Source organism: Diospyros lotus, chromosome 9, assembly GCF_014633365.1.
Source record: "Diospyros lotus cultivar Yz01 chromosome 9, ASM1463336v1, whole genome shotgun sequence".
In the NCBI taxonomy this organism is placed as follows: domain Eukaryota; kingdom Viridiplantae; phylum Streptophyta; class Magnoliopsida; order Ericales; family Ebenaceae; genus Diospyros; species Diospyros lotus.
In genome coordinates, this window is record NC_068346.1 from 23,387,043 (window position 1) to 23,459,131 (window position 72,089).

Genomic DNA, 72,089 nt, shown 5'->3' on the forward strand with positions numbered 1-72,089 from the left:
TAATTTGCTCAAAAAGTGGGTCGATTTGAAGCTCAAAGTCTGAAATTTTTGGCCAATACATACCCTATTTATAGGAGAATCCAAACCCTCAAACGCCCTTGCTCAGCCAACCCAAGGCCTTAGGAGTTTCCACCTCCCTTAGATCGGCCTGGAAGCAGCCCTTGCCGACCAAGAAATCGAGTTGTAGGGCGTGGAAATCCGACCAGCTTTTTGGTCAGTTTTTTCTCCAAATTCTGGCCACCACGGTGGCCCTTATCGACTGATGATCACACCCATGTGATCCCTGACCATTTCCCATGCTAGCCCAGTGGCTTTCGGCGACCCCTCGTGGCCTGGTTGGATTCCACGGCCAACATTTTATTTTTTTGCACTTTAGCCCCTCCAATTTTGGTTATTCTCACTTTGACCCATTTTCACATAGCCCCTCAACTTTACATAATTGAATTCAAGTTCCTCAAATCCTAAAAATTTCATTTGACCTTTGAAGATTATGAAAAAACATCATTTTGACCTTCTTCAGGCAATTTTGGAAAACTGCACTTAGGCCCGAATCTTCGTTTTGGCCTTAAACCCTTTCGTTTCTTCCTGAAACCACTGAAGGGTTGTTTCTTATGAAAAACTGAAGCCCCCTTAAGCTTCCGTTGGTTTCCTAGAATTCGTCTATAACAATTCGGTATTGCAGCCTAATTGGCAGCTACATTTTTGTTGTACCGAAAACTATTCTCTATCTCATTTCTTTCGATGCCATAAATCATGCCTCGAAATACTCATCATGGCCATATCATTTTCCTTTGGCATCTCGGCTCCAGGGCACTCCCTGCAGTCGATTCAGTCAATTTTTCAGGCTATTTAGATACCAATTTCCCCGAAATTTCGTTTTTCTAATAAAACGCTTATTTTCAAATAATCCAAATTTCTTGGGTACTACATTCACCCCTCCTTAAATAAATTTCGTCCTCGAAATTTTCATCTGACCGTTCAGATAACTAAGACAATACATAGCTTATTACCCGAATACTTCAAATCAAATATCAATTTGGTCATTGACAAACACTTCGGTTTGCATTCCTTACACTTCCAATGCTTACAAGCATGTCGTGTCATTTACATAATTTCCTTTTGTGTCAGACGACCACACATCTTCCACATCTTAGGCACTCACGTCCTATCCCGAATCTTTTAAAAATGCCTTCTTGCATCTCAAAAATCATAACCCTTGGGCTGACGACAATCATAAATCATAAACAATAACACTTGTCAATCACACATGCCTTTCATATCTCGTTCACCAAATTCAGCTAAACTGTTAGGCCAGCGATAAAGACAAACGATCCATTTGGCACTACGCTCATAGTCAGCAGGCCAACTAGGCTCCAATCATCATCTGACACTCACACCTATTCACCTAAGTCATGTGTTGGCACCTCACGGCCACGCCCTGGGTGATACGAAGTAGTGCAGTCATAGTCCTCAAGGAATTCTATCCACCATTGCTACCTCTCGTTTAGCTCATTCTGCAAGAACCCATACCTCAGGCTCCTCGTGGTTCATGAGCATATCAAATGTCCCATCATTTCGGTAGTGTCTCCATAACCTCAAGAGCATATACCCCATCTGCCAACTCCAAATCATACATCGGGTAGTTCTCTTTGTATCCTAGTGTAATCCATATGTAATCATTTGGTCATGTTGCACTAACACGTAACCTGATCCTTTGAGCTATCACAAGCTCTCACTACATCTGGCAGATTATTCTCATTAGACTCTTCTCACGAGTCCTATTATGGACATAACTATTCCGAAGTGTCCTATCACGACCTTCTGTCAATAGCTTGCCAAAACATCTTATTTCGAAACATCTTAACATTCTATTTCGAAATCTAATTCCCAAAAATTTTATTTCAAACCCCACGTTGCTCTATATTTCGAAATATAAGGTCAGGACTATAAATACCTGAAAAGGCCCAAACTCAAATTTCGCGTGTCTGGATAATTTTTTTCTTCTTGCCAAAATCTCAGGAATAATAAAACACATTTTTTTCCAAAAAAGTTTCTACATATTTTTTTTTTTCATTTCTTTTCTTTTTCTTTTTCTTCCTTCTCCTCCTCCTTCTTCTTCTTCCTTCCTCTACAGAGCCTACGGGCAAACAGCCACCGGCCGTCGTTGCCTTCTAGTGTCGCCACCACCTCTGACAGTCACCGCCACCCCCTCTGCAACCGCCTCCAGCGCCTGCTCTGCCATTGGCCACGAGCCACAGCGTGGCTTCCCCGCATCCCAGCCGCTGATCATAGCTCCTCCCAACCATCATCGCCAGCCTAATCGGCGCTTGCGTCGGCCAGATCTGATCATGCATTCGTCGCTGCTTGCTCCCTCGAGCAGCCACCGGCCATCGCCTCACTTCCCCCGGCCGTCACAGCGACCATCACCGTCCCTACTGCTGCTGCCAGATCTAGGTTGATCTAACTCGACCAGATCCGACCTGACCTGATTCAGGTTCGACCCATCCCATTATATCTAACCCCTATCTGATTTGACCCATTTAATTAAATCTAACCCATATTTGATTTGTTTAGATTTAGCCAGATCCAGATCTATCATGCCAAGGCACAACATACTGAGACCTCGGTCTCAATGTAGTGCCTGCGTAGTCTTAAATAGAGGATGCAATCCATAGTTCCTCTTTACTCCTTACTTCCGTTGTGATGATGGTATTACTCGTTTTGTCCCCATCCGTGATGTTTTTACTATCAGAAATGTCGTCAGCCTCCTAGCTCCGCTTCCGGTCAGTGATAGATTTTGGGCTACTGATACACTCCTCTTTGAAGCTCAAGCCCGACTTCAGGATCCCGTCTATGGATGTTTATCTCACATTCTCGGCCTTCAACAGCAGGTTAGTGATCTATCAGCTTATCAAGCTCATTTGTAGGATTTACTCTCTACAACCTATTCTGTATATTCCCAACCTGTTCCTCAACTTGATCTAAACCTAAACTAGGGCTTCGATCTTCCCATTATCCTAGAGGACATCTCACTCCCAAGTTTCCCCGATGCTACTTCTCTACCTCATCCCGATGACACTAGCAGCACCAAATGCCACCCCCAGATGACATCGATGAGCTGGGACCTGTTGTGTTTGGCAACCATCGTCGTCATTGAGCATCGACCACGTTATCAGTTTCATGGTTTGCCTTTTTCTTTTGAATAATTGTATGGCTTGATCTCCTGTAACTATTTTGAACATATGGAATGAATATTATGCTTTTGGATACTTTAACTTTTCATTCCCTTGTCTTACCCTCGATTGTATATTGATCATCAAATATCTCAGCCTCTTGCAGCTGTTTTAATAATTCATCAAATCGAGATAAAAATATCGGCTCTTAATTATTACCTGATAATTTACATCCTTAATCAAGTCACATATAGCTAAGCATCCAATAATCTCAAGGTATCATTGGCAATTTCATCATTAAGAAATAATCCTGTTAAATCTTCCGAGAATATATCTTGATATTTTTCATTTTTCTTACGGCACTGACCGCAAGTGCTTATATCAACAGGCTCCTTATTTCCATAACTTGCAGACATCACCCAGCTATACATCTCCCAATTTTGCTTACCAGGGCTACCTAGACTAACCGTCTAGCCATACGGGAGTGTCATTCTCCAAAATCAAAAATCTCGGATCTCTTAATCGGTTTAGGTCTGCAACTTCCCCTACTACGATCCGTCATCCTGGCACACCTACCATAACTTGTTTCTTTCAATCACATCAAAGATTAGCACGATCTTCAAGACGACAATCCGAAATCAGTTAGAGCAGGTATGTACTTACGTCACCTACGGTACTCCAATCCTCGCTGGATTTCTTCCTGAAAACTCTAAAGTTTCATCACGAATCCCTAGATCCTCAATCAATTCTTTCAAGAAAAATTCCTCAGAAATCCCAAACCGATTTATCTCCAAAGATCTCGAATCAAATCACGATATCTGGTTCCAATTATCTCTCATGGATTCAATTTCTTTGCAATCATGGCTCCCAATCTACCATTCATCATGGGGCTTTCAAGTTCACCTCGTCGAGTTGACTACTGACGACTTTACTTGATTCCACAGGTCTAGTAGGCACACTGAACCATAGTTACAACCCCATTTGACCAGGTCTCCTTATCAGTCCTTTTTCGGTCGACACGACCTATCAATCAATTCTTCTCGTTTTTGGTACTCGATCTCTACATTGAGTCGAGACTTCCATCTCACAACTCATCGTCAAGTTTATAGACTAGCCATGCTTCACTACCTAAAATTTATTTGCCTAGAATCCACTAACTCTCGTATTTTGTTCTTCAGATCCAGTTAACTATCGGCACACGACCATTAAATTAGTTCTTCCTATGTACTACACTTACCGCCAGCCAGCACACAAGCTATCATCATCACCCCGATCACATAGTAGGCTTACTCCTACATCATACGTTGGCCCTCACATGGGTCCGTCCCGGGTGAAAACTGCACGGTCTCGTCGTAGTTCTCCCAGAACTATCATTTCTTGTCGCTGCCATGAGTCTAACTCCTTCTGCAAGAATATTCATTCTAAGCCCTCGAGCCTCCCACTGCTTGTCTGTCACCAATCCCAAAGATGAGCACGAACCTCGATGCAATTCTTTCAATAGGACACACGGTCCACATTTAATCCATCTCATTTCGAGTTGATTTCCTAGGCTTCTAGCCTCTTTCAACTAGCTAGTGGCACACCTCACACCCTAGACCATTGGGACTTTAAACCCCTCTACAAGGTACAGACCCTACTAAGTTATCCCAGATCTTTAGCATCTGATCATCTCCTTGGCAGTTCACTAAGAAACTCCGACCCTGGGTCCCATACCCATACCGTGAGACAACCTACAAGCTTCTCTGGCACGTTAGCCACAAGCTCATTACAAGTCTTTTGCCTTGGTTCTTAGATCCAGATCTGTTACAGTGAACACCCAACCAGCAGTGCCGTCATGCTGCTAGGGTTTCCTTATCTTGTCTCTATGAGTCACATTGGTCGCACCACTATCGTCTCATCAATTGACGCAACTCACATGCCATCGCTTGGCCATCTTTGGCCTCTCGTTTGACCCAATCCGTTAGATCCCTAATCTACATATCTTATTTCTGAGATACTAAATGATCTTCGAAAATCTTTATCATTCTATCATTAACTCATCAGCTAGGCCATGTCACATCAGACTAATCATCCATGATTCGATCATCCTTGACAACTACAGTTATCTTATCTTTCGTCATAAGGATTTCGACTAATGACCTCAAATCATCAGTCTCTAAATCTTTCAGATCCATAATCATGGTTACTGAGTCAACCTTACACCTGAATCATATCATCGGATCCTAACTTCAATATCTAAATCATTCTGCTGGTACTAGCTCCCATCAGTCTTCCATTATTCATCGAGAAGAGTAGTCGTATACTAAAATAGTGTTCGTACATGAATAGTACATCAGATAAGTTCCTAGGAAAGAGAGGTGGGTCACAAACGGTCACACTTAAATATAAAGTATTTCCTTAAGTAAAACTTTCCTAGACATGCACTTTCACTACACCACACTTAATTCCAATAACTTTTAAGACTTTAACTGACAATCCACAATCTAAGTAGGGATTTCGTTATACGATCCATTAGTCTCCTTCCCCCTAAGCCTTAACTTGGGGTTTCTACTAATTGGTTCTAACAATATCAGATTCTCTTAAGTCCCCAAGTTGTTTTTCCCTAAGTCTCTAAATAGGGTTTAAGCTCTGATACCAACTGTAACGCCTCGTTTTTTCGAGCGTTAAATAACTTAGGAATTTCGGGAATATTTTTTTTTTTCAATATAAACCATTTCCCGACAATCCCGTTTTATCTTCCCAACACACTAAATAAGAATCAATAAGCTAAGACAGGTAAACATCATAATTGCGAAAGCTAAAAATCAAAACTGGATATGGTACAAAATCGTAATCCACTTTAATCATAAAATAAGAATCCGTACCATTACATCTTTAAATACTCAATTACATGGAGACTCATCATCAAGAGATAACAACTAAGTACCTCAAATGATACAATGTAAAGATACCTCAAAAATACATTAAACCATAACAATTATACATAATCATCAATATAATAATATATCCTGAATCCTCATGAAGAAGCAAATACAGGGACAACTCGCCAAACTCATCGGCCACGTCATCACGTGCCGTTACGTCTTAATCATCTCCCTGCCATATTTGCAAGTCCTAACTGGAACGTTTGAATGCTCCAGAGGCATAATCCGATTAGAAGATGAATCTTCTAGTGAGGTTTTAAAAACATGATACGTAAATGCATAATGCAAATACATGAACAAACATTTGCCCTAGTGTAACTTCCCAGGCCAAGCCCGACACGGAATCCTAGGCAGAATCTTAGCATCTCCGGCGAGATAATCCTAACGTTATTCCATCTATTGCCTTTGGGGAATTATGGCTACACACTTAGGGTGACATCTCATCCCCATGCATAAATATCAATATAAAAATAATATCGTGCCATGCAAATATCACGACTTTCCATGAATGTGACAAAATGAATCATATCTTTCATAAATGTCATGCATATATAAGCAATCATATTTTTCATAAATATCATACACGATAAACAATCATATCATATAGGATAGGACAACTCACCTTTTGAGAAAAACTCGATTTTTCTTGAAAAGCGCGTATCGCCTCGATTTGTGTGCCCGATCTCGATTTTAGTGCCAACTCTCAAAAGTTGCACCAATCACTTTTCCTCGAGCACATAAATCATATAAAGCATATTTAATCACTAAATATCTCAATATTCTAATTTCTTTCATTTTTCCTTCATTTTCTTCCATTTTACTTTCTAAAAATTCAAACAAATACCATCGAGACTATTTTCTCAAATCTAATTCCACAAGAATTCATAATAACTTATGAACATCAAGATAAAATTATTGGACTTATCTGGATGCTGCGTTTTCAAGTAAAACGAGGCTGGTTGGTGCAAAAATTGAGACATCAGGAAAGCAAACACCAAAACTTTTTACACAAACCCCTGTAAAATATTTTTTTCTATTTTCAAGAATTTTTGAAGATATTTTGGACCAGCCACGCACCCGCACGCGCCTAGGGCGAGTGGTGCGCTTGAAAACCAGCGTGTGATCAACATGCGCCGGTCGTTTTCTACAGCGACGGCTGTGCCGGCGATGCTGGTTTCTTCCACCGCCTTGACCACCTCTTCTAGTCGATCACGATGCCATTAATTGGGGGCTGAAAAGAGCCCGAGAAGGCCGTCAACTAGAGGCTCGAAGCCTCGACCAACCATCCACCTTCCTCTTTCTGGTGACCTCAAAAACCCTCTCAAACTTGCACTAAAATGCTTCAAACTTCCCAGAATTCATCTTTAGGGCATGGGCAACAAAAGCCCCTTATTTTGGAACCCTAATTCGCTCAAAAAGTGGGTCGATTTGGAGCTCAAAGTCTCTGAAATTTTTGGCCAACACATACCCTATTTATAGGCAAATTCGAACCCTCAAATGCCCTTGCTCGGCCAACCCAAGGCCTTAGGAGTTTCCACCTCCCTTAGATCGGCCTGGAAGTAGCCCTTGCCGACCAAGAAATCAAGTTGCAGGGCGTGGAAATCCAACCAGCTTTCTGGTCAGCTTTTTCTCCAAATTCTGGCCACCACGGTGGCCCTTGTCGGCTGATGATAGGGGTGTACACAGTCCGATTTGGTCGATTTTTAACATTTTTAATATGCCGAACCGCTTGTGCGGTTTTTCTATCAAACCAGACTGCGCGGTCTGGTTTGGTAAGCAGAAATCGTACCAAACTACACCGTAAAATGCGGTACGGTTTGGTGTGGTTTCCACGGTTTGTTCAAAATATTAATTCAGTCATTTTCGTAGTGCGATTTTCATGATTTAATAAATTGTTTCATCAACTATTTAATTCATAAATCAAAATAAATAAAATAATCTTTTATTTATACAATCTGTAAATAGATTGTTAACAACAAACAGTTTGTTTTACAAAACAATCTGTTTGATTGTTTATATATAAACAAACACAATCTGTAATTTGTTTATACAAACAGTTTGTTTTTACAAATTTGTAAAAACAATCTGTTTGATTGTTTATATATAAATAGAACAGATTGTTTACAATCTGTTTACTAGATCTATTTTTCTGGTTTGAAAATAAATTATTTTATAATTTTTTTATTATTACATTATACTCGAGCGATTCGGTTTTAAACCGAACCAAGAAATTCTCAAACCGTAAATCGCACGGTTTGAGAATTTCTCAAACCGTGTCGGACCGCTTATCTCAAAAAATCGCGCGATGCGGTGCAGTTTGGTTTGGTCGATTTCCACGGTTTATTGGTTTTATTGAACACCCCTAGCTGATGATCACTCACACATGATCCCTAACCATTCCCCATGCTAGCCCAATGGCTTTCGGTGACCCCTCGTGGCCTAGTCGGATTCCATGGCCAATATTTTCATTTTTTTGCACTTTAGCCCCTCCAATTTTGGCTATTCTCACTTTGACCCATTTTCACACAGCCCCTCAACTTTACATAATTGCATTCAAGTTCCTCAAGTCTTAAAAATTTCATTTGACCTTTGAAGATTCCGAAAAAACATCATTTTGACCTCCCTCCGGCAATTTCGAAAAATTGCACTTAGGCTCGAATATTTGTTTTGGCCTTAAACCCTTTTGTTTCTTCCTGAAACCACTGAAGGGTTGTTCCCTATGAAAAATTGAAGCCCTCTCAAGCTTCCATTGACTTCCCGAAAGTCGTCTATAACAATTCAGTATTGCAACCTAATTAGCAGCTACATTTTTGTTGTACCAAAAACTATTCTTGATCTCATTTCTTTCGATGCCATAAATCATGCCTCGAAATACTCATCATGATCATATCATTTTTATTTGGCATCTCAGCTCCAAGGCACTCCCTGCAGTCGATTCGATCAATTTTTTGGGCTATTTAGATACCAATCTTCTCCGAAATTTCGTTTTTCTAATAAAACGCTTATTTTCAAATAATTTAAATTTCTTAGGTATTACAGCTAGCCGTATGGGTCTTCGAGAAGGACTGATGGTGGATCCCAAAGAGTCTCAGAGGAAAGGGGCCTCAGGGTCTTCGGGGAGCAAGGTCCTGCCTTAACCTGCATGCATAAAGGATGTCAGAAAGGCATGTAGGAGACTTCCCCATGCGAACCCTCTAATGCCTAAGTCAAACAATAGTCCAAGAAGAATGAGAAGAGTGCAAGTAAAATATCCAATGTACGTATGTAAAGTGTCCTTTGGTGTCTTAAAGAGGGTGTTCTGGATGAGGTTTAGAGAGAGAAAGAGTAGGGTTCAAATGATTCCCAAAAAGGTCCATTTATAGACAATAGGTGGGACCCACGATCGAGTTTTCTGACTCTTCTGGGAAATGCATCACGGAGGCCAGAGGGCCTAGAGATGTCTTCGAGGTGAAGCTCCCCGATAGCTGTCTCCGAGTGGTCCCGAAGAGGGCTTTGGGGCCACCAAGTGGCTCTGGTCCAAGAGACCCCAAAGGTGTCACTGAACTTATGCGAAAATACAAGTCGAACTATTCCTGGGAGACCCATCGAGGGCCTAGGAAACTACTTCCTCATAGACTCTCTAGGGAACTTGGATACATTGAGAATTTTCTTAAGACTTAGGAATTTTAGGGCACCCTACAACAATAGTTCACCACTCTTGCCTTGGACTGAAAGGTGAAGGGAAGAGTATAAAAATGTGGGTGTCTGATATGACTCATCGGGGGAGAGATTTTAGGGGATTAGTGATGCTTGGTCTGTTGAGGGCTTTGATTATAAATATGAGGTGGACCCTTATGAAGTCATCTAGAGCTCCCGAATACTCCCGATTGTCCCGAAGATTCTTTGCTGCTTTTGGCCCTAGAGATTTTACTTCTCCAAAAAACTCTTGCTTACTAAAAAACTAACTTCTTGAGGTAAAATGGCTTCTTCGTAACCTCTCACCGAAATTACTATCTCCCCACAAATGAAACCCTCAGTTTTACAAGGCAAAATTATCGAAGACTTTGCATGGTCCTATCGCATTCCTCAATCATGGGACTCGAGGGGCTCTAAGGAGGAGTTTACTACTATTGTTAAGGGAGGATCGATGGCGATACATTTAGATAGCTTACGAGTGGGACTTAGGATTCCATTGCACCCTTTTGGGATGTAGTTTTTGAAGGAGGAAATACTGGTGTTGGCCTAGTTGCATGCAAATGGCTGGGTCATGCTAGCGGGATTTTTTTTTGTTTTGTGCAAGAAGTGTGGGGTGGAACCCACCACGTCCTTATTGCTCTACTTTTATCGAGCCCGAACCATAAGAGGAGAGAAAGAATTTGTGTCCCTCTAAAGGACTCCTATTATGGTTAAATTGTTTAGGGGTAGACCTCAAAAGATAGATGATTTTGAAACTAGGTGGATAGTGGTCATGTCGTCCCCAGGATGTTGGAGGTCATCACGATATTGGCGCATGAAGGAAATGAGAAGCGCGAGGCGCGATTGGTTGAATGTTATTTCGCTAGTGAAGGACCACTAGGATGAGATCAATAAATTGGCCCAAATGGGTCTAGTAATTTTGTCAGATTTATTGATCCCCTCTAAAGAACACATTTGTAGGTCAATTAAGACTCCTATTTTATTAAGGGAAGCTAAGGAAGAGGAAGCTCTGTAAGCTTAAAGAAACAAATGGGCCAGATTAGATGGGATGGCATTCTCCTTATGAGGAATGATGTTGGCATGTTAATGTCAACTAAAGTTTGGTTGTCCAAGATTTTCTATATGAAAGATTTGGGAGAAGGATTAAAACATTGTCTCCAAAGACTCCAAAAAAGAGGCAGCATGTGGAGAAAGTTCCTTATGCTTCGACGGTGGGAAGCCTCATGTATGTTATGCCATGTACGAGACTTGAAATTGCTTATGCAATAAGTGTTATCAGCAGATATAAGTCTGATCCAGGTATGGAGCAGGATTGTTGTCAAGCATATCTTCAAGTACTTGCGAAGGATTAGAGATATGGTTTTGGCATATAAAAGAGGTGATCTTTGTGTTGATAGGTTCACAGATTCAGACTTTTAGTCTGATCTCAACAATAGAAAGTTTATGTTGGGATTTGTATTTGTCATGAATGGTGGAGTAGTTAGTTGGAAATGTTCCAAGTAGGATATAACTGTGGATTCCAGCACGAAAGCTGAGTACGTTGTAGCATGTGATGTTGCTAAAGAAGCTGTTTGGATGAGGAAGTTCATTTCTAAACTAGGAGTGGTCCCATCCGTTGATTTGTCTATACCTCTATATTGCGACAACAATGAGGCTATTGCACAAGCTAAAGAGTCCAAGTCTCACCAGAAGTCCAAACACATCGAATGTCGCTTCCATCTTCTTTGACGCAGGCTTAGCTTAATCACCATCTTGAGAAGATAGGTATTAGATATCATTCAATGATGCAGTGATAGCTTGTAAATTAGCATTAGTGTAAGTAGAAGTTTGTTAATATTAGTGCCATAAATGCTAGATTTACACTACATATGATGTATGTGTTTGGCACTAATGATGTTATCTTGTACAATATATATTTCATATATATTAAGTTATATCTTCATTCATACTTTCCATTTTCATTTATGAATGAGTCCCTAGATTTCCTGGTCGAGATTTGATTCTTAAGTAATAAGAATGATATGATATAGATCTTCTAGTTTAGGATTTCTTAAAGGAATTTATAGTCTTGAGATTTATCAAAAGGGGAATATGATTTCTCCATTATAGACCATTACGTGTGCTACTACCATTATTCAGTATGAGATACTAATGTGTATGGGTGGTGAGTCATATACCATCTTGCATGAGATGCAGATAGTAGACATGTGGGTGGGTGTTAGTCGAACATCTACTAAATGTGACGCCTGTGATAAGTCTCATGGCTTAAGGATTAATGATCTGTTGTTGGTTCTCAATTGTGTATCTAGTCCTCTGATTGTAGACGACGGAGTTGTCTTATGCATTGGTGTCTGAGATTTGTTGTTGAGCGAAACCATCAGGAGTGAAAGGTGGGAATGCTCTCTGTGTGGTCTTCGGGCAGTGGTGTATGGAGGCAAATATTCGTTGATGCAATCCATTTTCCTCGATTAGATGAGGGTGAACATCCTATGTGGTCTTGGTTAGTCGTGATTGGTAAACCCCTAGCTAGGGTGAGCATGATTAGAAAGGTGTTTCCGATGTCGAAAGTTGTTCTGAGATGCTACCTCGATCACACTATACTAGATCTAGCATAATCATCAAATCTGGTGAGTTTAATCAATTCATGACTCTCACTCGGTTGGGATATTAGTCAATGGAAGGATTATAGAGCACGGTAATTGAAGAATCTTAATAGGTTTATTTGAAGTTTAGACTTCATTTCCATTAAGATTGTCCTAAGTCCTAGTTTGGGGATACTCAGGATCTTTCGGGATGCTCTAGGATTTGAAGAGATTTTTTTAGTAGGTCGAAGTGTTCAACTAATGTCAAGAAGTTGGTGTGTCTTGACTGCTACATGGCTATGAACCTAGAAAGTCACACGCACATTGAGTGTAGTGTCAATTAGTGATTCATTAAGCGTGTTTCTTTTCATTAAAGAGTTTATGATAAAGGTTGCGGTTAAGTGTTAACCGAATATATCCATTAGTATAGGAGACCGCTAAGTGTTAACAGGATATACCGTTAAGAGTTAACGGGGCCTTGGTTTCACTAAGTGTTAGTGAAAAGGCTGTTAAGTGCTAATAGTAGGGGCAAAGTGTAATTTCTAGAGGCTCCTGGCACAACCGAGGAGCTGTCGAACTAGCTCAAGGGGGTTAACATTGACGCCATCTAGACGAAAGGGTTGAAAGAATATTGGTTGTCATGGGTATGTCACAAGGAAAAGGAGAGGTCTGCCTCAGGCTTCACAAAGTATGGGTTTTATTTGGCTTGGGGGTACTTGGAAAGAACATGCCCGAAAGCTAATTATTCTGACGTTGTTTTCTTAAGTGACAAGATTATGGGCATCTGCGACTGGTGAGAGTATGGGGATCTTGACCATATAGCACCAAAAGAATTTTTGAATGTCGAGGTGAATGATCTTTCCAGACCTGTAGGCTCGTAAAGCCCATACGTACCAAGGTCGAATTCAGGGTCTTTAACACGAAGCTCCCCAAGGGACAAAGACAATTGATGCCTTGGAAGACATTAAGTTCACTGACTTGGATTTCATAAAAGGACTCCTTGCTCCAAAGGGCGGATTTCCTAAGGCTCTGATTTAGGATAGGTTTCATTTCACCCTTTTTTTTACTTTTTATCTCATTACACTTTTTGTATTTTGGGAATTAAACAGATACTAATAGAATGAGCATTCTTTTGGGTAACAAATTGGTGTTTGGTTGGCTAACACTACAAAAAAAAGGGTATTTAGCGGCTTTTTTTTTTTTTTTTTTGTATTTAGCAAAAACTACCGCTATGTAATTTAGCGGCAGTTTTGAAAATCGCCATTAAATCAACCGTCATAGAGCATTTAGCGGTGATTTTTAGCAACCGTTGGAGTAACCGTCGTAAATTACATTTTTTGCGGTAGTTTTTGAACTGTGGTTAAAATAAAAAAAAATTAAAATTTTTAATTTTAACGACGATTTTTAGAACCACCGCAAAAATTAAAAGAAATTAAAAATTTAATTTCTCCCAAGGGCCGTCTGTGCGCGGGCTCGTGAGAGCTCCCATTAACCCTTGCCCACGCGGGCTCACGCACCCGCTTGGACCTGTGCGCCACGTGGCAATGCTGAAAAATAAATTTTCGGCTTCCCCTTCCCCGAATTCAAACACGAGACCTCCCCTATGCGCGTGTGAGCGTGTAATCGTCTGATCTGCCAAGCCTCCTTATTATATATCTACCCATATAAATTATATATTAATTCAACAATTATTTTCTAAAATTATATTTTATATTTTTAATATAAATTAAAAAACATTAATTAATTTATTATTTTTTAAAAGAATAAAGAAATAAATTAAAAATAAATTAATTGATTAAAAAATAAAAAAAAAGATTTTATATAGTTTTTAAAATTATTAAAATTTTATATATTAAAATTTTGTTGAATTACTTTTTATTTTTATTTTTTTAAATTAAATTTTTAATTAATTTTGCAATTAATTTAAATTAAATTTTAAATTTCTTTTTGAGATTTTATATTTCCTTTTATTAATTTAATTTTTAATTATTTTCTTAAGTAAAATTAAAATTTTTAATGAATTATTTCTTAATTAAAATTTAAATTTTTAATGAATTATTTTCTTAAGTAAAATTTAAATTTTTAATGAATTAAAATTTAATTTTTAATTCTTTTTTCTTTTATTAAAAATAATTAAATTTGTAATTTGTAATTTTTGAATTATTGAATTATTTTAGAATTTAGCAGCAGTTTCTCAAAAACCATCGCTAAATTCAAATTTTTAATGAATTCTGCTACAATTTTTAAAAACCGTCACAAATGTTAATTTAATTTTAATTTTAAATTATTTAATTATTTTTGGATTTAACGGCGGTTTCTCCGTCGCTAAATTCAAATTTTTAATGAATTTTACGACAGTTTCGAAAAATCATTACAAATGTTAATTTAATTTTTATTTTGAATTATTTAATTATTTTTTAATTTTGCAGTGGTTTCTCAAAAATCGTCACTAAATTCAATTTTAGTTTTTAATTATTTAATTATTTTTTAAATTTAGCTTCGATTTTTTAAAAACCACCACAAAATTAAATGTTTTAATAAATTTTGTGGCGGTTTTTAGTCTTTCCTTGAATTTTTTTGTAATATAAGCAAGTTTAAGGGTTTCCATCCCATTAGCTTCCCAGTCTGATTCTTAGTCTTTCCTTGAAATGATCCATAATTTACAATAAGTTAGTAACGTCTTCACATGGTTACTTCTACTTATGACTTGATAGCTTCCGCTTCCAACCTTGGAGCTATTTGGCGATGCGTATTTGGATATGGCATTCCTAAAGTGATCAATATAATGTTTTAGGCACTTATAGTGTTCCTTTACCTTTGGAATGTGATGAAGGGTCATGAGAAGCTTTCGTCACATCTGATCGTGAGGGTGGAACACAAAACACCTTCTAGCAAAAAAGGGGATGAGATTGGTCTAGGAGTGGTTGCAGAAAAATGCCACTATAGAGTTGTCTTCTTGGATCGACAGTTTAGCTTCTACATGGCTATTGCAGAAGGCACTAATAATAAATCTCCTCTCGTTGACACTTTGTGCAGCTTTACGAACTACTGCTTACCCTACTACATTGGAATCTCCCCAAACTTAGAAAATATATCCGAGGAAGTCGGGAAGTTTAGGGAGATGCCTTCTTTGGCATGGGTGAAACATATTTGAGGGAACTGACATGCTAGAGGGACTACCTCCTAGGTTCATAGAATACTGTTGCAGACATATCCTAGTAGGTCTTTTCCTGTGGAAAAGGTCTTCACATACTTCATTCTTCACAATAACACTCCTTTGAAGGCATCGACATTGCTAGGGAGGATGACCCCTTTTCCTTCAGATATCCTCAAGGGGTTCATCCTTACTTCCCACTTACCTAGACTGGGTCACTGCTTTGATGAACAACATGGACACCTAACAGAGATACAGGGTGGGAATGTGTGTTCTTATCCCGAGGGTTGGTGTATTAGCAAGAGATGAACCTTGGAAGGCTCATAATAGTAGGAGAAAAACCTTGAAACAAGCTCCCAAGTGTTTTCCTGGAGGATTCAGAGTGTGGCTTATTGGAAGACACTGTAGGATAAAGCAAGAGCATAACATCTTCACACAATTGACCCTTATAATGGCACCTAAGGTATGAATTTTTGCTCGATTCCCATAGATGGCGCAAAATTGTTGTTTCTTAACAACAACAATTGAATTTATTTGTCTTGGGATCAGTCAAAGCAAAGTTCTTCACCACAACAGAGGGTTTAAGATGCCACAAGCGAGGTCAAATGGACCTAGAACGGATCAGGGCCGGAACTCGATGAGGCAAGAACCCGGATGGGCCTTCGAGGAGTCAACAGGAAGGGAGCTCAATGGGTCTTCGGGAGAAAAGGGTTTCTAGTCATTCGGGTGAGCTTGGCTGGAACTTAGCCTGCGGTCACAAATAAAAGTTAGAAAGGCACGCGAGAGACTTCCCTACATGGGCCTTTCGATGCCTAAGTCAAACAGTAGTCTGAAGTATGATGTATGATGAAAATGTATGTCTACATGTCCCAAAGGGATACTCATGGTTTCGAATGGCATTTAGAGAAGAGTGAGTGTCAGGACAATTGTATAAAGTGAGTCTAGAAAGGTTCATTTGTCCAAAAAAAAGTTTGTTTGCCTTCAAAGAGGCAAGTATTTATAGATGAAGTGGTAGGACCCACAACTGAATCGAACTACTCTTTGAGGGAGTGTCTTAAGGAGACCAGAGAGCTTGGAGAAGTTTTTGAGGGTGGGGCACCCCAATGGCTATCTCTGGGTGGCCTCGAATGAGGCTTCAGGCTACCAGATGGCTTAGGTCTGGGAGACCCCGAAGGGTGTCCTTGGACTTGGGTAAAAATGTTGCATGTTTGGCTGGTTCCGAGGGACCCATCAGGGGTACATGATGCTTTTGTCCCGGAAACTGCCCAGGGAATAATGAACTCAAAAATTGCTTTGAAACTTAAGAGAATTTTAGGGCACCCCACAATAGTTAGTGATAATGCTCTAAATGCTAAATTTACGGTTCATGGGATGTAAGTGAGTGGCACTGTTGATATATTATTGATATTAATAAAATGTTACATATTCATTCATATCTTTACATCTCGCCTTTATGAATAAGTCCCTAAACTTCTTGGTAGATTTACTACGCTCAAGGTGTTGAGACTGTGTGAGTTAAATCTCTAGTTCAGGATTTTTTAAAGATATTTTTTATCCTTAGATTTATCAAAAGAGGAATATGATTTATCAATTAGTGAACCAGCACATAGACTACTACCATTGTTAGCATGGGATGCTAATGGGAATGGGGTGGTGAGTTACACGTCACATTGCATGGGATGCATACAGTAGACATGTAGGTGGGTGTTGGGAGAACATACACTAAATGTGATGCTTGTGATGGATCACATGGGTTGAGGATTAATGATCTGTTGCTGGCTCTCGATTCTGTACATGGTCCTTAGACTAGATGCAACATAATGTCTTGTACACTAGTGTTAAGGATTTGTCGTTGAGCGAAACCATTCGATGTAAGAGGTAGGAATGCTCTTTGTGTGGTCTCTATGCAATGGTGTGTAGAGATTAATGTTCGCAAATGGGATCCATTAACCTCAATTGGATGGAGGCATACATCTTATGTTGTCTATGTTGGTTGTAATTGAAAATTCCCTGGCCAACTAAGAAGCAATCGAGGAAGGAACCACTTAAGAGCTTCGGGTCACCTCTGTCGAGAGAGTTCTAGCAAGACTTCATTGGAATGTTCCATGGTAGTTTGGGCATGGACCGACTAGGTCCTTTACTGTAACACCCGAGAAATTGTAAAAGACTTAAATGTAATTTCTCACAGTTATGAGTGATCGAATCAACTGCAGGGAATGCCCTGAAGCCTAGATATCTAAGGAATCTGATATGGTATTGACGAGCATTTCGAGGTAAGATTTATGGTATCAAAAGAAATTGGATCAGAAATAGTTTTTGGTATAGCTATGATTCAGGTTGAAAAATCGAATGGTCATAGGAGACTTCTCGAAAGTCAACGAAACCTTGAGGAGACTTTGATTTTGTAAGTAGAACAACCCTAAGTTGGTTTCTGGTTGAAACAAAAAGATTAGCGATCAAATCACACAATCGAGCCTAAGTGTAAATTCTTAATTTTACCTGAGGGAGGTCAAAAAAATATTTTTTCTAAGTTTTCAGGGGTGAAATGAAGAGTCTAGAGCTTGTGGGTCTTAATGGAATTATTGAAAAAATCATAGGCTTCAAGGAAATGGCTAAAATATAATTGGAAATTGAGAAGGGGCCAAGTGCAATTTCTGAAAACCTACAAGTGTGAAACTTGCAAAGTCGATGGTCGCCGGTGAAAGTCCACGATTCCGGCGATGGGACGACCGAAATCTCATCAGGGATAGGTCCATCATGACCTAGGTCGCTTGGAGGCCAAGTCTTGGCCATTGATTAGCCAAGAGATGCTAAGTTTTTGCTATAAATAAAGACCGAGGGTTTGCAAGTTTTGGGCATCAAATTTCTTGTGTTTTGTAGAGTTTTGGGGAGAATTGATCTAGGGCTTTTGTTCTTGAGGCATCGAGGGTCGTTTCTGGAGTTTTTGGAGGGTTTTTGTGAGGTTTTAAGGGAGATTTGAGGCTTGGCCGGAAAAAGCATCTAAGGGTACCAATGAGATCAACTTGAGGTGTAGAGTAAGGAAGGGGAAGACAATCATCGATCAGAGCAAGTTTCAGGTCATCGGCGGTGAAGGATTCACCGAGGAAGACAATATGCGTGCAGTATATGCTTGGATCGCACGCACAACACACGTGCCTAGCATGTGAGGACACGTGAAGTCTGGGGTAAGGTTGGAATTTTTTTTATATTTTTTAGAAAATTATTTTATGATTTATGGTGTTGGAAAATTTGAGAAAATGTTTGAGAAGGTATTTATTCTAGAATTATCAAAGGAAAAATAGGAAGAAAATAAGTGAATTATGGAGAAATTGGGAAAAATAGATATATATATATATATTCCTTTGAATAAATATGATATTCAGGGATCGTTGAGACTTGAGGTTGAGTAATAGTATGGTTGTTTGAGGCTTGGCATGAAAATCAAGGATTTGCATGAGAATTGATGATAAGGAGTTAATTTTTCTAAATCTTAATGAATTATATCCCTATTTTTTATCTTATATTAATGTTTAATTTGAATAATTATGCACATTATGTACTATTGTCAGGTTGATATGAAGAAATTGATATTTGTCGAGTAATTGAAGATGTTAAAGAGTCAATCAGATGGCCAACTTTACTACTCAAAATCTAGTGCAATTGGGTTAACTATTAAATGGAGTCCAACCAAAGAAGACCCAAGCATTTTAATTCCAAAGAAGGCCCCAAGCATTTTAATTCCAAGGAAGGCTCAAATCCAACATAAAGAAAACCCAAAACCCAACTTGTAAAAATCTATTTTTTATTTTATTTTTATTTTTATTTTTAAATATTTATTTTATAAGTGCTTATTTAGGTGTGTCTTTTAGTTAAAATCCATTTAACTTTAGGTGTGTGAGTGCCCATTAGATATAATTATGTCTAGTTGTATAATTGAAATTGTGTGGTTTGTATTGTATCTTGTGGACTATAAATAGCTCACTTGGTTGCACTTATAAGGTGTGATTATTATTTTTGAATCAAAACTTAGTTGTTTTTTTAGATTTTCTCTTTGAAAATTGCTCTTGTTCTCTTTTTTTTTTCTCTATTATCTTCTCTTGTGATCTTTCTTTCTTTCTTTTTTCTCTTGAATTTTTATGTCATTTATTGTTACTTTATTATCCACCGCCTAAATAGCCGATCAATTTCTGCCTTTTTAATTCCTGTAATTTTAATTCACGTCTTTTTATTATCCACAGCCTAAATGACTGGTTAATTTCTGTTATTTTAATTTTTGTCATTTAAATTTTGTTATTTAAATTACGCCATTTAAATTCTTGTCAATTAACTTTCAAATGGAGATGAGTAGCTAAATCCAATCTTTGGTTAAGGTAAGGACAGTGTCCAACGCTAATGATTCCCAAAGAAAGCTAAACTTTAAATGAATGACATTAATTTAAATTTCAGTATGAGTGTGTATTAATTATTGAGAAATCACTAGGTTTGGATTGGATAGTAAGCCTAACTTAGAGCTTTCATGCCACGCATGGGAGTTACTAGAACTAGAAACGTTATCATACCCAAAGCCGGATGATTAATTTAGTTGTTTTGTGTATTAATTGTAATTGAATTTATGGTAGTTGCTTAAATTAAAATCCCGCATATCATGTGTGGGGATTGCTTAAACTAGACCTATCATCATCTCTAATTACATTTAATAACAAACCCTTATATCTGAAATTAAATTAATGTTGTTAATCTTTTTTGCTAAAAATTGGGGATCAACGGGTTGGTGCTGAAATTGTCTTAATTCAAATGCTATCCAATTTCATATTCTCACATTCAGTGTTTATTTCAACTTCTGCCTTGCTTTATTTCCTAGTATTCGTTATTTTAAAATCTATAAAAAAATCTTGTTGCCAATTCGTCCAAATGCGTGTGCGTGTGTGTGACATTCTTTTTCTTTTGCCATAAATAAATCTCTCAGTGGACGACCTGGACTCATCTAGAAAATACAAATTTAAATTTAGACTAAAACTACACTGGTACACTAATGAGTATAAACCTCTCACCAAAATAAAGAAAAAAATATAAAAGTTTTATTGTGTTTTAATTGTAGGGTGAGAGTGCAACCAAATTTTGGCGCTGTTGCTGGGGAGATTAAGGCAAAAATAAAAAGAAAAAAAAATAAAAATAAGCATCTCCTGATAAATCTGGTAACTTTGTTTCTTTTTACTTTATTTTTGTACATGATGTATGATACTTAGGTCAGGTAAGATTGAAGAATATCAATCACTCATGTCTCAACACAACGAGAACTTGCCACTTGCACCTAATATGTCTACACATGGTAGTGACTACGGTGACCCTAATCCCATTGATCAGGAAATGATCAGACCCCCTTAAGGAGTATTTTCATCTTCCTAGGCAGACAACTCCCTCATGCATTATTTTTCTCATCAACCATCATATGTTTAATTTCAAGCCTGACACCATCCAACTGTTGCCAACTTTCCATGGCATGGATTCTAAAAACCCATACACCCATATGAAAGAGTTTGAGGAAGCGTGTAGCATTTGTATGGATCATACAATGAATGAAGATGTCATAAGATTGAAGCTCTTCCCATTTTTACTCAAGGATAAGGCTAAGATGTGGTTGAGCACTCTTCCACCTAAGTCTATAGGAACCTGGAGGGAAATGCAAACGATATTTTTGAAAAAATATTTTCCAACCAATAGAACTACCACCCTTCAGAGGTAGATTATGAATTTTGTGTGCAAACCCAATGAGAACTTTGCTCAAATTTGGGAGAGGTGTAAGGACCTTCTCTATGCTTGCCCACACCATGCTTTTGAATAATGAAGAGTGGTCAGTTTCTTTCATGATGCTCTTAGTCCTCAATTGAAAATGCTAGTGTCCACCATGTGTAATGGTGAGTTTTATAATAAGACTCTAGATAAAGCATTCCAGTTCTTTAATACCTTAGTAGAAAACACTAGAAATTGGGAGGTTGGACCAATATCTTCTAATGACTTAAGAGAAAATCCACAGTCTAGAGGTAGGTACCAACTGAGTGAGAGTGATGATCTGAATGCTATGATAGCTGCCTTAACAAGAAAGATTAAAAGTCTGGAAACCAAGAGAACACCGTCTGTTAATCAAGTGAAAGTAAAATGTGTAGTTTGTGACACAACATAGCACAAGACTGAGGAATATCCTACATTACCTACTTTCAAAGAGATATTGTATGGATAAACAAATAATGCACATCCACACAATTTTGAGGGTAGACAAAACCAAAATTAAGGTAGAAACTATTACGGGCATAACCAAAATTACAACTCATATTATCCCAATAATAGAAACCACCCAAATTTTTTTTGGAGAAATGATTCTGCAAATCATTCTTAGCCACCATTCCCTGCACAACAATCTTTCTAATCTAATCAAGGTTCCTCATCCAACACTTACCAGCCATCTCATAGGAGACCTTTAGAGGACACTCTACATCAATTCATTCAAACCCAAACAAATAATGGCTTAAACCCTTGCATTGGTACACCTCATAATGGCGTTCCTCATCAGTTAATACCTGTCTTAGCTTATTAATTCTTAGTTTGGTATACTAAGAAGGTACAACGGGATTGTTGGGAATTAATTTATGTGTTGGATTGGAAGTATTATGTTAAAAAAAATATATATTCCCAAAATCCTAGGTCATTTAATGCTCGAAAAATTTAGGGTGTTACATCTACACTTATAGAGGCAGGCTAGTCACCCGGACGCTTGTAGGCACAGGAGAACTTGCCGGACAGAGAAGGAACGACCATTATGTGGATAACCAATACTGGATCTTCATTTGAATGGTATATTGAAAATCCCCTTATGGCATGGGCTTTTCTGTTTTGCATATGGATGATGAATATTGAGTCATGCAAGGTCGATTTTGTATCCACTGTGTTTGTTTTATGCTTCCACTATGCTATTTTTTTGTTGAAAATGTCTTTTAATGTAAAACCCTTACAATGATCCACCAAGAGTTAGTGTTTTGGCACGCCTCATTGCGCCACCCTTCACCAAATTAACACTTAAGCCTCAACCTCAACTTAACCTTACTGCCTGGGATCTTGAAGACATGAAAATGATGGTTGAGCAAGTTTTAGAGCAAAGGAAATTGATAATTGTAGAAGAAGAGCTGGATGGAATAAAAACCCTTTTCACCATAGAAATCATGGAAAAACCACTTCCTCCTAAGTTTAAGATGCCTAAGATCAATTCCTATTCCAGCAAGGCGAATCCTTACAATCATATACATAATTATAAGTTTGTCATGATGTTATATGGTTGGGAGGATGCTATCATGTGTTGAGTTTTCTCTTCAACTTTGACAGATCATGATCGAATTTGGTTTAATAGCCTTACTGAAGGGTCTCCTCTAAGCAATAGAGGAAAGAGTTTATAAAAACATTCATTATAAATTGCCAACACAAGAAATATATTACTTATCTACTCAGTATTCAACAAGGAAATAAAGAAACCTTAGGATAATACATAGATTGTTTCATCAATACTACGTAAGAGATTCAAGACTTGCATGTTTGCGTGGTAGTCATGACAATGCTTCAAAGCACCAAATTAATACCTCTATAGGAATCCCTCACCTTGAAATAACCAATATCATTTAGTCGACTTATTTGTACGGACCAATGAGTATATATTAATTAGGGTTATCGTTGATAATAAAGAGAAAGAAAGAATAGAGACTAATGATTCTAAGGACAAAAAGTAAGAGAAGTCCATGAAAATGATAGTCCTCTAAAGTTATAATATAGAAATTATACTCAACTCACCGAGCCCATTCTAATATCCTAACAAAGCATTCGTTGATCTTTTCTATATTCTTAACTTTATATTGATCATTATCGGACACATCAAGTTGTTGGATTTGTTGATAACTAAGATGCTACTTTTTTATTTTCTTTTTTACGCTATATTTTGAATAGTTTTAGTTTTAATTTGACTTTAATTAGCGTAATTTGGTTCAAATGACTTAAAAAGGTCCGACGGTCACTTAGACCAGTTTTGGTAGAGTAGTTTGAACGGAGCGGGTTTGGAGGTGAGACCTGAGAAAGGAAGCCGGAATCTGGTAGAACCGCGACGAATGAACAACCGGTTCGTGCCGACGTACACGTGTCCAGTGAAATGACAGAAACACCCTTCTCCGATCTGCATCTTCGTCTTCTTCTTCTCCAAAATCACTCCACCTTGGTCAGATCGCCATCGCAGAATTATCCATCCAGCAAAGGAAAGGAAACTTCTCGCCGGAGAGAGCACTACCAATCAGAAGAAGAAGGAGATGACGCTCGGACCGACGACGACAGCGACGCAGGCCTACGGAGAAGCATCGTACTGGGACAACCGCTACGCACAGGACGACGGCCCCTTCGATTGGTACCAAAAGTATCCCTCTTTAGCTCCTCTCCTCCGCCTCTACACTTCGCTCCTCCACCGTGTGCTCGTCGTTGGCTGCGGCAACTCCGGTACGCATCCTTCCTTCTCTCTCTCCTTTTTTTTTTATCTCCTCCGGTATCTCTCTCTCTCTCTCTCTCTCTCTCTTATATATATATATCTATCTTTCATCTCAGTTTGCAATGTTATATCCACTAGATCCACTGATCCGACAATGTCTTGCGACAAATCTCTCTCTCTCCCCTATTGACTGAAATTTATAGCTAATTTAGCTTATCATGCTCAAATGCCACTGATTTGATTTCAGAGGAGGAAATGATGTGTGTCTGGTGGGCGCGCTGAATTTGGTTTTCATACGCTAATAAAAGCAAGAACATTAACCACAATCCTAGGCTTTGTTTTCTAGTTGTTTTATTTGTTATTTTGTTGCAATACTTGTACTCAAATCTGATGCTGCAACCTTTTGATTTCGACATGAAAAAGAGGTCTTTTTGTTCAACAAAATGTACCAGTCTTAACGCTCCAGTTCTCTTTCCTAATAGATTGAAATGCCTGATAGATACATTCTTGACATGGCAGCTTATTAGTTGTTTGGATTGACAGCCTCATGGAGCCATGACCATGTTGCTTGTGCTTGCAGCATTTAGTGAAGGCATGGTGGATGATGGTTATGGGGATGTTGTCAACATCGATATATCCTCTGTGGTGATTGAAGCTATGCAAAAGAAATATAGTAATCGTCCGCAACTGAAATGTATCTTTTGTTTATTATTTCTGGTGCAATGCGTTTTACCTGACTTTTCTTCAGTCTATATCAGTAGTTGCCTAGAGCAGTGGATTTTGAGGATTAAATTCTGGAACTTTGTATGCATTTGTATTCATTTTTTAAGAACATGCTTTCACTTTCCAAAGCCCTGAAGAAATTGTCCTTACTATCCTTGTCAAAATAACAGTCAAATTATCATGTATAAAGCAAAGACTAGTTATAAAGAATGTAAAGTTCATGTCACAGTTAGTGCTGTATCAAAATGAACTCGATGTGACTAGTTTTCCAAAATTCAGACTTAAGATATATGTAGGTTGAAGCAGCACAATTAGCAAAGAGAAAAAAATGTGGGCTAGGAACTTCTGTCCTTAGAAATTTTCTGCCGTGATGAGCTGCATATTGCTATTGCAGTTTCCTCAATATTGAGCAGATAGTCAAATGGATGTCTGCGATATGAGTGCATTTCAAACAGGTTCCTTTGATACCGTTATTGACAAAGGTACATAGCATTTGCCTTTTAGTTTTTGTTATGTGACCTCTTAACATTTTTTATGAGAGTCAAGGTGCATGTTCTCGATATGGTTTTAGAAAAATGCCTGATATTATTTCCTTTTTTGTCTCCAGGAACTCTAGATTCTCTTTTGGTACGTTCTGTATTTGGTAATAATTTTATATCTTAAAAGAGTGAACTCTCAAATTGAATATGTGTTTCTAGTGTGGAAATAACTCGCGGATAAATGCTGCTAAGATGCTTGAGGAGGTTGGAAGGTACAATGACATCATTTTGCTACATTTTCACTACACCATTGTCTTTTTCTTTGTTGATCTGTTCATGTATTGAAGCAGTTGATGATAAACTATAGGGTCCTCAAGGATAAAGGAGTTTATATTCTGGTAATTGTACCTTATTTTTTGTCTAAACAACCAGATTTTGCATGTTTTCTACATGAATTATATTCACCTCTAACAAGTGTCTGGTGCTATGCAGATTACATATGGAGCACCAATATATCGTTTACACTTGTTGAGAGAATCATGGCCATGGACGATAAAACTCCACGTCATAGGTCAGCAAAAGTCTCATTTGTAGTGATTGTATTGCATATTAAAGTAAATTGAAATATAGTGTAGTGTTACTACCAATTCATGGTACAAAATCACATGACATGTATATGTTGACTTGATATGACAATCAATTTTTACCATTTTGATTTACATATGATATACATACAATTTGTAAATTGTTTAAGTAATTCATGCCTGAATTGCTATGTCCTCAGCTCTCCTGAATATATTGGGAGGTAATGAGAAAAAAATAAAAAGGGTTTCATGTATCTCCTGCATGGTTATAAGTGCATCTAGAACTCATGATGCAAAAATTCCTGATCCTATACCTTTTTTTTCTTCTAATTGAAAACTTGTATGATTTTGTTTTTTCTCTTCATCACTGACATACATATCCTCATATAATGCCAATGTAAATGCACAAGCACATGCACTCAGATACATACACACAGTGCAAGAGTGCGAACATCCACTCAGGGTAACGCATATTTCTTCATTTCATGCACATATATTGAATAGCCAGTACAGGGATTGTATTGAACAGCACTGGAACTTATGATTTTATTATTTTTTTCATTGACCTTTAGCTAAGGAAGTACCCAAGGAATCTACAGTTAGGATTTACTGTTTTCTAGAAAAATGGCCTTACCCCATTTTTCTATTTTGGACCTTGTTAACTGCGTGCATTATTATTTTCTAGCTGGTGTCCTCTTTCATGGCTTTTTTTTCCTAGTAGTTAAAGTATGAGAACAATCATCATACTCTGGCTGATTCTTAACATGCGCAGATAAACTTCTGCCAGGGGAAAGTTCGGGACAGCAGAAATGGGAGTTGACCTCTCCAATTCCATTGGATGATGATGGAAACTCATTAGAAGCAGCTATCGGGAAGAACCCGGATGTCCATTTTATCTATGTTTGTATTAAGGTGGGGCTGTGCAGCTTCTCTTCTTTTCTGCTTACCCTTAGGAACCCATCTCCTGAATGTTATTTCAGAGATTGTCTGTTGATTTCATTTTACACAGAGTTTGGGCAACTATGTCCTGAACTGGGACAAGGTTGGATACTTGTAGAGTAAATTTTTGTTTTCCAATTGATTCCAGGATGATTCTTGAAGGCCAGGATTGAAGTTTGAAGCTTGAGTAATGGAGGGATTGAGTAAGACTTAGCACCTTCTGCTTGTTGTATCTGGGTTGTTTATGCTTTACTTAAAACTCTCGGAATTTCTTGTCTTGAAGTTGAGAAATGTAGATTATGTTGAATTCATCTATTGTCTTCCACTCACAATTTGTCCTCCAATTAGAAAAAAGAAAGAAAAGAAGAGAAAACCAGCCATCGCCCGTTGACTGTTCAAACAGTTTTGCCTTATGATAAGATATTTTCTTAATATTTAACCCTAGCCTGTTGAATGTTGTAATGCTCCTGGTAATCTAACTTAACCAATTCTATAATGATCTGTTAAAAGTAAAACGCCAAGTCAAAAATAGGGGGGGGGGGGGGGGGGGGGGGGGGCAATGGACAACCATTGAGAAAATTGTGCAAAGTGAATTTAAAATGCAGGGCCATGAGGCTGGCCACTAGGAGAGATGAAAACCATGCAGTGCCCCATGGTTGGTTTACTAGGAGAGTCCTTGGCAGGGGTGTTCATTTGGTCTAGACCAAACTGAACTGGCCTAGATTGGACTGGAGTGGCATCATCTAAATTCTTGACCCCCCCAAGACTAGACCAGTGTGCCAATCCAATATGTCATTTTCTTGTTTTTTTATATGAATTTTGAATAAAAAATAATACAAAAATATAATATTCATTATAAAGTAAAATTTTCTTGTTGCAAAGTAATTCATAACATGGTATTCATTACAAACAAACAATCATAATTGCAAACTGCAAAGTAATTCGTTTGAGACCTTGGATTAATGGATGTGTTGGACCTAAAATTTAAAATTTTTAATTACATTTTCAATATTTGGTTCAGAACTATGGCTTAACCAGGATTGGTACTTTCCAAATGTTTGGATCGAAGACCAAACTGAAAATCTGGTCTGAAGTTGTCACACAGGTGGTGAAATTTGGCTTGGCCCTGCTTGAATTACAAACTTTGGGGGGGGGAGGGGGGAGGAAGGGGCTGCACAGACCTATGCCCCTTAATAAAATGGTTGGACCTGGCTGACCTTCGGTCCACTGTGCCAATATTTGGACTGTAAAATGGTATATGTTCTGGAAGTACTTTCGGGTTTTAATGGTATATTTTGTTGCAGTTAATTTCATTGAGTATCCTAAGCATATATAGTGATTAATTGAGAAGATATACATTTCTTTTATCTCTTGCCATTTGCCTTGCTGAGGTACGTGTTTTGGCTCTTTTTGGGGCATCTGGTTTGCCTCTCTTAGACTATAAAGGAAAAATCTGAAATTAAACAATATAAAACTCCATTTATGTAGAATGGATAAGTGTGACAACATTCATACCTTGGGAGGTCTTGGTGTAGCTACCTTGTTCTTATTTGGGCAACCTCTCTTATTGTGGCCAGTTTCCAAGCAATTGGCATGTCATATGCATGCAATGCTTACTGAACACACCCTTGTTTTGTTCATCTTCAGCAACATCTATCTTTCGATTATTTTTTGGTTTGCTAGGCATTTTCTTATATGGCGGAGGCAGTATGGGAGCAGCATCAACCTTTGGCCACATGTTTGACCCATTCAATGGCTTCAATATATACTGATATACCTTAAAGTATTATGATTTGTTGTAATACGAATCCGGGTATGCAATCGGATCATGCTTCATGAAGTAAATAGAGGCCAAAGCATGGGAGCATGGGATGCCACTTAAATCCCATTGTCTATAAGAGCAAGTGTGTTAATCTAGACTCACCACATAGCCTTGGTCCCCAAGACTAACTTGGAACTTATTTCCCACAGCAAGTTTCATAGCGCACTACTTTGCCCCCACCTTTGCCTTTTCCAACTTATCCCTTATCTATGCACAAATTTCATCCAAACACTTCATCATCATCTCCCTTTTTTGGTACATTCTTTCCATTAAAGCTGTCAAGATCTCTTCTAACATGTCTATAATTGGCATGCTTCTGGCCTTGCATATATAACCATTGAATGTTTCAGCCAAGTTGGAATTGGTCATATCACACTTGGGCCAAGTATCGATCAATGCCCTGCAAAAACTATTTAGCTGCTACTTGATAAAATTATTATGTGCAGTGGCATTCAACTCTTGCAAATCCTACGTGCACCTCAAAAAAACTGCCTCATGGGTTGCATTCACAGCCTTCCAAAACAATGACTTGAATTCTTGCCCCTTGTGCAGCTTTTTCTAGTTGGTATAAATATGCCTTGCGCAATTTTGATGCTCTACATGAGGTACCAAATCCTTTATTACTTTGACAAGGCCCTTCTGTTGATCACTAACAATTGTTAAGGCATGTTCATCAACAATGTTAAGGTCCTCCAACAATTGCTCAAAAAACCATCTCCAACTATTCTCATTTTCACCCTAAACCACAGCCCAATAGATAGAAAACATTTGATTATTCTCATCTCTTCCAATTGCATTCAAAAATGCACCTCCTATTAGGGTCTTTAGAAAGCACCCATCAAGACAAATACAAGGCTTGCAAGCTTCCATATATCCTTTCCTGAAACCTGGATGGCATACATACAATCTTTTGAACATAGGTTGCCCACTAGGTCCCGTAGAGTCTGTCTCAATTTCAAACTTGCCTTTAGGGTCAACCCTTGTTAATTCAGTCTTGCATGCATGCAGTTTTGCATAATGAGCTTCCAAACCTCCCCTCAATATGCTTAGTTCCTTTGTCTTAGCTCTATTGCATGAGCACTTAGACACAGTAAGTGCATATTTATCCTTCATATCTAGGATCATGTCTTCTACTCCATAGCAAGGATTTCTTTTAAACGTTTGAAGGAATTCTTTGGCTAACCATGTCAAATTGGCCTGTCTATTGGTAAGACTCCTAAAACAACAATGTTCTACATTGTACCTTTTTACAACTAGGGTTCTCTCTCCTTGCTTCTTGGCAACATATATAGTTTATGGACAACCAGTCAAACACCTTGCTTCCATATGTGTTTGACGTACCCTTTCCATCCAATATTAAAGCCATTACAAATTCCATATCTTTGAACACATTCCTTAAATTATTGGGCATTCTCAAAAAGCATACTAGTTTCAAATTTAAGAGTAGTGTGATCACATTGTGGGTTGTAAACCAAACACCTTTTCTTCTTTTTCTTTATGCTCAACCAATCATTTTCATCACTGCTGTATGGAGTGTCAAAACCATTGTCATTAGACTCCATATATTCACCGACATATCCATCATCATTCTCCAATTCATAACCTAAACTCTTATCTGCACCACTATTGTTTAACCTTACAGGAACATCTAAGCCTAACCCTTGACCGTTGTCAACAATGGTAGATTTAAAAGCACGATTGTTTTACCTTGCAATTACATACTCCTCATCTGTCTCACACTCCTCAACAAAGCTCTCATCACTTTCAGATTCATCCACTCTAATTGTATCAAGATTGAAATCCCCATTCTCTTCATTGTCTTCATCACTTGTGTCTTGAGCATTAGGTTCATCTTGTATTACTACCTTAATTGTTGCTTCATAATTAAGATCTACCTCAGAATCTACACCTACCTCATCAACGTGAATATCATATGCTCCATGGTCCACACCTACCTTCCCTACCCCATCATCATGTACCTCATTTATTCCCTCGTTCACCTTGACCTCACCTACTTGTGCCTCATATAGTCTATGGTTCACATCCTTTCCACTTGACTCACCTTTACATTCAATGTACATCTTCAAAAAACCAAACTCTGCTCCCTCTTCCCACATCCTAAACACTTCATCATCAATAAAGACTAAGTTTGATAATCCCAATCTCCCCTAGGTTTGTAGTACCCTAACTTAGACAATTCACCATAACCTTCCTCCTTACACTTAACCACAATATCCTTATAAGACATTTCAGTACAATCCTTCCATCCACCCAATACATAGGTACCACCAACATAAATATGTAGTGGGTCCTCAGTAAATTTACCACCAACCCATATTTTCACAGGGCAACTGTTATATCAAAACTGCCAACAACAATATCAATAAAAATCCAGCCATAAACTATAAAACCAATTATCCATAAACAACATTATAACAAATAAAAACAAACCCTAATTAAATTCAATGTAATTTAAATAACCCCCTTAATGAAACCATAATTAAAAGGTCCCCCAATTTTGGAACCCTAATTATAGAATCCTCAATTTCTAAACCCTAATTACTGTTTCCCCAAATTTAAAACCCTAATGCATATCAGTGAAAACATATAAGAGCAATACAGAAGCACAACTAGATTTCTTTCGAAGCAAATATTTACTTTTTCAATTGAGATTGGATGATGCTTTGAATCAAAGAATGATCAATAATATCAATGAATATTGTCTATTGCTTCGACTAAGAAATTCAAGAAAAATGACTATATCCTCTATTCAGAGTACTGACTATAAAGGAATTGAAGAATTTCATGTTGTAGCGAAATAGAAGGACAACTTACCCTTTTTTCTTTATGGGAAATGAATCCATGCTTTCTTTATGACTCCCTTTCATCATCAAACTGCAGTCAATGGCGTTGTCTCTTCCTTTGCGTCTCCCTTTCTCGTGACCTCAAAACCCTAACCTCCTTCCTTCGATTTCTTCCTCTGCATCTTTCTTTTTGTCTTTGTCTGCTGATTCCTTCCTCTATCTTCGTCCTTTGATTCCTTACTTGCGTAATCCTTTGGTTCAATTAGGGCTCCCTCGTGCCTAATCCTTAAAGTTAAATGCCACCCATTTAACCCCAGAATTAAACCCCACCATTTAACCCTAGTTAGCCATTTAATTTTATTTTTTTTATGTGTACATGTGGGTCCCACTCATATTTTTCTGTGATAGGTGGCGTGCCACGTCAACAATGACACACACCTCCGAAATTGATTTCAAGTGTTGGATAAAAGTGCACCCAATTGAGATATAATTGTCAAAATTGAAATGTTTGGATAAATTTGCAAAAACATGAAAAGATTTGGGTTTTTTTTATTTTTGTTATTTTTGCTTTGGTTAACTCTAATAATAAATTCCTTTACTTATCAACATTGAACAAAGAAAACATTTTTAATCTTATATTTCTATCATGTTACCTTGCAAAAACAATTATAATCTTACAAACTTACAAACTTGCTGTATAGAAAAAGACATCATATTGATATGATTATAGCATTTTGAAATTATAATTGTTATAATAAAATTTTTATTTAATAAATTAATATGCAAACTTACATTATAATTTGATCATATGTTGTATATAAAAATTGTATTTCTGTAACATGGACTTTGTTGGATCAACCTCCTATCATAACACTGTTTGTGCTTTGTACAGCAACAGTGATAAACATATTGAGCTTGAAGGATTCACCATTTTCTTCTGTTCATCTGGTTGGGTGTTCTTTTTTATTTTTGGGCTCCGGTAAGTTGCTTTTTCTTGATTCTCTTGCTTTTACTTGGAGATCACTGTTCTTGTGGTCTTGGAGAAGAAAATTCACTGTAATGGACTGATTCTTTCATCTTAGTTTATTGGCCTGTTCTTGATCAAAGGAGCCCAATTTTTGTAGCAAAGTGGGTATCAATTTTAATTGACATTACTAAACTTGAAACTTGTTCCATCTTTGATTCCGTAAACCTTAATGCCCATGTTTATTTGCTGAACTTGAAACTTAGATTGATTGGTCACTTTTTTCTTGTCTAATTGAATATGCTTGAAGCTTCTTACCAAATGTCCAAGAATTTTTCTCCTTTTTCATGTTTCTATTTTCTTATCATTTTTTCTCTCTAAACATACTTCCATCTACATTACTATTCAGACATTTCCTTCATTTTCTTCATCATCTTCTTCTTCTTTATCCGACAATATATTTACTCTCTCTAATCAAATGATTATGAACAGAAACTCTAGGTTGCCAAAGCTGCTACTATTTAATGCACTATTAACAAAAGACTACGCAGATTTGCAGCTGACTGAGGAATCAAAAATGCTGTAAAACAGCCACCAAAATATCACCCAAAACCAAAATATCACAAAACATGAATTGGACGATAAGAGGGTAACAAGTTCAGAAATAAGATCTTCTTTCATATTGTTTAGTTCCTTCCTAATTATGCTTGTATTACTGCTGTATTGTTTCTGTTTCTTTCCCAGTCTTCATCTTGGATTTTGCCTATATGTTGTATCTTCTTCCCACATTGTGGGTTAGCAAAAAACAGGTGTTCTTTCTTTTTGGAGGAATTGGCTAATAAGAATCTCCTCCATCATCAGATATTTCCTTCATTTTCTTCATCTTAATTCTTTATTGGACAATGTATTTCCTCCGTATGGATCACCCAATAGGCAGCAACACGATGACGTGTTGTTTTCCTCCCACTGAAATCCACGCCTCTAACTGCACCAGCAAAAACCAGCAGATAAGAGGTAATGTAGATACATTAGGCAATCTGATGGAAACATCGACCATCCATATAGAGCGAGATTAACAAGCTTTCTGATTCTGGCTCTGCCAATAGTAAGTTTGAAACTTGTGCTATTGGTTCAGAAGATATAGAAATTGGCCAGGTTTTCTTAGTTGATGGTGTTATTGCTTTTCTTGTATGAAACAACATGTGGAAGTTAAATTGCAACATGGGATAGTTACCAAATGCTCTCATGAAAGTTGTAGCGCTTAACTGAAATTGAGAGGTGTAGAACACGTGAAGGAAGCAATCTGTGTCTGTAGAGGCAAATGGATGCTTCCTTCATGCATTCGATCATTATCTCAATTAATCTAGGAGTCAAGAATTTTCTACACCTCTCAATTTCAGTTTAGAGTTACAACTTTGATGAAAGCATTTGGGAACTATTTCATGTAGCAACTTAACTTCCACATGTTGTTTCATACAAGAAAAGCAATAACACCATCAACTAAGAAAATCTGGCCAATTTCTATATCTTCTGAACAAATAGCACAAGTTTCAAACTTGCACTATTGGCAAAGCCAGAATGAGAAGGCTTGTTAATCTCACTCTATATGGATGATCGATGTTTCCATCAGATTGCCTAATGCATGCAGGTGTGTTTATGAGAGTTGTGCTGTAGGGGTGTGTATTTGAGTGGGAGTAGAACAACGCATCGTTGTGCTCTTGCCTCTTGGGTTGTGCTCTTGCCTCTTGGTTAATCCATATGGAGGAAACATATTGTCCAATAAAGAGGAATAAGATGAAGGAAATGCCTGGTGAAGGAGATTAGTTGATCCCTCCAAAAAGAAAGAACACCCACCCACCCTTTCTTTGCTAATCCACAATGTGGGAACAAGATGCAATATTTAGGTGGAATACAAGCTGAGTACTGGAAAAACACAGAAAACAATGCAGGTGGAATTAGGAAGGAGCTAAACAAGTATGAAAGAAGAAGACCTTATTTCTGAAGTTTTTACTTCTGAAATAGTGTGATAAAGGCTGGATATCTTGTTGTTGTTATATAGTACTCCTCATATTCACCATTTCTGACAGAAAATGTAGCTTAACTAGTGGTTTCTGGTTGTTGTTTTACAACTGATTCCTCAGTCAGCTACAAATCTGCTAGTCTTTGGTTAATAGCTAGCATTGGCATCCTAAAGTTTATGTGCTTGATCATATGATTAGAGAAAGAAAATGTATTGTCGGATGAAGAAAATGAAGAGAATGTCTGAATGAATAAGAAAATGAAAATAAAAAAGAAAACTTAGTAATGTAGATGGAAGTATGTTTAGAGTGGGAAAAAAATAAGTATGAAAATAGAAAGACGAATATAGGCATTAAAATCTACTACTGAATGAGACATGGAACAAGTTTCAAGTTCTGCAATATGAATTCAAACTAATACCCATTTGGCATACAGAATATTGGGCGTTAAAACTTAATGAATCCAAGTGATCTTCTGATCAAGAACAGACCCATAAACCAAGATGAAACAAAGGATCAGCGCATTGCCATGAATTTTCTTCTCCAATACCACGATGATAAGCACAAGAACTTCGGAATTATCACAGTAAATCAACAAAGAAGAGGAACTTACCTGAGCCCAGAAAACACCCCAACTGGTTGGATGGATGAGGAATCGTTCAAGCTCAGTATGTTTGTCACTGCTTTCTGTACAAGGCACGTAACAGTGTATAAAAATAGCATACCATGTTACAGAAATACAACTTTTATACATAGCATGTGAATGTCATCAAACTATAGTGTAATGTTTTCATATTAATTTATTAAAATAGAAATTTTGTAATACCAGTTATAATTACATAATGTTATAATAACATTGATATAATAATATCTTTCTCTATACAACAAGCGTTTAAGATTATTATAGTTCTTTCAAGGTAACTTGATAGAAATTTGGGACTATAAAAGGTTAGGTTTTCTTAGTTTGTTGTTGATAAACAAAGGAATTTATTACTAGACTTAACTAAGATAGATATAATTACATCCTCCAGAAGCAGCCCAAACTACTTCCGGAACATGCACCATTTTACAGCCCAAAAATGCCCCCGAAATGGGGCGACCTGTGCAAGTTTTGAAAAATGCTTTTTCTTTTTAATTTTTTTAATTATTTTAAAATACAAAATATTGTAATATATAAATAAAATTTTATCAAACATATATATATTTATTTATAAAATTTTAACATCTCGAAAATTGACATTTAAGTTTTATTTGAATACTAAACCAAGTGAAATAATATTTTAAAATTCAAACATAAACAAATGTTAAACATAACATTTATTTAAAAGTTTAGATTATTTAGAATTATAATTATTGTCGCTTGAACATAATAATGAATTTGTGAAGTGGAAGCATCCCGGTCAAGAGTCTGAATCTGCAAGGAAGAAAAGAGTTAGAGGATGCTGAAAAATCTTCACACAAACACTGAAGATGCTTAAGTCAAACACTGACGATGTTAAAGGCTTGAGACTAGTATTTACGCTAGTATAAAAAACGTAACTCTTTTGGAATGAGTGACTGCTTATTTATAGTAGAGCATTGAATAATCCTAAGTTCACAATGATTAGGACTCTCACAGATAATGTTCACCTCTTACAGATGATGTTTATTCCTTTGGAGGGATTTTCAGATGTCAGAGTTATTTTGGTTTGTGTGTTGCGTGAGACCCCTCCTTATTCAAGTAAACGTACTAGCGACCAACTCACCTTGGAAAGGGCGGAAGACTTCAGTCTCCTGTCTATGATATCGTTGCTAGTGAGGAGGGTGATGGATGTCTCTTGTTCTTTGCCATCATTAGGAGGCCAAAGGCCTCCCGTTTAAAATAAGGCTACCAGTGAGGGGTGGGAAGGTTGTCCTGCCCTGTTGCCATCATTAGACACAGTGTAAGGCCAAAGGCCTTTTGCCTTTTATACGTTGGTCGGTGAGGGGCGTGAGAGGTCTCTCGTCCATGTTGCCAGCATAGAGGTCATTGTAGGAGGCTGAAGGCCTTCCTCTGCCTTGGTCGCGGTTGATGGCATGGGGTAGGAAAGGTCTCCCACCCTTGTCGTCGTTGCTTGTAAGCATCATGGGAGGCTGAGGGCCTCCCGTCTTAGCTGCGGCTGGCGACATAGGGTGGGAAAGGTCTTTTGTCCTTGTCACTGTCACTTGAAGCAACATGGGGGACCATGGGTCTTCTATCGATGAGGGGCTGGAGAGGGCTCCCACCCTTGGCTATTTGCCCATTCTTTTGGGTTAACCCGCGCCCACGTGGTCGACCCATCTTTAATTTTTGTTTTCTTTAATTCTTTTCACGATATTTTTATAAGAGATATATGAATTTCTCCCCACTCTTTCTTTTGGTTTTTCCGAAAGGAATAGTAAGTCTTCTTTGCAAATTTTTCCTATGCGCATCCCTTGAGCAGTATAGCTTCCTGGAGGCACTTTGCATACAAATTTTATTGAGAGTTTACTTTTTTTATGTTGTCCCCCACTATAAAAGGGATGACCCTCTCCCACTTTTTTCACCTTTGGCTCTTGTCTTCTTATGGGCAATTTTCTCTCTCTAGTAACCTTTTCTAGAGATTTTTTTCTTTTGCTTGGGATTCCCTTAACCAAAATTAATTTTGGTCTATTGTTGTTTTGTCATCCTTCTTCATCCTCATCCTTGTGTAGTCACCATCACGCTGTGAGTCTCATGTGGATTGTCTCTCGCTATCGACAACATTGCCACCCTTATGCTGTGAGTTTCCCACTGTTGATAACATCGTCACCACCATGCCATGAGTCTTTTGTAGACTGTCTCCTGCTGTTGATAGCGCTGCCACCATCACACCTTGGGTCTCTTGTAAATGGTCTCTAGCCATTGATAATGTTGTTGCCATCGTGTCATTAGTCTCCTAGCATCGGGTCTTTTGCCACCTTAGGTTTTCTGTCACCTTGGGTCTCATGTCGTTACTGCGATCTTCTGCTGCCTTGGGTCTCCTATTATCACTGCGATTTCCTACCGTTGAGCCTCATGCCCAAGGTCTCGCGCCCTTGGGTTTTTGGCTTAATTGGTCTTTTTTTTCATTATCGTCCCAAGCTCCCTATTTCGATGGTATCATGTGGTCCTTGTCTTCATTGTTTTATTTTTCAAAAAGTTTTAAGTCTTCCTTTTGTGCATTTGTAGGCTTGTTTTCCTCTAAGTCTTGTCCCTCATGAGAGTGTCTCCACCAATTATGTTTTGCACATTATGAGGTAAGAATGTATCCAGGGAGGTCCCTCATCCCGTAACCAAGAGGTTCCTTGGCAAGCATTCTCACTTTGGGGAGAGAGACCTTGTGAGGATTGCCTCATCATTTACCTCCCCCCCCCCCTCTCCCAATGAGATGAGGTTGCCTACTAAGGAGTAGGGATGTTCGTCCTTCATTGGGTTAGGATGGATAGCCATGTACGAAGCATCCCTAGCGATAGGCCTCAAGTTTCCATTATCTAGCTTTGGGCAGGAATTTTTATGAGATTTTCATCTTGCTCCTCCTCAAATCCATCCCAACGAATGGCTGCTTTTGGTAGCTTTTTCCATTTTGTGTGAGTTGAGAGAGGTGCTTAGTGACCCTAGAGCTTTCTAGTTGCTTTTATAAGCTTCGAGGAGTGGACAAACTTGTTAACTTCTATACCTTTAGCGAGTCCTCGACATGTAGAGACTATTTATCGACTCACCACAAAAAGCACATGACTTTGAAGATAAATGATTCATATTCATGCCTTCTTACGACTTCATGACCCTTCACTAGTGGTGTTGGGATTCCGATCACAAGGAGTATGATATCAAATATTGTTACCTCATGAACCTCCAAGCCTATTTTGTGGACGAAATCCACAAGTTAGTGTCCGTAGGTCTTGCCTATCTCCAAGACATTATGTCCAAAAAGAATACCGCCACCACAGGTTAGGGCGTCTTACCAAAACTTTGTCGTCCCCTCTCGGATTTTGCATGATGTATCCATTGTTGGCTTCCCCTATGACGATGATGGCGCTGATGAGGTTGTTTCTTTGGGAGGAGAGTTGAGTGAGGAATCCCGGCCCAACGCTCATATCCTTAACGAGGAACAAGTTTCTCCTGAGGGTATTCATTTATTTTCCTCTTCGATCTCTGTGTTCACATAGTAATTTCTTCATTTTTGTTCTCTGAGGAACTCTGGCCAGTTCTTGTGTCTTTTTTGGCAAAGATGGGACTATTTGGAGTCTCCTGATCCTCGAGATGTTGTAGCTGCTGGCATCAACCTTCTTGGTTCTTCCCAGGCATGCCTTGGCGGGTCTCATTATAGACATATCAGGCCTTCCCTACTCATCTAGATTGCATCTAGCTCAAGTCAGAAAATAACTTTCATCCTCCCAATCCTCTTGGAGGTCCAGCCCTTGTAACCGACTAGTTGCCTGGAAGATGGTCGTCGACTATGAGGTGACCATTTTCAAGTAAACCCTAGTGTAATCGACTCTGACTCTATGACTAAGTTTGGAATCGATGCTCGCCTTATTTATTCCACTCTCCTCCCCCAGGATGAGAAAGATATGTTTGGCGAAAACTTTCTCGACTATATGGACAACTTAGAGCGTGAGATTGTCCACATAAGTATTTTTGTCCATTTTCCTATCTTTATTGCCTACGCTTATTCCTTTTCATCCCTGATCTCTTTCTTCATTTAGGATGTGTAATGCATGGTGGTGCGAATGCACGCACTCGTGCCCACCACCATTTTATGTAAGATCAGATGGCTTACCAGGTTTAAGAGTGAGAGAAGTGGGATACAAAATCTTAGTGTGCATACCAGTGGGCCCGTGAGGCCTAATAGGAGTACGAGACTTTGCGCCAAACATCTTTGGAGCTCTAGGGATAGCTTTCTTAGAGTGACCCCGTTTGTGCTAATTAGGTTGACATTTTGGAGTGAGATATTGAGCACCTTTGCTTGGAGACTGACTGGAGCCAAGCAAAGGAGGAGGAGACCTGGAGGTACTTCTAGGCATACCACCAACAACATTCATAGGGTTGTGACTAGATCCAAGCCGAAGCATTCTGGGAATCTTGTCTCTCTTGTGATTACTTCGAGGGGAAAGAGGAGTATGCTATGGGCTTCATCAAGTTTGGCTTTTACTTGGCCTGTTTCTTCCTTAAGTTGAAGAGGCTTGGGGAATCCTTTGATAACTTAGTTTTCTCTTATGAGGCCACCAATAATATAGATTCCTTGGTCTGGTGTCGGTATGAGCCTGATGCCTATAGCTCGAATTCATATCTCCCCAGCTCCCTAGTAGATAACTTAGAGAACCTGACGAGCCCCTAGGAGCCAATGTGGGTAGTTCGATCGTCCCTAAGACTGTCGACGATCTAGCTCCCTCCGTGGCTCCGTCTATCCCCTAACCTCTTGTCGACGACTGATTTCCTGGAGGGTTTTCTTTTTTCTTGGTTGTACGGACTCTCTTTTTGTAATAGCTTAGAGACTTGAATGTTTTTGACGATTCTATTTGTTATTGATAATTATTTTTCTAATGATGATTTGCTATATTGTACAGTTGTTATCTCTTTGCTTGCTTTTACACCTCATGTGATGATGTACGCACATTAGTTTTAGCGAAGGTTGCTCTTCGGTTCTCTAAGATAACGGGTTCTATTAAAGAACTCCTTGTGAGTATTGGTTATGCATTGGGGAGGGCGACCTTGCCACTCCCCAATTCTATTACTTTGATGAGGTGTTTATTTGTGCTTAAAATGCCATGAGGGCTTTTTGCAGGCATTTCATTATTCGTGTGTTCAGGGCGATTCCTTTGTCTGTTGACGCAAGTAACCCCCAAACATCTTAATGGTTTCGCATATAATTCGCATGTGCTCGAGGTGAGTCCTTCGTCTATCGACACAAGTGACGCCCAAACATCTTAACAGTTCCTTGTGTAATCCATGTGTGTTCATGGCAAGTCCTTCGTCTGTCGACGTGAATGACTCCCCGAACATCTTAATGGTTTCTCGCACAATCTGCGCGTGTTTGGGCAAGTCCATTGTTCGTCGACGCAAGTGACCCCCAAGCATCTTAGCGTTTTTTCTCATAATCTACATGTCTTCAGGGCAAGTCCTTTGTCCGTCGACGCAAGTGACCCCCCAAACATCTTAATGGCTCCTCGTGTAATCTGCATGTGTCCGAGGCAAGTCATTGGCTCGTCAACACAAGTCACCCCTAACATCCTGACAATTTTTTGCATAATCCATGTGTGTTCAGGGCAAGTATTTCATCCGTCGACGTAAGTGATTCCTAAATATCTTAATATTTTTCTGTTGTAGTCCGCGTGTGTACGGGGCGAGTCCTTCGTCCTTTATCCGTCAACACAAATGACTACCGAAAATCTTAATGGCCTTTTCTTGTTGGGTGGCTTAACCTCAATTAAGTTTTTCATATTGTTTTTCCCTAGCGATTGCCTATATTGGTTATTTTTACTTGTAAGATACATTTCACACACAAAAAAGAGCATCCACAAGACCATGTTTTTTACGTGGTTTGAGAAACTTTGCTTATGTCCACGAATGTACTTAGGGATGCCTTTATTATCTTGAAAGTTACGACAAGTCCTTAAAAAACTCTCCTCACATATCAGAAGAGAGACATAGTTTCAAGTGATTAGTGTTTCACGTTTTGTCAATGTCATCCCCCTATAGGGTCTGTAAGATGCATGTGTTCGACCCAATCATTTTTGTGATCCGATACGGTCCTTCCCAATTGGCTTGTAGCTTTCCTTCCTCACAGAGCGCTTTCATGATGGCAGTCTTTTGTAGCACGAGATCTCATTTGGATAATGGCCTTGTTTTTACTTTTGCATTGTAATAATTAGCAATTCTTCGTTGGTAGGCAGCCATCCTGAGGCTTGCTCGATCGTATCCAAACTTTCTCTTTGTTGAGAAATTTGTATTTTGATTTATTGATAAAATAGTTTTTAGAAAATATATTTTCAATAAATTTGGTTTATTGATGATTTTGAAAACATTTTATAAATTTTCTTAAATTGGAGAACTTCATGCTCATATATATCTCTTTCAAAGTAGTTGAGTATGGTTTTGTATTAGTCAAGTATGATATAAAGCTTGTGAGAAAATCACTTTCAAAATCAGCTAAGTATGAAAAAGCCTCTTGATAAAATCAATCAAAGATATTTTTATATTAGTCGACTATGCTGTAAAGCTTATGAAAAACTTTGTGAAAAATCGGTTACGTTTGAAAAAACTTTTGATTTAATCAATCGAGTATTGCTTAGTATGCTTTCAAAAATAATCAAGTATCTGAATTGATTCAATCGACTATCATAGGTTCCTACTTGAGTATGTTTTGCAAATGCTCTGTTTTATTAAAGATAAATCGAGTATGATGCTTTTATAATTGAGTCATGATCTTTCATCACTCAAGTGACTTTTTTGAATAATCGAGTATCTCTAAATTTATGAAATTTGAGCACATTTTTAATTGAGTAAAGTTTTGTTTTAATCGACTAATGGATTTGGATAATCGAGTATATATATATATATATATATATTAGTCGAGTAAAGTTTGGTTTGTCTTTGACTAAGTCTTTGGACTTGAAAGAAATCGAGTAACCAATGTTGGTACTCGAGTAATTTTCATGCATTAGTTGAGTATTTTAGCCTAGTAATCGAGTAAGTAATGGAAGGTCTCTATGGCTTTTAAGTTATTAGTCGAGTAATAATTTGGTCATACTGGAGTAAGCTTTTTAGATAATCGATTACTTGAAAAGTCCAATTGAGTAAGTGCTATATTAGTCGAGTAACCCTATATGATAATCGAGTATCCTTTGTCAGATTTTAAAAAATATAGCCGTTACTCAGAGGAGAAAAAGAGGATAGTTTTGACCATTAGAGCTTTATTTGAATATTTTATGAAGTCTAACTATGTTTTATAATAAATAAATAATAAATATGTTTATGCATGGTGTGCAAAAGGTTTTATCTTTACAATATGCATATCATTCTTAACTAATTTGGTTGTTATCAGTTAAATCAAAAGAAGTTGAGTATGTGTAGGTATCAAGGAAAAATTTAAGTCTCAAAACTTCTATAAAAGGTCAAGTGTTGTACAAAGTCATGTTTCTATTATCAAGTGAGCCTAAGCTGATGTCCAAGCAATGTAGAGCCAACCTAAATTGAGACACAACAAAGCCTAATTATTTTATGGTTAAAGTTCACCACTTGAGTGACAATCTTTTGTGCTCATCTTCTTTCACTTCAAACCATTATCTGATTGAGCTTCATGCAGATCTTCTTAAACCAGAAATTAGAAAGTTGAGTGTTCTATTCATTCATATTCTTATAACTCTTTTTTGTTTAAGAGTGTTTGAAATCATTGTATCATCTTTTATTTTTCTCTTGAGAAATCTTTTCACAAAGACTGTGAAACTTGTAAAAGGTTAAACTTGATCATTTGAAAGGCTATGTATTGGTTGTGGCTGAGCTTAGTTTGAAAAAGTTGCATGTAGAGGTTATAGTTGCTCTCGTGAAAAGCTGGGGTTCCTACTTAACCCATGAAAAGTAGAGGTTACAACTGCTCCTGTGAAAAGCTAGGATTTCTACTTAACTAGTGAAAAGTGGAGCTTTTAGTTGAGCTTATAAAAACTATGTATGGGTTATAGTCGATCCCTAAAAGCTAAAATCTCTTAATGGATGTTTCCAAAATCCTTAGTGAGGAGTTAAAGTAATGGACTAGATTTGTTGGCTGAATCACTCAAAAATGTTATGTTTATGTGGTTTGTTTCTTGTGTTCTTAAATGGTTTTGTTTCTTCTCCTCCCATAAAATGCTTTCACATTTGATTCAACTTTATTAGCATGCAAAATTGCTTCGCATGTATAAAAATCTTTTTTTAGTATCATATTCCATGTTTTCTCCCAAAATATATATGTTAGTTTATAAGACCCGTTCAATGGGCACATCTTTGTCTTTTATATTTAATTATATAGGATGCCTAAAGATAAAGTCTTTAGGGATACTCTATGTAGAAAAGTATTGAAGTGTGACTTTATTTGTAAAGTCTTTGATACACACAAGAGTATACCTTAAAACGTCCCTAGTCGAAATTGTCATTGAGATGGGATATCAATGACGCAAAGAGATTGGTGTGTGTTATGCCATTACCTTAGTGAAGATGGTAGTTGGTCTTACAGACTATGGGCATTGGATGCCTAAATTAGTACACAGGTGCTTGTTGGAGAACAAGTTCACTAGATAGTAACCTGACTCTAGGATTCCAAATGGATCTTGCAAATAGTGTCCAAAGAAACCTTTTGTCACTACAAAAAAATTGATGTTTAGCAGCGATTTTTTTGCGGCGGTTTCTAAAATCGCCGCAAAAAATGAAATTTTGCGACGGTTTGTAAACCGTCGCAAAATACTATTTTATCGGCGACTTTTTTAACATTTCGCGGTGGTTTTGAAAAACCGTCGCAAAATTCATTAAAACATTCAATTTTGCGACGGATTTTAAAAAATCGCCGCTAAATTTAGAAAATAATTAAATAATTAAAAAATAAAATAAAATTTAGCAGTGGTTTTTGAGAAACCGTCGCTAAATTAAAAATAATTAAATAATTTAAAATTTAAAATTAAATTAATATTTGCAGCGATTTTCGAAACCGCCACAAAATTTATTAAAAAATTTAATTTAGCGGCGATTTTTGAGAAACCGTCGCTAAATTAAAAAATAATTAAATAATTTATAATTAAAATTAAATTAATATTTGCGGCGATTTTCAAAATTCATAAAAAAATTTAATTTAACGACGATTTTGGAAAATCATCGTTAAATTCAAAAATAATTAAATAATTTAAAAGTAAAATTAAATTATAAATTCATTAAATAATTTAATTTAACGACGATTTTTAAAAACCGCCGCAAAATTCATTAAAAATTTTAATTTAGCGGCAGTTTTGAAAAACTGCCGCTAAATTCAAAAATAATTAAATAATTTAAAATTAAAATTAAATTATAAATTCATTAACTAATTTAATTTAACGGTGGTTTTTAAAAACTGCCGCAAAATTTATTAAAAATTTTAATTTAGCGGCGGTTTTGAAAAATCGCCGCTAAATTCAAAAATAATTAAATAATTTAAAATTAAAATTAAATTATAAATTCATTAAATAATTTAATTTAATGGCGATTTTTAAAACCGTCACAAAATTCATTAAAAATTTTAATTTAGCAGCGGTTAAACCGCCGCTAAATTTAAAAATAATTAAATAATTTAAAATTAAAATTAAATTAATTAAATTAATAAAAAGAAATATAAAATCTTAAAAAGAAATTAAAAATTTAATTTAAATTAATTACAAAATCTTTATATATATAAAAGTATGATAGTCTTGAAAAAAGAAATTTCCTCCTAAAACTTGCATTAATTAATGATTTGCAGTTAATACTTATTGTATTAATAATTTACATTTTGTAATTTGTATTAATAATTTAAAATTTTCAATTGCTTTGAAGTAATAAGTAGTAATAAAATTTTCTCCCAAAACTTGCATTAATGATTTGCATTTAGTACTTATTGCATTAATAATTTATATTTTGTAATTTGCATCTTTATATATATAAAAGTAAGATAGTCTTGAAAAAAGAAATTTACTCCCAAAACTTGCATTAATCAATGATTTGCAATTAATATTTATTGTATTAATAATTTATATTTTGTAATTTGCATTAATAATTTAAAATTTTCAATTGCTTTGAAATAATAAGTAGTAATAAAATTTTCCCCCAAAGCTTGCATTAATGATTTGCGTTTACTACTTATCACATTAATAATTTATATTTTGTAATTTGCATTAATAATTTAAATCTTTCAATTGTTTTGAAATAATATGTACTAATTATTGTAAAATTAATAATAAATTTTCAATATACGAGTTTTTCAATGCTAATTGTTTTGTATTAAATTTGCATGAGTTTTATGAGAAATATTAATAGACAACTTAAACTATTAATTAAGTCATAGAAAATTATTCATTTATTTAAAATATTATTTTTATATCTTTATTCTATGTATATTTATATAATATTAAAATATGATAGTCAAATAAAGTATTTTGCCAAGTGTCAATCAATGATGAATTTTTCCCCTCAAAAACTTGCATTAAATCAAAGGTAGTGATTAATTAATTATTAATTACTTTCATAATTATATTATAGTTTTGAAAATGTGATGTCTTAACAAATTCATAAAAAATTATTTAAGGTTGTCAAATGCCACGGTTTTTCAATGTTACGGTTTTTCAATACTAATTAATATTTAAGGTATCACATTTTTAAGACTATGGAAGAAATCAAAATTAATTTTTTTAAAATTTTGTTATTATTGAAAAAATTTATTCTTACTCATATTTAAGAGTTTTAATTTATATTTATAATTATCATATAATTAAAATTAAATAAAAATCTTAAATATTAAAATTCATTATTTTCATTAAAAAAATTAAATTTAGCTTCAGAAAATAATTAAAAATTAAATTAATAAAATTAAATATAAAATCTTAAAAATAAATTTAAAATTGCATTTAAATTAATAGCAAAATTAATTAAAAATCTAATTTAATATTTTTTGATAATTTATTTAATTTAACTCAATTAATTTATTTTTAATTTATTCTATTATTCTTTTTAAAAATAATCAATTAATAAATGTTTTTAATATATATTAAAAAATATAAAATATAATTCTAAAATTTATTTATAAATAAACTTATTAAATGTTAAAAATCTATTTATAAATATAATTCTAAAATATAATTCTGAAATTTAAATAAATATAAAATTAGTTGTTAGAAACTTATTTTCAGAATTATGAAATTTTAATATAGATTTTTAATAAATTAAAAATCTATTTTTAATTTATTCTATTATTCTTTTATATATTTGTTTTTAAAATATATAAAATATAATTTTGCTAATGTATATAATATATATATGTCCACATATGTCATGGAGTGTTTCGCAGATCAAGTGGTTCGCGCTCGTGTGTGCACAGTGAGAGTTTTGGGTTCGAAACTTGGGGAGGGGGAGGTGCTGGGATTTAATTTCCAGCATCACCACGTGGCGTGCAAGGGTTGGGTGAGCGCAGGGCTCGCGGGCGCGGGTTGAGAGGCCGAGCGCGTGCTGGATTGGCCCGCGCAGGAAATTAAAAAATTAAATTTTTTATTTTAGCGGCGGTTTTGAAATCGCCGCTAAAATTAAAAAATTAATTTTTTTATTAATTTTAGCAGCGATTTTGAAACCGCCGCTAAAATTAAAAAAAAATTAATTTTTTTTATTAATTTTCGCGGCGATTTTGAAAGCGCCGCTAAAATTAAATATATTTTTTTTAATTTTTAAAAATAAAATTTTAAAAAAAATTAAAAAAATAAAATTTTAATTTTAGTGGTGGTTTCAAAACCGCCGCTAAATATTATAGAAACTGCTGCTAAATCACTTATTTAGCGGCGGTTTTTAAAATCGCCGCAAAATTTAAAATTAGCGGCGGTTATTCCAGCGGTTGAAAAAAATCGCTGCTAAACGCTCCGCGACGGCTGACTTAGCGGCAGTTTTGAAAACCGCCGCTAAATGCAAAAAAAATCGCTGCTAAATGCTAATTTTTTTGTAGTGTGTGGCAGTTGTTCATGTTAAGTTTGCACAAGTATGTCATCACACACCTAAGAGATGAGTGAATTAGGTGTTGTAAAATTTACTTGGAGATTTGAAAATTAATTTACTTGGAGATTTGAAAATTTTTACTTGAAATGAGGTTTTAGTGCAATAAAACAGTAAGTGTAAGATGGTTTTAGTAATGCAAGAAGGAATATAAAACAAAGATGAATATGACAATAGATGTATAGTGGTTCAATTTAACCAACCTATTCCACTATCTTATCTTCTCACTAAAGATTTCCAAAATCACCAAAACCTCCTACTTGAACTCAAGTAGGCACCTTCTAGCAATACCACTAGAAAATATACAATTAATAATATGAAGAGATGATTTGAGAGATGAATTTCCTAGTTACAATATCTCTCGAAATATACATAGAGGTTTAAACAAATTCGTATAAATGATATACAAAGAAAAGCCTTTTGAGAGAAAAGATTAAAAAACGTGAGTGCACTTGAAGAGAATAATGCAACTTTGATGCTTGTAATAGTTTCTTCTAACTCTTCAATGCTCATTTGGCATAATATTTATAGGTTTCTCCAATGCTTTGAATTTATTAGCCATTGATGGTGTTGTTGGATGCATTTAATGTTTGAAAAAACTGGCTGTTTAAAATTGTCAATGAAGGAACTATCAGCAGATACCCAATCTAGCCGATAGTTTTCATCGAAGTATATGAAATTTCATGAAGGTTTTTGAAAACTTTTGAGATTTTAAATGAAAAGTCGACTTCATTAAATGAATGATTGATAGTTTTGAATAATAAGTGGATAGTTTTGAAAAATGTGGACACTATATAGTCACTATCAATTGATTTTGAACTTAGAACTAATGGAACAAGAGCATGAAATTTGCCTATCAACAGATTATAGAAATTGTCGACTTTCTTTGGCCAAACCTCAAAAAAAGTTGATTGTTTCATTAAGAAAGTGGATAGTTTTTGTTCGTGATATTTAAAAGAAATCTTAGGATTTTATCATAAATATAACATACACAAAAATTCAAATGAGTTTAAAAGAATTATATGAAAAACTAAATGATTGCACATCCTTAGGCAATAATAAATTCCTTATTTTTCATTTTCATTTTGGGAATCCAAAGATTTTCATTATCAAGATATTTTTCAAGATATAAAGATAGTTTATCATGAAAATATCAATTGGATAATGGTGAAGCTTTTCATCATCAAAATAATGTCAAAAATAAAATAACAATCTCCCCTTTTTAGATGATAAGAAAACTTTTTAAACAAAATCCAAACAGAAATGCTATAATTCTCCCCTTTTTGTCATAATAAAAAAAATGGTAGGTTGCAAAATAAATACTCCCCTTTTGGTGATGAAAAGAATACAACTTACAAAGTTAACTTGAAATTTGAAACTCCAGCAAAGAACATGCACAATATAATAATTTATTCAAAAGAACTTTGATCATTCAAAAGAGTAACACTTTATTCATTCTACTTCATTTAACATACATCCATTTGAAGAAACAAGCATAGTAAGAGTAGAATGCATGAGAAGTAGGGGTTTGCATAAAATCGGGTTAACCAATTTAACCGAACCAAACTGACCGATTATGTCGGTTCAATTTGGTTATCCATTGTGGGCGGTTTGGATTCGGCTACCATTTTCCAAAAACATCAAGTAGTTGGCTTGGTTCTGGTATTTGGGCAAAAAGAACCGCAAAACCGAACCAATTGACCTAAGATGGCTAAGAGTCGAAGATCGCGTCACCCCCCCTCCCACGTCCAAGTCCATTCAACGTTCTTTCTTCTTCTTACACACTTGATAGCCCAAGACTGCCTCACCCCCTCAGCCCCACCTATCGTCGAAGCATTAAACCCTAGGTCACCTATTAACCCTCACCTTATCGTTATCGTCAAAGCCAAACGCCTTCGTTGTGGGCTTCTCCCCCACCCAACACCCAACCCTCTTACACTTGAGATTCAGCCCCCACCTATCAAAGCATCGAACCCTAGGTCGTTAGCTAACCCTCACCTCACCGCCGCTGTCGAAGCCGAATGCCTTCTCCGTTTTCTTCTCCCCCACCCAACACCTAGCCTCCCTGCACCTGATAGCCCGAAAGTCACCTCCCCACCTGTCAAAGCATCAAACCCTAGGTTACTGGCTAACCCTCACCTCGCCGTCGCCATCGGCTTCTCCCCCACCCAAGACCTAGCCCCCCTGCACCCTATAACCTAAGAGTCACCCCCCACTTGTCGAAAGCGACAACAAACCCTAACCCATTTCACCCTCACCTTTTCGTCAACGATCTGATTGGTTTCGTCGTTAAAAATTTGAGAAGGTAATACGATTTCAAAAACTTAAATCGTCGTGTGGTTTTGATTATCATGTTTGATCTGGTTGGTTTTTCTTACTGTTTGTTTAATCTTTTGATGCTTTGACTTGGCTCTGTGAATTCGTTGTTTCTATTTTGTGATTTGTTTTGGGAAGTCAGTTAAATTGATTTTTTTGTTTATGTTTGGTTTGCTTCGATTCGATTTTTGGGCTATATTTTCGATTTGGTTAGTTCGAAGTCTAAATCGGTTAGTTCCGTTTCAATTATTTCGGTTAGTGTATAAAGTCAGTTCGGTTCGGTTCGATACTTAAGGGAGGTTCAGTTCGATTAGCTAAAATCGAGTGATTTGATTCGATTATAATCGAATGCACACCCCTAATGAGAGGAATGAGCTGGGTGAGTTGAGATGACATCTCATTTTTCCTAGCCATTATTTGATCCTGACATAACTAAATAAGGCTCATTTCGCTCTTGAGATGAGCAAGGCCATGAATGACTAACTAGAGATCATTATCACAGGGCAGTGTGTCCTCTCTCTATTGGGATGATGATGGACTTGGTCCAGGCTAAGAGATGGGTTGATCTTCCTCATGGTCTTCATCAACAACCAATTTCCTCTTTCTACTCTGAATCCATTCATTTTCTTTGAACTCTATTCTCATGGCTGTGGCAGCATTAACGTGCTTGGCAAGATTGATATGAACTCGTCAAATGTTCCCTAATCCTTGAATATGATATACTATAATCTCACTAATTGCCATTCCATAGGGTAGTGACCTAGTCATCACCATTAATAACCACAGATTTGGTCTCATTTTTGCTATGATGCATTGCATGAGCCATAAGTCTTCTTTGATGATTTGGACAAAATTGCGACTTCTAGGAACTAAGACTTGAGTGCAGATGATATGTAATATCCTATTGTCCAATGACATCCTAGTTGTGTAAAAAATATACTCCATAATCGAATCATCTTCAAAAATCAATTGACAGGTAGCTGCTTAATTGCAGGACCAACTAGAGTATCCTTCCCCTTCCTCAAGAATCCCAAACAAATTATGGATTAAACTTGTATTTACTTCAAAGTTGGTTGAACCTATGTTGGATTTGAACCTCTTATTAGATTTTTCTCCATTGTAGACGTTATTTCCATTGGAATAAACCACCTTAACTAAGTCTACAATAATATCCCTATGCAGAGACATAAAGTTCTACTAACCAAATTCCTTGAATGTATCGATGTAAGGAAATTTAATTGATTATAGGAATTGAATTTCCAAGTATCATCTAAGTAATACCTCTCGGTAGTCGAAGCTATGATCGAATCTTTCTTTTTGGCATTGGTTCCCAAAAAGCTTAAGAGATTGAAAATGAGATTGTGGTTGTGAACTCGCCTTTACACTCTCATTCTCTTTCCCGATGTTATTGGTTCGAGCCATAATCGAGTTTAAGACGATAATCGATCAAAAGATTGAAAAAATTTAAATGAGATGACTTGGAAAGATCAAGCGAATGGAATGGGAGAGGAATGGTCGACCGATTAGGGTTTAGAGATAGAAGAAAATTGATTGACTTCGGAACATATATAGCCCCAGTCGATAAAACAGGTTAACAAATCAAGTAAGACAATGGACTTTCTGATTAAATGATTGACAATCATGAAAATTGTCAACAGTTCTGTGTTGTTCTTATTTCTTTTGACATAAGTGAAAAACTATCGATAGATATAGAGAATCGGTCGACAATTTTTCTATGCCTTAAAAAATTTTGAAACATTTTCCAGTAATGCTCAAGCCAACTATCTCATTACCATAACAAATATGGCATGCAATGTTAGAAAAAGAAAGTTCATAACTAGCCCTAACAAGTCTAGGAATGGACACTACATTCCTAAAAGTATTTGGTAAAAATAAATAGTCTTTAAGAGTTATTACATGCCCTGAATTGAGAGTTACAGAAATTGTCCCTATAGCTAATGGCTCTACAAGAGCTCCATTTTCCACTCTGAGGACAACTTCCCGCTTCCCAAGTGGCCTACTCTCCTCAAGATCCAGCATGGAAACACAAATTCGAGAAGTTGCACCTGAATTAAGAATCCATGAGATGGGAGAATGACCAATCTCATTGATCATCTCAATAAAATAGAAAGAAGATATACTTGAACCCTGGTTCTCCAAGTGCTTAACCTTCAAGCTAGAGAGATAGACCGGGCAGTTCCTCTTCCAATGCCTATCCTGTTATCAATGGAAACACTTTCCCTTTGTCCTTTTCACTTTTTGCTTGTTCTTGGAAATGTCCCTCTTTGGCCCGAGCTTCTTCTTCCTTTTAGAAGTCTTTGATGATTGAAGTTATAGCAAGAACTCATTCTTACTTCTTGCCCTTTATCTAGGCTGGGCAGTTATTAACATATTTAAAAACTCGAGGAGTGTAATACCCGGTATTACATGGTGTTGAAAATAAATAATTTTTGATTATTTTGAAAGGACCTCGGGTGGTCCGGGAAGCCCAAGGGTCAATATCGAGAAATTAATTAATAAAATTGTCGAATTGGCAGTTGAGAGTGCCTCGGGACTTGGATGTCCAGGGAAGAAGGCAAGGGATTGGTGAGCGTCTCGAGATGAGGATAATGACGTTAGAAGCGGTCCGATCAGGAATAAATTTCGAAATAAATTCTGTATAAGCCCGAGTGGGTGCCAATACCGAATAGTCGGAGGGGACCTCTTGGAAGCTAAGGGGACCCTAGGGGTGGTTCGGTTTTCTGAGTAAGGCAACCCTTAAGTGTGTTCAGGTCGAATAAAGGTCCCGTGCAGGCCCAGGGATGAAATCAAGATTCCCGAGTAGATGCCGATTATTAATGTTTAAAGAATAAAGAATTTGTGTGGGTTAATGATAATTAAATTAGGCTTGGAGGGCCCATATGTCATTATTAAAAATTCCTAAGTGGAATTAGGGGTTCTCAAGTGTAAATAATGAGAATTGAGGGTTTAATGTGTGAATTATATATATATGTATATATATAGGCGTGAGGAAGCTTCCGTGAAGCTTCCTCGTGTACGCCTCTGCCATTTGAAATGGCCGTGAGATCAGAGAACGAGAGATAGAGGGAGCGAGCAGAGAGAGTAAATGAGAGTGAGAGATCATGGGAGAGTGTTGGCCGAGGCTTTGCAAGTGATCGCGAGAGAGCATTCCGAGAGGGAGAGATGGCCAAACTCGGCTATGGAAGTAGCAGCTAAAGCTGCTGTTGAAATGGCCGAGGAAGAACCAGCTATTAAAGCCTACGATTGAAGCTTCGGTTTCGGGAGCTTGAAGACTCCAATGGCAGTCCAACAAGGCCGGCGGCCGCGGTGACCAGCGGTAGCAGTGGAAGTCGGTGATGGCAGAGATAGCTGATGATGGAAGAAGAAGAAGGCGGCAGCAAACCAGCGAGGGCGCGCGACAGAACTCGTGGAGGCTGAAGGGGAGGCTGCCTAGGTGCGTCGCAGGGGCCGCCTTGGTGCGTCGATGGCCAGTCGAGACCCGTGGTGATGGCTGTAGCGGTGCGTGCAAGCTGCTCGAGAGAGGCAGCTATGGCTGCTCGCGATGGCAGCGACCAAGGTGGGGGATGCCGATTCGGGTGGCCACTGTGCGTCGATGGGAGGTGGCCGGTGATGGCTGAGACGTTGGCAAGGGGGCTCGCGGCCATGCGCGGAAGCTGCTGGCCGAGAGGAAGGAAAAGGCGCGCGGGAAGGTTGGAGAAGAAGGTGAATAGTGCCGCGCGGGAGGAAGAAAACAGGGGAGAAGAGAAAGAAAATAAAGAGAAAAGAAAAAGAAAAAAAAATAGAAAAGAAAAAGAAATATGGAAAATTCTGGAAAATAGGAGAAAATCTCGAAAAATTTCAGAAAATTGGGGAAAGGTCCCGGAAGCTCGAGAATGGGATTTCGGGCATGAGACGGCAGCTCGGGAAGCAACGTCGGTGTGGGCGTTTGACCGATTTTTCCTTCCAAATTGAATGAGGTAATTAATTAATTCTTTTGAATTAATTGAAGTAAATTAATTTAATTATTCTCATTATGCAAGATAACGAATTAGGTAGTATTAGTTGGATTAAATCCTGTGTTGGGGTTATTTGAAATTTGTTAATGAATGATTTTGGTGATGTTCGGTGTAGTTGAGGGCATTGGTTTAATGCCGGAGGTTAATGGAGTTGGGATTTTGTGTGTGGTTACATCTAGGTCCGACCGGGGAGATGGTGATCCTAGAAGAGCTCGGTGTTCGGGTTGGCATTCTCGCCGAAGCAGAGATGAGGCTTCGAGCCAGGTAAGGGATGGCCCCATGTGGAAGTGGCCTTGCAAGTTGGTAAATGTGTTTGATAATATTTTTATGTTGCATTGGCATGTAGTGGTTATATCTTGTGTGATGCAAGACCTAGTGGACCTATGGCCATATGGAGGACTAGTGTGGTAGGGGCTGATAGGTTGATGCCTCAAACCTTAGTGGGTTGTGAGGATATGTGAGCCTAGCCTCATTTGCATGCATTGGCATACATAAACATGATTATACTCATATTTACATGCATTGCACCCTTACTGAGTCTTTATGACTCATGAGGTTTTACCTCATGTGTAGATGATGCAAGTCCGGATGCAAGCAGGGATGGCGCCGGGAGGCCGTTGTGGCAACTAGCTGTGTTGCCCGGTTATGTATTTTTAATATTGCTTGTATGTAGCCAGGGGGCGTGGTGTATGTATACCCTTGTGAGTAAATGTCTGTGTTTTTGAGCTTAAATGTATTCAATTGTGTAATCATCATAGTGTGATAGATGATTGTGAGATTGCTTGTTGAATGTGGCATAGTTGGTAAAGCCAAGTTTCGGACCGAGTCAAGATCAGTAAGGTATGTTCTCATAAATCCCCAATACTCAGCGAAGTGTTTGTATGCTAGCTTTGTGCCTGGGTCACCTCTGGCTTGCTATGGGGTGAGCTGAAGAGAGGTGAAGCTCACTCAGGTTTCGGGTCTTGGTCCGCTGGATTTTTCTTATTTGAGTTGGGACCGATTCCTGAGTGGAGCGAAGGGAAGGACGAAGCCTAGTTCCCACCTAGGGCATTTCCTGTTGAAACATAGTCCAACCCTTCAGTTGTGGTTGTCGGGTGAGTAATTTGGTCGATTATTTACCGGTGGTGCCCGTAAGTGGGAGCGGGTCGTTACAAGGAGCAAGCATATGAACTTGTTCATATTGAAGTTAAGTATGAACGGGGCAAATGATTCTGGGAGAGACTGGAGGATCAGGTCAATTTGCAGCTTGACATCCATATAAAATTCTAATACTTCTAGCTGACTAATCAAATTAATTATCTTCATACGTGGTCTCCCACATTAGTGCCTTCTACCATCTTGGTTGTGAACAATTACTTAGATATCTCATATCTAACTATTCAACTGTGCTATCCATAAAGCTCCTGCAGATTCAAAATCATGCTAGCTATGCCAGTCATATGCTCATGTTGACGCTGGAGCTCGTTACTCATGGAGGCCAAGATATATTTCCTCGCCCTTAGATCTTGATCTCTTATCACTTCCCATGTTGCTCACTCCTCATCACTTCCCATGTTGCTCGCTCCTTCTCACTTGACTCCTCAGGAAGAGTCTCAGGCAAGAGTTACAAAACCAATCCTTGAAATTCAATCTAGTTAATATGTTTTTGTCCAAAATTAAAAAAATTGGGTTTGAGTTTTCCATTTTGAAAAAAAGAAAGCTACATAAATAAACAAATGATTGTCGGTTTGATTTAATCCTGCATATCCATTTAGTTTCGGTTTTAAACCAATTGGTACCTCCTACTCAAGTTTTTTTTCGAATCCCACACTTCCCAAGTGAAAAATGCGAATCCCTAGAGAAACTCATAGCGGGTGATCGAGTTCTCTTCTACATGAATACTCCACAACGCTATGGTGGTTTCTTGCGATACCCACATATTCGAGTAGGCAACTCTTTCATGTGAGGTTCGATCTTTGACCGCCATACCATCTGTCCACAAAACTATAATGGTTTCTAGGATGATGATATGGTTAGATATGGCTCATCGCCTCAGTTAATGATCCACTTAAATGTCTATAACCACAACACTATGGTGGTTTCTAGGCCATATCTGTAATGACCCGTTAGAGGGTCTAGAATTTATTTAGAATTATTTAAAAGTAAATTTACCAATTAATTATTTAATGTGGCAATTTAGAGATTTTTAATTAAGAAATAGCACTTAATGACATTTAATTATTTAAGAATTAAGTACAAGGACATGATGGTCATTTAAGAAGTTGTTATTAGAATTTAATTTCTAATTAGTGATATTATGAGCTGGCTTATTCTCGCGTGAGGAGAAGTCTGAGAGGTCTCCAAGTTATAATAGGAGATTGAGATTAGCTTTTAGGGTTGTTCTCCATTATATATATATATATATTCGTAGTGTTTAGTTTTTCTTCACGCCGTGAAGAACAGATAATTGGAGAAGCTTCAACAGCAATATTGGCATAGGAAATTTCCATCGAAGTCGTAGAAGTTGATCAGAGAGATTGAAAGTCAAGTAGCTTCCCTGTAATCCCTTTCATTATAGGTTCTTGTGAGTACATTTGTAGATTATTCAATAGCTTCGTTAAGTTTCAATTTTACATCAATAAATAGATACGTTTATATATCTATATATATGTATGTGTATAACAGTGAAGTCATGAGCAAGTATCTATCCCAGTAAACCATTCTTACGGGATCATGTTTCAGTAATAATCTCAATTTCAGTAACTCTTTATTTGAGTTTTCAGATTGATCAGACAGTATGTTTATATATATATATATATACATGCAGTATATCAAAGTACAATGAGTTTTGATAAGCTATGCATAATTTTCTCGCAAGCGTTTCCTTTCCCAGTATGATTGTCGATTCATCTTGATGTTATTCTATATCGATTGGGATTGTTCTCCCAATATTTCTTTCGGAATGGTGTAGTAATATTAAGCTTCGATTCAAGATGCAGTCTCTATTACTGTAAGTTTATTCTTATGATGTTTTAGACATTCGAATGAGTTTTGGGTGTTATCTGAATGAGTTCTTAGTGTTATCAAATCATTCGAATGAGATTTGTGGTCTCTATTATCGTAAGTTTTATTTCATATGAGTTTTTCAGACATTTGAATGAGCCTTATGTCATTCGAATGAGTTTTTACAGTATCTGAATGAGTTCTCAGTGTTATCTTATCATTCGAATGAATTTTTTTGTCATTCGAATGAGTCCTTGAAAGATTCGAGTAAGCCTTGATTTGCATCATCTAGCATTCGAATGAGTTTCCCTATCATTCGAATGACCTGTGTGTATTCCATTCACTCATTTGAATGGGTATTGTTGCATTCAAATGTGTTACATTCTGCCAGTTCAAATGCTTTAGTTCCTTCAAATTCATTCGAATGAATTTTGGAGACATTCAAATGGCAATAGGGTGCAAGTCACTCACACCAAATTTTCCATGCACTGCATTCCTTTTGGCAACCAATAATGCAAAAAACTCCAAAGTGAAGCGTGCTCAAGTGGGAGTAGTGATAGGATGGGTGACTCCTTGGGAAGTTTTCATGTTGCACCCTCAGAATAAATAAGTAATTAAATAAATAAATAAATATCAACAAATTTGGTATTTTAAGGAAGAATACGAGTAATATTTGGATTCCAATAATAGTAATAATAGCTTGTGCATTTTATACTTTTATTATGACATGTTCAACATTATTTCGTGAGACTATGTGCATACATCTTGTTATAAGCATTGAGCATGACTTTATATGGAGCACTACTGTAACACCCTGCCTCACCAAGCATGTCACTATAAGGGAATTCTCGGGAATCTTTTTTTTTTCCAAGTTCATCACGCGTGGTGTATCAAGAACAATCTTCACATACTTTAACGTGCCTGACACATACGATGGCCGGCATCCGTGGTGATTACAAGAACAATCTTCACATGAAGATAAGATCTCGAAAGACCCAGTCTTACCCGTTTAACTAACAAGATCAATAATCTTAAACTAAACGAGTCATAGAATAACGCAGCGGATATAATAACATCAAAATGTTGTGGCCTTTCACGAGATTCTAACATAATATTTCCATAACAAAATACGTTGTACAAAGCTACCTAATGATAACATTATCATACAGCTGTTCATACATAAATCAAAGTAAATACTATCGCCTCAAAATGCTACAACAACTATCATACTAAATATCGTTGGCCCTCAACTAGCCATGTTCTCGCCTTCGCAGTAGTCCCTGGCTAGAACATTGAATATTCCAGGGGCATAACTTAGATTAGATGATAAAAAATCTAAGTAATGGCATGATACAGTTTACTGAATGCATGAAACACACACAAGCATGACATATACAAACAACGACAACATGCAACATGTCTACCTTGAGAAATCTCCTTGACATACTCAACCTCTCGTGAAAAATCTATTCCACACACCTTTGGGGTTGATCTTGTCGCGACATACTTAATCCCCGAGTGCCCCACCATGTCACCCAATCATTGGTGTTGGTCCCTTGACACACACAATGGCCACTCAAGAGGGGGGTGAATTGAGTGATTAAAAACTTATTAAATTGATTCTTTCCTTTTCAAAACTCTTGAGATTTTCTTATACACAAAATACACTTGTTATAAATATATATGTTGTTTGGAGATGATAACAATATAAATACACAAACAACCACAGTATAAACACAAGATATATAGTGGTTCGGTGTATCCAACACCTACTCCGCTCTCTCAAGGTCAAACTGACACTTGAGGTTCCACTAAAACCACCACTAGGTTTCCACACAAGAACACCTAGCAAACTTGTACACCTCGAGGTTTCCCCTTAGCTTACCCCGAAAACTAATACAACACAATAATACACCTAGATTACTTGGGCTCTAGGATGCCACTCACAATCCACAATCTAATACAAATAAATCAATCCTATGTCCAACACACTTGGACTACAATGGATATCAATACAAGAACAATATACAAGGCAAAATGAAATTATACAAGTTACCAATAAGAAGAAAACTTCTTCTTTGCCTTGAGGCTCCAATGGATAGATATTTGAAGCTCCTTGGGCCTTGGATTGCTTTGATTGAGTGCTTGAGAGCTTGGTGTGCTTTTGGAAGATAGGAAATGGTAGAGCATTAGCCTCTTCCAGATTTCTCCTCTTGATATTTATAATGGGGCTCCCAAAACGACCTGCAACAGCTCAAAAAATCCGACCGTTGGAGTCTGGCAGTCGACTGCTCAAACTGACAGTCGACTCCGCGACACCCACAATCGACTCTCGCTGTTGACAGTCGACTCTTGCTCAACCCATAGTCGACTTTCTCACAGACAGTCGACTCTCATTGGCCTACAGTCGACTCGACAGTCGGTTGGCCAAAACCCACTCTCGGCTACCTCGACTCTACATAAACAATGCTCGGCTATATCGACTGATGCACATCCACAATCAACTGCCATTGACTTACAGTCGACTGTCCCACACTGGGAGTCGACTCTCAGTCCAGATTTCAGAAAAATAAGATCTGCTTTGATAATACAATACATAGCATAAATTCATTACAAGATATTTACATTCATTTAGTTTAAGTAAATGGAAGGTAAAATATAAATAAAAGAAAATGTGGACAAAAATATAAATAAAAGAAAATGTGGATATTTACTTTAATACATAAATGTAAATAACAAAGTACCCCCCATTTGGATTCAATAAAAATATCTAAAAAATCAAAATCCAAATAGATAAGAAAGTAGATTTTGGATTTTATAACAAATTCTGATTTTGACAAATTTAGCACTTCCAAAAACATACTTTTCATTACTTGAAAAATGCACTAAAAATCATTTTTACAATAATGAATACTAGCTATAAAAATACTGGGAGTTAGTTTTCTAAAAAGAAAACATTTTCTTATATGTTCCCTTATAGTGTGCTAATATTCTACTTAGAATCAAATAGCATTTTTTGGTTCGTTTTGATACACAAAATACTATAATACTTAACAAGTATCAAAAATCCATTAGGGGTTTTAAACATACTAAAAATAGTTTTACTAAAATTATGTTTTGTTAAACATCAAAATATACAATAGGTTGATTGGAGCAACTTGGCTCAACAATCTCCCCTTTTTTTATGATGACAAAAATATTATAATTTTATGAAAACATTTTTGCAAATTAATAATTTTATGAAAACATTTTTGCAAATCAACTTCCCCTATGTTTTGTACTAATAGATACCAATAAAACAAAAATCACAAAGATTGTTTTTGAAAAACATGAACCAAGGTTTTACAATGAAAAACCATTTGGAAGGACATTCCTCTCTCCCTTACAACTTACCTCCCCCTTAGACATACCTCCCCCTCACTACATACTTCTCCCCCTTTTTTAAAATCATCAAAAAGAGAAAAGAGTTAGTACAGAGAGAAATATAGGAAAAATAATAAAGCAATAAAACGCAAGGGATCAGAGCATTGCAGAGTATAACAAATGAGTAGGAAATAGCAGCCAAGCAATCCAAACATATACACTAGCCAAGAGATAAATATGATATCAATTAAAACAAGTGGCTAGACAATTTTTTTTTTTTGTATGCCTTTGATTTGGAACAAGAAAATGATACCAAGTTAAAGTTGATACCAATTGAAGCATTAAGACCAAATGATTGAAATGATGCCAAAAAAAAATGATATAAGCATTTTGAGAATAATTTTTGGATGATGATACCAATTGTTGTATAAAAGAAATATCCTCTTGATACCATTTGTTGGAGAACAATGAAACAAAATGATATCAATTTATACCAATTGATAAAACAATGATGCACTAGGATACCAAATGACTTTAAGCAACATATTTAGGCATACTTATATTTAAAACATGATGGGAGATGAAAATTTGATCAAATAAACTCATTTTCTCCCAGAGGCTTCAGGAGAGTCGACTTCCAAAAACAGACAGTCGACTGCCAAATGAAAGTCGACTGTGAAACTTACACAGTCGACTGCAACAATGCAGTCCTGAAAGAAACTTCCTCCTTTTGAAACATAGGCCAAAAACAATTAACATAACATATACCAATATATTCTACAAGGCCTAAAACACACATAGATGAAACATTTAAGCACATAGAACACACAACACATTTAGACCCTTTCAAAAATAATTCTTTTAGAAAATAGGGACTAAAATGACCAAAACCTTATTTTTCTTCCAAATGACCAATTTTTCTTGCATTGAATGACTCCAAAGAAAATATATCTATCACAATAGGTCATGCAAGTTGGATCAACAATGGAAATGAGGGTTGTCTTACAAAAATCCCAAAAATTTCAAACATTTAAACACCATGGGATAAAGCCTAAGCTAGAGCATAAAGGATTTCATTAAGCCCAAATATTTTATATGCCACAAGATGATTTTTCACATTTTAATGCATTTGGCAAACTTAGATTTCAAGCCATATTAATTTTAGAATTTAGGAATGAGGTGATTACCCAAAAACCAAACCTCTCCTATTCTCATTTATTCCATAGGCTTTCCATCCTATTTTTGAGAGTGAGGTCTAAACCATAGAACCCTTCACCTCTCTTGTGCCATGAGTCTCCACTAAAACAAATACAACATGTTTCCCATGTGGATCTCATGCACATTGGCACACATAAGGCTAAGTCTTAGCCTTGGGCACCCATCTAAACATGGGACCTTTGGCTTTTGGCTCTTGAATGCCCTTTGCCTTTGTGTTGGACCCCTTAGGAGGATCCAAAGCTCTCATTTGTTAAACTGCCCCTTTTAGCTCCCAAATTTTAACTTCATTTCTCTTAGGGGGTTGGGGAGTCCATTTATATGGTTTCCAATATTTCTTTTGATATTTTGGGTTTGGCTTTGGCTTTGGCTTTGGCTTTGGGGGATTAGAATTCTTTTTCACAATTAAGCTTGCCAAAGACTTCTCTACTGCACCATTTTCTAAAGTGAGCTTGGAGTTTTGAGCTTTTAAAACAAATATTTCTTTCTCCAATATGGGGAATTTTTCAAACGTTTTATCATCCATTTTTGCTTCATTTTTCTTTTTAAGCTTTTCTTCTAAAGACTCATTTTCTTCTTTGAACTCTACAATCTTTTCTTTTAAGATTTCTATTTCATTTTTCAAAGACTCATTCTCTTCTTCAAGATCTTCTTTTTCCTTAGCAAAATATTTCTTTGCATTCTTAAATTCCTTCTTAAGAGACTTAAATTTAGCAAATAATTCTTTAAATGCCTCTTGGAGTTCATCAACTCCTACATTGTAACGACCCGCTCCCACTTTCGAGCGCCACCGGTAAATAATCGAGCGGATTACTCACCCGACGAACCACAACTGAAGGGTTGGACTATGTTTCAACAAGAAATGCCCTAGGTGGGAACTAGGCTTCGTCCTTCCCTTCGCTCCACTCAGGAATCGATCTCAACTCAAACAAGAAAAACTCAGCGGACCGAGACCCGAAACCCGAGTGAGCTTCACCTCTCTTCAACTCATCTCATAGCAACTCAAAGGTGACACAGCCACAAAGCTAGCATAACAAACACTTCGCTGAGTATTGGGGATTTATGAGAACATACCTCGCTGATCTTTACTCGATCCAAACTTGGCTTCAACAACCCAAGCCACATATACAATAAATAATCTCACAATCATTTATCACACTACGATGATTACAACAACCAGATACCTCTAGTGCTCAATATCGCTTACATTCAAACACATGAATACATATAAAGAATACAGGAGATTACATAACAACACATCTCAGGCAACAAGCTAATTGCCACTACAGCCTCCTAGCACCATCCCTGCTTGCTTCTGGACTTGTATCATCTACACATGAGGTAAAACCTCATGAGTCATAAAGACTCAGTAAGGGTGCAATGCATGTAAATATGAATATAATCATGTTTATTTATGTCAAATGCATGCAAATGAGGCTAAGCCCACTTATCCTCACAACCCACTAAGGTTTGAGGCATCAACCTATTAGCCCCCACCACACTAGTCCTCCATATGGCCATAGGTCCACTAGAGCTTGCATCACACAAGATATAACCACCACATGCCAATGCAACATAAAAACATTATCAAACATATTTACCAACTTGCAAGGCCACCTCCACATGGGGCTGTCTCTTACCTGGCTCGAAGCCTCAACTCTGCCTCGGCATGAACTCCAGCCTGAACCTCTAGTTTATCTAGGATCACCGCCTCCCCAGGTCGAACCTAAATGTAAACACACACACACAAACTCAACTCCATTAACATCCGACATTAAACCAATGCCCTCAACTTCACCACACACTCCATCAGAACCATATATCAACAAACTCAATGAATTAATACCAACCACGACATAGACCAGCCATCAATAATTTTCCAAACAACCCCGACATAGGATTTAATCCAACAATTAATTATTCTACATTAACTCGCTTAATGTAAATAATTTGGGAAGGAAATATTAATTTACCTCGACTCATCTGGAGAGAAAATCAGACAAATGCCCACATCAGCCTTGCCTTCTTGACTACCATCTTGCCCCAAAATCTCCATTTTCGAACCTCCGACACGCTCCTCAAGCCCCAATTTAATTTCCAGAACTTTCCCCAATTTTTTTAGAATTTTTCAGGATTTTCTCCTATTTTTTTCCCATTTTTCTAGATTTTCTTTCTTTCTTTTATTTCTTTTATTTCTTTTTCTTTATTTTCTTCTCTTTTCTTTCTTCTCCCTTCCCGCGCGGCTCATGTTCATTGTCTTCAACCTCCCGCGCCTTCTTCTCTATTTGCTCTTCTTCTCTTTCTATTCTTCTCGCGCACGAGCAGCTCCTTCTTCTTCCCCATCACGCGCCTACCTGCGTGCACCACCGGCCACTCGCTGCCTGGCCTCCTTCGGTCACCACGCAACCGCTGCCCGTCACCCACTTTGTTGCTGCAACTGTTGCGTGCAGCCATGGCTACGCTTGGCTGCTGCAACGGCAGCTTCGCAGCTGCCATGGCCGCGCTCCCGGCCCTCTTCGACACTTCCTCACGTCACTACGCCTGTTGCCAGCCTCCTGCGCGTGTCCCCTGTCGCTGACCAACGAATGGAACAGCATCGAAGCTGCTGCCATGGCCGCTCTCCTTTGCTACCGCAACCAGCTGCTGCTAGCCCGTACGACCCCTGCGTTCGCCATTGCTGACCACCAAAGGTCCTGGCCGCTTGGCTGCCTCGGCCTTCTGCAACGAGCCCATCGCTGGCCACCACCGCAGCCATCGGCCTCCTTCGCAGCACCTCGCCATGAGCCACCGTAGCTGCTGCTGCCTCCATCACGCATCGGCCATGGCCGAGCTGCCTTTAGCCGCTGTCGCTGGCCAGCCAACCTCCATCGTTTCAGGCCGGCCTTCGGCCTTCTCTCTCGCGAGCTCTCTGTTTCCCACTCTCTGTTCGGCCATTGCAATTTAAATTTCAAAATCTCACCAAACTTCCGCCCGATCCACGCGCCTATATATATATAAATATATGCGAATTAAATTACACATTTAACCCCCATTAATCACATTAATCCTACTTAAGGAATTTTAATTACACTTGAGACTTTTAATAATAACACTTTGACCCTCCAAGACTTAATTAAATTATCATCAAGCCACACCACATCTCGATTTATCAAAAATTTATAGCCGACCGTTACTCGGGAATACCGACCTCGTCCCTGCGCCTGCACGGGACCTTTATTCGACCCGAGAACACTTAAGGGTTGCCTTACTCAGAAAATCGAACCACCCCTAGGGTCTCCTCTGTAACACCCCCTCTCCTAGAACTGCCCGAGAAGAGGTGCTGCAGGAAATAATAAAATAAAACTAGCTGATAAACTGAAATCTGATACCATAACTGAACATTTCAATCAACTGGAATAAAAACTCTGAGTCAATACAGACTGAAAAACACAAACTCTGTCTAAGGGACAATCCCTCAACTTAAATATAAAATAGATCTAAACTGAGAAAACACTATAAAACTCAACAAACTCCCAGACATCTTTTATCTTGAGTGGCTCCACGTACATACCCTATAAACCACTACTGCTAGGCCCCACATCTGATACTCCCCTGCTAGAACCTGGAGGGGGAAAGAGTACAAGGTGAGCTACAAAAGCTTAGCAAGTAATAAGTTAGAAAGAATACTGAAGCTGAATCGAAGAATATCGATACTGATAAATAACTCACTGAACTTGTACTATATAATCACTGTCTGATTGCATTCATAAAAATGTATTGCACATAAACTGTAAACTAAATGCAGGTATGCAACTTTGGCTCATAGGCCCACATAATCTGATAAAACATACCTGACTGATCTAAAACCTGCATACATAAAAACTGTAAGCACATACTGTGGGCAAAGCCCCTAGCCCCCTGGTTGCCACCAGGCGAGCAACTCATAAACTGAGCTGAAACTGAAACTGATGGGATCCCTGCGGACTAAGCCGCCTGGCGGGCATAATGCAATGCAATGCTCACATAAATGCTGGCACATGATATGTAGTGCTCCATATAAAGTCATGCTCAACGCTCATACCAAAATGTATGCACATAATCTCACCAAATAATGCTGATCATGTTATAATAATGCTGAACATGATATGATCTTCATCTATATATTAGAATACAAAGATTCAATGAACTATGATTTAGGGTATGGGTATGATTAACTTGTCATGTTCTGGCTTATGAATTCAATGTTAAAAGGTATTGAATACATTAATTGAATTAAACTTGAAATAGGACTCACTGGAAGCTAAATTGGATTTCTGGAAAAGTCATCCAGATATCAGGAAGGATATCTGGATATGATGAAAGACATCTGGATATGAAGAAGGCTCATCCAGATACACTGACATTCAAAGCAAAAGCTATTCAGATATGCTGGGAAGTATTCGGATATGAACTAGGACATCTGGATATGATTCAGGTCATCCGGATATCTCATTGATGCATTCGGATATAACTGGGGACTACTCGAATGAAAAATTCAACTTTTGAGGGAGGCATCCGGATATCAGGCGAGACATTCGGATATCATCTTGACCTTTCCGGATGTATAAACAAACCATCTGGATATCATACTCGAAGAACTTTAGATACATCCGAATACGATACAAGGTATCCGGATATTAGAACTTAGAGTAATAGAACTTGCAATCCAAAATGGATAAGGATTAATAGAACTTGTAATCCAAAATGGATGAGGATTAATGAAACTTGCAATCCAAAATGGATGAGGATTAATGGAACTTGCAATCCAAAATGGATGAGGATTAATAGAACTTGCAATCTAAAATGGATCAGGATTAATAAAACTTGCAATCCAAAATGGATAAGAATTAATGGAACTTGCAATTCAAAATGGATAAGGATTAATAAAACTTGCAATCCAAAATGAACAAGGATTAATAGAACTGGCAATCCAAAATGGATAAGGAGTAATAGAACTTACTCATAACTTCACTGTTATACGCATATATATATATACGTCTCTGCTTACTGATATAAATCTGAAAACTACAACGAAGAACTGGAATAATTTGAAATCAAAATTGATATAAACCTGTAATGGAAGGAATTACAGGAAGAATACTTGCCTGATAGAACTCTTTGATCCAACCCTGGAGCGATCCTGAAGACTGTAGCAAGCCTCTGTTATCTCTTGGCCTTTCTATTCTTCACACGGCGTGCAGAAAAGCTAAGCTAATGGGTTCTATATATAGATATAAAGTCCTAGATCTCTTTCCTTTTATAACTTGGAATCCCTCTCCCAATTGAACTTGGAGACTCTCAAAACCTTCTCCTATTGGGACTAGGAGACTCTTAATCCAAATCCATCTTATACATGGATTCTCATTCTTCTTTAAATACATAGTCCCACTTAATTAATAATAATACAAAAATTATTATTAAAACTTCTCAAATAATAATAAAACTCCAAAATTACCTTCATGCCCTTGCATTTAATCCATAAAATAAATGCCATTTAAATGCTATTTAAATACTATTATCTCAATTAAAAATCACTAGTTGGCCACCTTGGTAAATTCTTTAACTCCAAAATTAAAAAGAAATAAATGTTATTCTTTTCCTTCAAAATCTCTAAATTGCCAATTAAATAATTAATTGACAAAATCTCTTAATCAAATACTTCAACAATTAATAAAATAATTCTTAAATAAATACTGGGCCCTCTAATGGGTCGTTACACCCTCAGCTTCCAGGAGGTCCCCTCCGACTATTCGGTATTGGCACCCACTCGGGCTTATACAGAATTTATTTCGAAAATTATTCCCGGTCGGACCGCTTCCAGCGTCATTAATCTCATCTCAAGACGCTCATCAATCTCTTGCCTTCTTCCCTGGACATCCAAGTCCCGAGGCACTCCCAGCCGTCAATTCGGCAATTTCATTAATTAATTTATCGAGATTGACCCCTTGGGCTTTCCGGACCACCCGAGGTCCTGATAAAATAATCCAAAAATTATTTATTTTCAACACCATGTAATACTGGGTATTACATTCCACCCCCCTTAAATAATTTCGACCTCGAAATTCACTTTACCATATACTCCTGCCCAAGATAATCAAGTCTCAGGCTACTCTCCGAATCTCCTACGCGAGAATCTCATAGCCGAACCATTTTTTAGCTTTTACCTTGGGTTATTCCCACCTCAAGGCTTCACTTGGGCATTTGGTCCTCCGTCTCTTGAGGACATTCACCAACCCAATATAGCCTTGGCCTGCAGCCAAATCGCACCACTAGTCGCTGGTCGTGCTTACTACAACGATATCCATCTCCTGGAGGACTTTCTCTACCTCGAAGCATCGCTTTGCAGTCCACTTCCCATTTTCCCATCAATCGAAACAAACACTCTCTAACATGGCATCACTGATCAGTCTACTACGATTTTACGTTGATCGCACAAGGCAACGTTTCCCACTGCCAATTACACATGGCCACGATTTTTTTTTTTACGCTGGTCTAACCAGCAACGTCTTAGCACTGATCATCCACCGCAATGTTTCTTTTGGTGCCCATAAGACACTCTAACGCCCATTCACCATGGCACACTGCCATTAATCACACGCATGCATAGCTTGAGTTGATCCTCATGGCAACCTCTCATTACCGATCAATTTATCGTGCTAGCTCTACACGGGAAGCACCCATTTGGCCCACCCTGTCAACTTCGACCATTTCATACATGGTCTTCTACCTTAACCAGCCGACCCTCATTTATGGATACGATTACGCATAATCGACATACCTAACACCATGCCAGGCTATCACACATTTCAACTATATGCGCATTACTCGAGTTCACCTTGAGCTTGGCGACGCACGCACCAATACAATCTCTCCTCGAGCTGAACCATGCTCAGGCCACAACCTTCTCCCAAATTAGGAGCTCTTCACATAAAGATATTTACTAGCCGATATCACGTTAGTCGGGGTCTCATACCCATACCAAGGAACTCTTCACTGAGTAACCCCGCTTCAATTCTTCACCCAATTCAACTTTCCCAATCATACCCCATGCTAGGCCTTACCTTGGTTATTAAACCCTACCGCGAGTCAAGGATCTTACCATTTTGCTTAAGGCTGCGGAACCATTAATCGACCCTCATCATCACCCACGGTGCGTGGCATAAGTGATTGGCTCATTAACATCTACACAATCACTTATTGCATCGCACCTGTAGGATGACTCGTGCCTTTGGTCTGCACCACAACAAGCTAACATGGTTACACCCCCACTTTTGTAGCGGTCTTCTAACCAAATTTACTCGCCTAGCTTTAATTTTTATTGGGACTTTTCAAATCTCATCGGTTCTCAACAGAGCCTCTTACTCTAGAGACACTACACTTTCAGCCATCCTAAACCAGGTTTATTTTTAATCTGCATTAAACACCTGATTTAAATCATGCATAATGGTTCCTTTCGTCCTCCTCGGCAAGGACAACACCATGACAACCACGAATTCCCTGACAGCGACGATGACACCACCACGTCATCTCAAAAGACTCGCTGCCACTTGAATTTCACTGGTCATCGCAACCAGCACAACCCCACCCTTAGGTCGCCTTCATCATATCACTTTGCTATGCTTATTGCAGCTAGCTAATTCCCTGAGAGACTCTGGCTTCTCCCGGACTTCTCATAACATTTGATTCAATCAGCTCACACCTCAGTGAGTGACCACATTGGCTCTAATGTCATCATCATCAGCTAAGACGACCTCTTGCCATCGCTTAGCGCCACATCCAGTCGCAACCGCGACTCAGAAGCCACCTATGCCACTGACCGACTACTCTCATGACGCCCCACGACCTTGGCCGGCCGCTGCATTGCTGCTGCCGCTATCACCGGTCGGCGTCTTCGGTAGCCATCGACTACCCCTAGCTAGTCACCAATCGGCTCCACCAGCTGATTTCCTTTCACAACCGTTAACCTTTCACACCCATTAGCCTTTATCCACGAGGCTAAATCTTATCATTGCCCATACTCCAAGGCGTCCCTCTAGCTGTATCACTCGCAGCTATCAGGTGATCTTATCACCTAAACACCATTCTTGGGGTCCAATCTCGTCCCATAATCTCTTTCTTCGAGCTCTCTTTATCCATTGGCGACATCTTAAAGTCACCCTCATCTTCCATCTAACCAACTCGATTAGTTCAAGCCGGATCGCCCGGCTCACAACCAACACATGCTTCCTCCAAGCACTACACTTGCAATCATCAACTATGACTTCGATTTAAAGTCCACCCACTGGAAATCACCCCTGCCACTCCTGTGGAACTCACATTTCCACTCAATGCCATAGGACTCATCTTCCTACTCAGGCACTTGCCATCACGTTGGCTTTCCCCTAGTGATCCCTCCTGTTAGAATTGCAGTGCCTTAGGAGGTCCATTTAGTGTTGTGACCCCATACCCAACCTTTCTTGGGTGAACATCTCAAGTTCTCTCTAGGCCACATCTTAGCACTACCATCTTTAACTCCCGCTACGAAGTAACACTCCTTCAAGCAGCACAATTCTACCATGACCAACCATCTTTTATCACCTTGGATCTCTTTCTTAAAATTCACCTGGTCTAACCACCAGGACTCGCTGAACCTTTTGTACACGGTCAATCAATAAGGCTTTACATCACAATCCTCGAGCCTCACGCTCCTATCATTGCCATCAGGTGCTACCACCTGGCAACTAATCCTGTGTCATCAACTGGAAATTCATCCAGTGCTACATGAAGATACTTCCTTATTTTCGCATCGACACATCAGGACTAACACTGAACTGTGCAATTGCGAGCCTTCATGGATTTCGAACCGTGACTTATCCACTTATTTGGCCTACCACAACTCACATCACAAGGTTAGAGATCCCCATTACTTGAAACCTTTGCACGCTTCAATAACCCCATCTCATGGTTGGCTTCTAGCTCGTAAGTCTCGCCCTCCACGGCACCTACGTAACATTCTGGAGTCATTTACCGACTCCACCAATCGACCCATCTTCTTGCATCACTACAAGGTCACACAAGGTCCATCATCTCAAATTTTTCCCGGTCAACTGCGATCAATTTAACCACAACTGCATTAGCATCCTTTAGCAAGGAGCATCGCTACACGTCTTGATTTCACACCACAAGGTTGTTGGAAATATATGCCCTAAAGACACGTTTTGTTTAATTTATGGTAATGATGTTTCTTTTATTCAGTTTATGGCACATATATTATTTGCATTTAATTGTTGGAAAGGTGTCCATGCTATTAAGTAAGTGATTCATGTGATAGGTCGTTCTTCACAGTTAGGCATGAATCATGGGTACTTAATAAGCGAGAAAATATTACTCTTGATCTTTTGATAGAACTGGGCATTCTATCATGATAAGATCATTGTGCAATAGATCCTAATGGAGGATGGCTTGCCTTAGCCAGTAAACAGTCCGTTTACTCTAATTGTACAAGCGCATTTGGAATGCGTAGAGTGGACCTGTGATAGAAGCTAATGACAAAGTACTAATTATCATGGAGCTAGTCTATCACTGCTACTACGTGGACGAGTACTCTAATACTTGAGTATTAGTTGGTGGTCTAGTGAACCTAGAGCTATATTCTTAGATTCATTGTAGGTGAGGTCTATCAAAGATCAATATCCTTTTGAGTTGGGAGTATGGTTTCTAATTAGCTAAGACAGACTAATACAAGATAGTTTCTGTGATTCACCCCCTTGTGATTGTCCAAGAATAATCGAATAATCCAGGGCCCTAGGAACGTGACTTAAGAGTGTGTGCTTCTGGGTAGCTCCCAGTGATAAGCAAGTACATTCGAGTAGTCACGGATTATTGGACTAGTGATCTAAGGATGGTAGAAATCATTTAGAAAGGTGTTAGTACATTATTCCTTTCTAAATGATGGGTGTTACGCAGAGGGGTATTTTCGTCATTACACTAGTAGGTCAAAGACATGGCATATGCAAAATTATTCGTGGGGTCAGTGTTACCATATGGTGATAGTTGGAACACTTAGAATGACAAAATATAGCTACTAGGTAGCAGGGATATTTTGGTCATTTTAGTAGCCGTGAATAATTTGTCTTTTGGTCCCCGGGGTAGCTCGATGTAACTCATGTATTTTTTAATACATTTGGCTTGTTGGATGAATTACATTGAGAGAGAATTATTTTATTCAGAATGGTCCATAATTAATTGGGCTAGAATAAAATAATAGTTCATTAGGGTTTTTAATTAATTAATTGGGCTAACCCAATTAGAAAATTAATTAAATGATCTTGGCCCATTAGGGTTTGGCCCACTAGGGTTTTAACCCTAGGGTTCTCCCTATATATTCTCTCATTATTTGTTTTTTCATCTAAGTCGTTTTTCATTCTTCTTCACCGAAGAGAGGCCACGAGTTCGAGTCATATTTCGGAAGATCGAAAGAGAGCCTCGAAGTTCTGATGCGAAGGAGCCGAATGATAGCAGGACAGCCGTCGTCTCCACCACGCGAAGAAGCTACCGCGCATCCTGCCCCTATCGCCCCATTCCGACCGGTAATCCGCCGTAAAAGTAAGTCTCTTAGATTCTAATCAATACGAGGATCGTTTTTTGATTAAAACGCTTCCGTTGCATGCTTTTGTATCCTCGTTTTTTATCCTTCAAAGGTATCACCCAATCGGTTCACCAACCTTTTGTTACCCTGACAACAACAGTATTACCACAATACTTCAACCCTCATGGAAATTTAGGTCCAGCCCAGACATAACCTACAGCATACTCCAAGTCTGCAGTGTCGAACCTTCTCCACTGTAGATAGGTTACTCCACATAGAGGGCTGCAGTCCCACCTGTGAACTAACTGTCTATATCCAGTGGTCCTTAGCATTCGACCCGTCAACCCTAGGCATCAACTGTAGCATTATTCCTATGCTAGACCTGTTTCTTTTCCACGGGTTCCTTTCTCAACATCTTGGGACGTTATAACACCTTAACATTTGCTAAATCGCTTCGACATTACTTTAACTAGATAAAGGGCTTAACCCCTGACTCGGGTGCAATGCCCTAACCTCTCTTATTACTCGCAACTGA

At 37.8% G+C, this 72,089-nt stretch overlaps 1 protein-coding gene across 3 annotated transcripts; it reads left to right on the plus strand.

Moving 5' to 3' along the window:
* Positions 1–23,575: 23,575 nt before the first annotated feature.
* Positions 23,576–35,213, plus strand: LOC127810229 (uncharacterized). Of its 3 annotated transcripts, XM_052349576.1 has the most exons (10): positions 23,578–24,031; positions 24,601–24,714; positions 25,157–25,225; positions 25,351–25,370; positions 25,442–25,494; positions 25,590–25,620; positions 25,715–25,793; positions 26,579–26,718; positions 26,894–26,948; positions 32,264–35,213. In XM_052349576.1, exons 1-9 carry the CDS (start codon positions 23,848–23,850, stop codon positions 26,903–26,905), a joined length of 702 nt encoding a protein of 233 aa, XP_052205536.1. In that variant the 5' UTR covers positions 23,578–23,847; the 3' UTR covers positions 26,906–26,948; positions 32,264–35,213. The 3 variants fall into 3 exon arrangements, with proteins under 3 accessions (XP_052205537.1, XP_052205536.1, XP_052205535.1); XM_052349577.1 differs by lacking the exon at positions 32,264–35,213 and having other exon boundaries at positions 23,576–24,031; positions 26,594–26,718; positions 26,894–27,177; XM_052349575.1 differs by lacking the exon at positions 32,264–35,213 and having other exon boundaries at positions 23,579–24,031; positions 26,894–27,177.
* The last annotated feature ends 36,876 nt before the right edge of the window (positions 35,214–72,089 follow it).

Excerpts from the sequence above, each read along its gene's own strand:
- LOC127810229 (XM_052349576.1), top strand. The coding sequence starts at position 23,848 with ATGACGCTCGGACCGACGACGACAGCGACGCAGGCCTACGGAGAAGCA. Across the intron at positions 24,032-24,600 it reads CGTTGGCTGCGGCAACTCCG|CATTTAGTGAAGGCATGGTG; the intron begins GTACGCATCCTT and ends TTGTGCTTGCAG. Across the intron at positions 25,621-25,714 it reads ATAAAGGAGTTTATATTCTG|ATTACATATGGAGCACCAAT; the intron begins GTAATTGTACCT and ends GGTGCTATGCAG.